This window comes from Etheostoma spectabile, chromosome 12 (assembly GCF_008692095.1).
Source record: "Etheostoma spectabile isolate EspeVRDwgs_2016 chromosome 12, UIUC_Espe_1.0, whole genome shotgun sequence".
Classification (NCBI taxonomy): domain Eukaryota; kingdom Metazoa; phylum Chordata; class Actinopteri; order Perciformes; family Percidae; genus Etheostoma; species Etheostoma spectabile.
The window spans coordinates 19,069,542-19,141,100 of record NC_045744.1 but is presented as its reverse complement, the minus strand read 5'-3'; the positions used below and the strand labels follow the sequence as shown (position 1 = coordinate 19,141,100).

The 71,559-nt window shown below is 40.7% G+C and overlaps 5 protein-coding genes across 7 annotated transcripts; 2 read left to right on the top strand and 3 right to left on the bottom strand.

Moving 5' to 3' along the window:
* Positions 1-7,528: 7,528 nt before the first annotated feature.
* fabp6 (fatty acid binding protein 6, ileal (gastrotropin)) lies at positions 7,529-8,968 on the bottom strand. The gene is made up of 4 exons (XM_032532461.1): positions 8,745-8,968; positions 8,439-8,614; positions 8,177-8,266; positions 7,529-7,658 (listed from the first exon to the last, which is right to left on the bottom strand). Exons 1-4 carry the CDS (start codon positions 8,944-8,946, stop codon positions 7,608-7,610), a joined length of 519 nt encoding a protein of 172 aa, XP_032388352.1. The 5' UTR covers positions 8,947-8,968; the 3' UTR covers positions 7,529-7,607.
* An 18,811-nt stretch (positions 8,969-27,779) lies between these two features.
* selenop2 (selenoprotein P2) lies at positions 27,780-31,614 on the bottom strand. Of its 2 annotated transcripts, none has more exons than XM_032532095.1 (5): positions 31,490-31,614; positions 30,299-30,557; positions 29,381-29,593; positions 28,821-28,929; positions 27,780-28,277 (listed from the first exon to the last, which is right to left on the bottom strand). In XM_032532095.1, exons 1-5 carry the CDS (start codon positions 31,518-31,520, stop codon positions 27,870-27,872), a joined length of 1,020 nt encoding a protein of 339 aa, XP_032387986.1. In that variant the 5' UTR covers positions 31,521-31,614; the 3' UTR covers positions 27,780-27,869. The 2 variants fall into 2 exon arrangements, with proteins under 2 accessions (XP_032387986.1, XP_032387987.1); XM_032532096.1 differs by having other exon boundaries at positions 30,299-30,553; positions 31,490-31,574.
* Positions 31,615-35,955: 4,341 nt separating this feature from the next.
* On the bottom strand, positions 35,956-40,224 carry si:ch73-382f3.1 (THAP domain-containing protein 1 B). The gene is made up of 4 exons (XM_032531732.1): positions 39,808-40,224; positions 39,027-39,186; positions 38,604-38,779; positions 35,956-37,358 (listed from the first exon to the last, which is right to left on the bottom strand). Exons 1-4 carry the CDS (start codon positions 39,955-39,957, stop codon positions 36,972-36,974), a joined length of 873 nt encoding a protein of 290 aa, XP_032387623.1. The 5' UTR covers positions 39,958-40,224; the 3' UTR covers positions 35,956-36,971.
* Positions 40,225-40,290: 66 nt separating this feature from the next.
* toe1 (target of EGR1, exonuclease) lies at positions 40,291-46,831 on the top strand. Its single transcript, XM_032531731.1, is given in 9 exon segments — positions 40,291-40,884; positions 42,949-42,989; positions 43,176-43,272; positions 43,445-43,603; positions 44,062-44,175; positions 44,666-44,814; positions 45,253-45,415; positions 45,625-46,111; positions 46,114-46,831. Coding segments are annotated over 9 exon segments (1,608 nt in total). The 5' UTR covers positions 40,291-40,770; the 3' UTR covers positions 46,398-46,831.
* Positions 46,832-47,772: 941 nt separating this feature from the next.
* Positions 47,773-50,010, top strand: tmem53 (transmembrane protein 53). 2 transcript variants are annotated; one of them, XM_032532164.1, is made up of 4 exons: positions 47,773-47,865; positions 47,932-48,043; positions 48,237-48,340; positions 48,484-50,010. In XM_032532164.1, exons 2-4 carry the CDS (start codon positions 47,989-47,991, stop codon positions 49,183-49,185), a joined length of 861 nt encoding a protein of 286 aa, XP_032388055.1. In that variant the 5' UTR covers positions 47,773-47,865; positions 47,932-47,988; the 3' UTR covers positions 49,186-50,010. The 2 variants fall into 2 exon arrangements, with proteins under 2 accessions (XP_032388055.1, XP_032388054.1); XM_032532163.1 differs by having other exon boundaries at positions 47,774-48,043.
* Positions 50,011-71,559: the final 21,549 nt, after the last annotated feature.

Sequence of the window (71,559 nt, the reverse complement as noted above, 5' to 3'; positions counted from 1 at the left end):
AGGATTATGGTTAACTGCTCCTCATATCTCTGCAGGGGAAATTGAGGCACCTAGCTAGACTATCTGTCCAATCTGAGTTTTTACTCTCACAACTATTTTACTCGCATGACTATTTTTACTATTTTCCGTGCGGAGCATAGCGTCGCTCATGACAATTGTGATTGCTTAAATGAATCGCCAATAAACCAGAGCATGTTTTCCTCCCATCCCTGAATGCTATGCTAGACCCTCCTCTGCTCTACAGAGTGTGGCTGGTTTGGAAAAAGCGAGACTAGTTGTTTATTAAAGGACTCATGGCATGACAATTTTGAGGTTTTTTCAAAATTAATGTGTTCCCCTAGCCTGCCTATGGTCCCCCAGTGGCTAGAAATGGTGATAGGTGTAAACCAAGCCCTGGGTATCCTGCTCTGCCTTTGAGAAAATGAAAGCTCAGATGGGTTGATCTGGAATATGGTAACCTTGGCCCTCATGAGGTCACAAGGGGCAAGGTTACCTCCCCTTTCTCTGCTTTGCCCGCCCAGAGAATGGGGCCCACCCATGAGAGAGAGACTTCATGGCTTTTAAATGAGCAAAGTGGCAGTTGGTCAAGGCCACACCCCAGGCTCCATCTTGCCCCCCCCCCCCCCCTCTCTCTTCCTCAAAAGCTATAGACTCAGAAATGGCACAAACTAAGGAAAGCTCATTGTTGGACTGACTCTAGTGGCTGTAATTCTGCCCCAAGGCTGAATTTTGGGAAAGATTCTTCAGATATGGTATTAGGGGACCACTAAGGTTTCTATGAAAGCATCCAAAGAGCACCACGTCATGGGACCTTTAACATCAGCAACAGATCGCATGCAGAACATTTTGACAGCTACTCTGTCATAATAAAAACTGGAGACTGTGTACAAGTTGATACATGGGTCTGATAACATTTTATTTAATTGGAAACAACTCTGACAGGATGTGACTGTTTCTGTGACTTCCTGTTCCCCCTGAAAGTTGCTGGAAAAGGCTGAAAACTCTCCAACTTGACAGCAGCTTTTTGTCAACGCTCCAGGCTGCGGCCGCCTGTTTGTGTCCACTTTACAGGCGAGATTGATGGTGCCTGGTAAGTAGGGAATGTGAAAATGGAGAGGAGGGACAGAGAGACAATGCAGGGGGCTGGACATCAGGGTGTGTGGTTGAAGGGAGTGACTGAAGACTGAAGCAGACTTCCAGCTTGTTGTAAAGTTCTACCCCATATCCCTAGTTCCCACTGCAGGACTTTAGCCCAGGTTTTTCCAACCACCTTCTCTTTTTATTCTTTGTTGTATCGCTGCAAATCAGCTATCCGGTCTATCCATTTTTGGAAAACAAAGTGTGTTTTCATGACAAAACGTGTAGTTCGGAGGCCTCCTAGTGAAAGATCCCCATCGCCGGTCAGTCATGTAGTGTGAAATCTTTAAGGCTTGATTACAAGACAGCCAGTTGTGTAGTGTGAACAGGACAGACATCCGACGACTTGAAAGTCCAGGAGTGGAAACTTGGTTCAAGTGGTTAAAAAAAGATGAACATTCATTTACGACACACTCTCACTCCCATCTCGTAAAATACGGATGCTTGGTCAGGTGCCTTTGTCGTTGTTATTGACGCTAAAAATCTCCTCTTGCGTCATATACCACGCTCTACCTGAACGCGCTTGGTTGGGAAAACCGGCGTCCCTTTTGACGCTCTTAGGTTAATTAAAAGGTCATGGGTGGGCTTACGGTTCCCTGACACACAGCAATAACAGGATGGTTAAGGACACACGCAGGACACTAACCCCGCTCTCCTGGGTGAAAGTCCTGTGTTTAACCCATCCAACACCCCGACCAACCTCCCTATGCAGAATTTCCCCCTTACATGATACTCGCTAAACCCCGTCTAGATGCTGCTCTCCCCAGTAAGTCCTACACACACGCCGAAGGGTGCCTTTCTGTTGAGTCAGACGCTAACAACCACTGTCCAACCGTCCGTATTTTTCATGTTCGGAGTGAGAACGGTTTGTCCTTTAAGTTGTTATTGTCCTTTGTTTTCTTTATTGTGAGTTGGGTGTGAGGTGGGTGTTTGACGTGCAGGAGGTCAGTGAGGTAGGAGGGAGCGAGGCTATTGAGAGTTTTGTAGGTGATAAGGGGGATTTTGAACTGGATCAATTCAATTTTATATATGGTATCAAATCATGACAAGAGTTATCTCAAGACACTTTACAGATAGAGTAGGTCTAGACCACACACTATCATTTACAAACCCCTGAAAAGAAAGGTCTGTGTTGGCGGGGGAGCGGGTGGAGTTCTAGGATTGGCGTGATGTGGTCTCTGGTGCTGGAGTGAGTGAGTAGACAGGCCACTTACACCCCAGATTGCAATTTGCAGGCTGCATGTGGTAATGTGTGCAGTGGATTACATTTAAATCCCCAACTGTGCCCCTGAGGGCCGGCCCTCTAACCCAACAGTGGATCTCCATTAGTTAAAACCTCCAGAGGAACGTCATGGCCTCACCTTGCCCCAAGGCTTTGCTCCAGTTTTCATTTATTGGCAAAGGACAGACAAAGACACTTGTCAGCATCCACATTCACCCAAGCACACACACGCTACAGAACCATTCAAAACACACAGACACACACAGACACACGCACACAGCCTGACAAATAGATGGAAGGTACTGTATGTTTTTAAAAACACTGAAAAAAAGGCACTGCCTTACACTTCCTATTTTGTGTATTTATTTTTAATAATACTAATATCAATGATGACGCAGGGAGAATATTACCTGCCAACAATTTTGATGATTACCAACACCGATGGGAGGTGACAGGCTTGCAAATTATTAAATTCAACTGTGATGCACAACATTTCCCACTGATAAATTTATCAACATCAGACACAACAAATTTAAAATCCTGGTGACTCACACTTTTCTTCCATGTCTTTGTTTCCTCTCCTCCATTGGACCCCCCCCCCCCCCTCCTCCTCCTCTCCAGCTGTTAAACCAATTAAATGTTCACAGAGGGTAGACTGCCCACTCTCCTGTTGAGAAAAATACATGCAATAAAAGCCTTCTCTGTGCAGAACCATTGTGTGACGACAAGAACGCCATCTTTAATTATGGCCTACGCCCCCACCCGTCTCCTCACTGAATAGAAGTGGGCTGTAGGTACAGACAGCCATTGGCGCTGGATCAGGTTTTTTTGTGTTTTGTGTTGAGCGAGCGAGGAAAATAAGGTGTACTGGATGGTGCTGAGGTTGCATTACAGCATTGTTTGGAAAGCTGACTTCAGGTTGAAAACTTGGGCATTAGAATGTTTTAGACCAAGAGAAAAAGTGTAAAATGTGTCATAGAGAATTAGTATTTGTTAACTATTTAGGTATGATATCTTTGTATATTTTTGATAATGTGCATAGGCACTCTGATCACACCAAACCAACAAAACTGAATTAGGGTGGGAAGGATTTTGAGAAAATAAGAGTGATACAGAGTGTGTGGGAGTGGAATAGAGAGAAGGGGATGTAAGAGATTCACAGAGGAGGCACAAGGTTGTTAACTGTCAGTTTTATGGCTTAGTGAAAAAAAGGTGAACAAGAAAGGGCATCAGTAAAAGCTCAGGGCTGGAGAGAGAAAGCCTTCAGAAAAGAGAGATGTGGTTGTGTTGGTTGTGTAAAGGGATATGTGTGTGTGTGTGTGTGTGTGTGTGTGTGTGTGGGGGGGGGGGGGGGGGGGGGTAGAGTAGTCTCCAAGAGCGATAATATCAGATAGAGAAAGGGAAATGGGGGTGTAGTGAGGCCCGTGGCCCTCAGTGCCCTGTGCCTTGAGGGGGGACCCAGGGCAGGTCTGGGGAATGTGAGGCATGAGGGAGGCAACAAAGCCGACTACTGTCCCCCAGAGAGAGGCCTTGTTCTGTGCCAGGGGGGTATAAGAAGTTCAAATATATGGCTGGATGGCTGACCGGCTGTCTGGATGGATGCTGGTTCCCCGGCTGGCAGGCTGGCCGACCTGCTTGCCCACAGAATGTGAGGCCTGATAGGGGAACAAAGCCGGCTACTGTCCCCCGGAGAGAGGCCTTTTCCTGGGCTACAAGGCACGAGAAGTCAGCCTCTCTGGATGGATGGACAGATGAATGAATAGATGACTGGCTAGCTTGCTGGCTGACAAGTAATAAGATCAGTAGTTTGAGGGAACACCACATTCACACCAGGGTCTCTTCCACTCAAATCTTGCAGAATCTTATTCATAAATGAATCCATATTTTTAAGGAATCGGCACAGAACGATGCATGGGCTCAAATCAGAAACAGGGTTTGATCCAGAGTCATCATTGCAACAGTGACCCCTTTGAAAGCCAAACATATTCTGTCTCTGCAACCTCTCTGTACCCAAATGTCAGCATAAATCAATGGTGTATTTTATTAGCGTTAATTACATAAGTTAACAACAAAATAAAACTGTTAAAGTCCGTGTCTGCACGCATGGCCAAAGATTAACTGTTATGGAACACATTATCTTCATAATAAAAAAGATTGATTGTTTTATTTATCGATACTCTACAAGACTACTGTTTCAAAAAGACTGTCAAATGCATTTCATAACATTCAATAAAAAAATGTATTATTACACAGAAATGTAATTCTCTGTGTCGAAGTTCCAATAATGTTCACTGTGACCACACCCTCCTGATCTCTAACTCCCCTCTGTCAGCGCTGTGTGACGGTCTGAATGCAGGACTGTAGCCTCAGCTAGGACTGACTGTAGGAGTCAATGTAGGACTGAAAGCCCGAGGGGATGCAGAAATAAATGTATGGTTGAATATTGTAGAAGTGAATGAGGGACTGAATTGTGCCAGCAAACTACAGTCATCTTTGACAGTACACTTCTTTATTCCAGAAGCACCCTCCACGTCTTCTTCCAAAACAATGTTCTTTATTACACTGCTGCACCAGGGATAGAAAGTACAAGAAATAACACCTCTTTGTTTCACCAGGTTGTAATCCATTGCACCATTCATTCAATAAAATGCTTAAACTGTTCAAGGTTACAGTGCTAGCTGGATCTTCCTGCACTTGGTTAAAGGCAGGCTACAGTCTGCACAGGTCCTCAAATCCATCAAATCAAATTGATCTTTTTTTTAAATGCTCTCGGTTGTGGATATACTTGAAATTATGTTTGTGCAAATTCCTTTGACGAGCAAGTGATGATTCGTTACCATTCCCCCTGAGTGTTTTAACTCCACATTTTAGTATCGGCTCAGTTCCATTGGAACCTTGACCGAGGAGATGCCAAAAACAACAACTGCAGAACAGAAAACGGACAGATAAGCATTTACTGTTGCAATCCCACCTGTGGGCAATTTAGTCTCCAATTAACCTCAGCTGCATGTCTTTGGACCGTCGGGAGGAAAGCGGACATCCTGAGAAAACCCAGCAGGCAGAGACAGACACTCAATGGATTTGACCCAGGTAAAGTGGTGTGAGTGAGTGAGTGAGTGCTAACTAGTACATCCTCAAATAAAAGAGTAGTGTTTGACAATTGGCAGGTTTACTCAGGTGAAATTACTAACAGAGACAAATCTGCTGGTGGTTTTGTACAATAAGTAGCCAAAGTAGGTGGACTGTAAAAACATACTGTAACTTAACTTGTTTCTGGGGAATTTAAGTTCATATTATTGCTTGGCTGCAAGCATGCTTAAAGGCACTAAAACAAAAGCCGAAAGAGAAAAGCAACATGGAGATGTTAACAAGCCAATATCTTCCACTTCTGGTTGCCTAGAGAGAGGCCAATCAGAAAGAGGCAGAATGGCCAATCAGAAACAGTAGCCTTGAAAATAGCCAATTAGGCCTGTTTGTCTGTGAGGACAAAGGAAGTGATATTGCAGAGTGATTGCACCAGCGTCGAGCTACACAAACATACTCACATGACGCCTTGCTTGTTGCCTTCCAACCCTAATTTTCAAGACGTGTAAGATCTTGATTACATCGATGCTGGCAAGAGGGGCCTTCTCATTATTACACCAAAACAATTGCCACCTTAGAGGCAAAAAACAGAGATTTTGTTTTCATTAGGGAGCTATTGAGTCACCGGCTCTTCAGTCAAGGCCAGCACACACACACACACACACACACACACACACACACACACACACACATGCACTGAGGCGCTAGTCTGGCAATTTTATTACAAAGATTTGTACCTTACTCCAGTCCACTCAATGAAGCTGTAAATTTAGAGACATGAGAGCCTTTGCAGTGCTCCTCTGAGAGCTGCTACAAAGATCCTGGGACTGAGCTGGTTAATTAACTGATTATTTGCTTGGCTGGAAGCCACAGAGAAATAGGGTAGACGTGTAGAGAGACAAGAAGGCGATGAGAGACAGGAGAGAGACTGATGAGGACATGAATAGAAAGGATAACAGAGAAATGGCAGTTGGGAAGACTAGGAGAAGAGATGAGTGAAAATAGAGAAGTTATGTGACTGTCAAGAGTAGAAGATTAGTTACTAGTACGACTTGGCAAAGATCAGGAATCAACATGTCTCGGTAATCTCTGGTGTTGCTGTAATATAGCTTCCATCCACCAGTGGCAGCACAGAGTACACTGCAATACATCATGTGCATGTTTAACATGGTTTGTTTTGACTTTGATGGGAGGGAATCATGAGTAAATCACCCACATGACACTTTACCCCACGTGTAAAGTTGCTAAGAAGAACGAGTTTGTATTTTCAAGTTTCTTCCTGTAACCATATTAAATAAAATCTCATAGTCACTGAAATCTCCAGGGTTTTTGAGATGGCCGTTCTGCATTGACACAGAAAGTAGAGGTGTTGAGAAGGCTGCAGCACCCCCTGAAAACCAGTATTTTCAAAACCATCAGTTGATTAAAGGTTTAAACATATAATGCTTTTTTCTCAATGCCCTCTTTTATACTGGGATCTAAGTGTGTAGAACGGAGCGTGTGGTTGGGAAGAGGTTATACTTTGGTTTTTATCTGTTAATTATCAAAATGTATGAGGCAAAACTCACATATGAATGTGTCCAATGTAGGTTGTGTGACCATCAATAGACCCGCGTATGTAACGTTGGGACAGCTAGCAAGAAATTGGAAGTTTACTGAAGCAGCTGATTACAGCACGGCCCAATCGTCACTAAACGGCTATTTCTTATTTGTGTACAGAGACACATGTACATTTTTGTGCGAATGAGGCCAAAATAGCCTCCCGTGAACCGTTGCAACCCTGTGTTTGGGGCTCACATGCTAACTCATTTGAGTTAAGCATATTTCTAAGAATCAAAAACATTTTAAGTCTAATGATGCTACTTGCGTTGCCAATCCCTGCCAAGCTGGATCCACTGACTCCCTTTAAGCTGTAGCAATTTTCAAAAGCCTTTCACTGACTTTTGCATACACTCTTAGATTTCAAAAGAAGCAGTGGCGGAACCGTTTGTGTCTAAATAATTACACATTATCAAAAAGTATGGAACGGTAGAATGCACACACTCTAGAAAGTATAGACGGAAACACAGGTTTATGTAAGTGTCACATTTTTTTGTTTATTATTCACAGTAGTAGCTGAGGTCTCCATTGTAACTGTTTTAAGAGGTCAAAGGCCAGTCAGCAGTTAGATCTTCTTGCTGGTTCTCTTCAGCACTACAGAGCCGGTGGTGGAGGTCTAGAGAGAGAGAGAGAGACGGGTTGTTAGTACAGTGTCATGTTATACTTCAATATATGTCATCAGAAGAGATTATTTTTTTTTTTAGATCGATGCTTCAAATGTGAATGGTGACTATGATAGTTCCCAGAACATTTTCACTGGTAATAACTACATGCATTTTAGTTTGCATCTTATTTTTCTCTTTTTCCAACAATTTAAAAATTAGTTTTTGGAAAGTTCTTGGGAAAGGAGAAATTGGAATGGAAACACATGGAGCTGCAAATAGGTAGCGTTTGGAAACATATTGGAGACTTATCTCCCGCTCACTCAGGTTGTAAATGTTAAATGTGGGACAGAATTGCTTAAGATGCACTCATTTGCACGACACTACAGTTTTTTTTTGTTAGCAAATGCCCTATCCCTGGCTGCAGAAATAAACATTAATGACTCTAACGATCCCTGCGGGGTGTTGAGTATAATAACTGCTGTCACCACGCTAGGTTCTCAGCACTAAAAGCCTCAGCGAATGTGTTTACCTCGATGAGCTTGCCTCCACTGATCTCAGAGGTGTGGTGGTATTTGGGGAAGGTCACGCTCAGCTTGCCTCCCTCCATGTGCACTGTGGCCTGGAAAGACACAGGTTATAATCAGTCAGGGGACCAGCGTAAATTCACCCTCCCTTCCCTTTCTGCTGGGCTTAGAATCACCTCCATGCTTGCATACGTCTTCCCTGCACAGCTGGAACTGTAAGACTGAATAAGATTAAAGAAAAAGCTCTGGATTCTTTGACTCTCCTACCTTGAATTTCTTTCCTCCTATGGTCTCCATGTCGCACTCCTTGCCAATGGTGAACGTGTTGGTGATCTTGGCGTTTGCGGGGTAGATCTGGGTCCAGGAGAAGTTGTCGCCATCCTGGGTGACTTCTGTGATCAGCTTGTAGTTGCGGCCCTTCTCAATGATGTCATCCGGGACACCTAGAGTGGGGAAACAAGAGGACTGTGAGGTCATAGTCCAAGTTAGTCCAGAAGACTGGAGCGGACAATAGTGGGGAAGGAAAGTGAATGTGTTGTTTGCCAGAGGAGTTTTAGATTATCTCTATCTCACCAACCAACTTGCAGAACGCGTCATATCCCTCCTGGGCCTCAGTTTCCCATTTTCCAGCGAAGGCCATTTTGGTGGTGTTGGTGTGTGGAGGGCGTGAGAGCAGAGATACTGAGGCAAGCTGAGGGAAAAAGCAAGGTACAGGACCCAAGACTGTTCCCTGTTTTATATACTGTACACCTCTCGCCACCTCCCTCATCTGCATGGGATGACACAGGAGTGCAATTACGGCTGAATATGATGACTACAATAGGCTACAAGGGAGAGGGCAATAACCTGCATAAAACGGCCGTTTATGGAGTTCCCAAGCAGTAAGTAAAATGCTGACTGCTCATCAGTGTGAGCTTGTAGCTCACCTCCAGGTCAATGAACTCTCCTGCAATGGCTTCATGATTGCCCCCCCCTTTACTGCTGCAGACAGTCTAAAATCAAATAAAAAAAAAATGTCTGAAAATATAATCCCTTTTTTATTTTAAGTAGTTTATTATCTTACATTATGGATGGTCTGATCTGTAAAAAGATCATCATGTACTCGTTCAAGGTCTTGATTCATAGGCTGTCACTGATAAAACTCCAGAAAATAATGAAACGTGATATGAGTGATTTCAGTACATTATAACACACTTTTGTTTAATGAGAAACACATAATTATTTCTGTGCTATAAAGAGTGAATCCTAGGCTGGGTTATAAACAGTATTGCCCCAGATGGATCCCCAAAAGCCCCTGGTTTGCTCCAACTGTCAATAAAAAAAAAAGGCTTGATAAATTGCAAATGTCAAGTCCAAATTTGCAGCATTTAAAGCGTAATATCAACTTCTGCATTATAATTTTAATCTTGTTGCCCTGGATGTCAGAGGGCCCTGCTGACACAATTTAGCTTTACAACCTTAATTATTTAAGTGTGTTGTGCTCAGACGTTATGTGTTCCTAAAATTGTGCTTCAAGGATAAGGCTGGTTATATTCTATATTTCTATGTTTTCATTTCAAATACCACAAAAAGTCCAAAACCACCAATGCCTCACTCTAAATTCTTTCCGACTCACCCTGTCTGCCCATTTGTTCTTACCAAAGACATAAATCTTTAAATATATACTTTAATTTTGTTGTCCCTAAGCAGCTGGGCATTGCAGTTTTAGCCAACGTTTCTCAGACTGGAAGAAGTAGTGCGTACATGGAGGACTATTTGTAGCACATTTGGCTCACTTAAAAGTAATTCGGGCACCAAGACGCTGTACGTGGAATGGACTTAGAATGAACTACAGTGCCCATGTTCATCATGGTAAAGGAACATGTCGCCTAGTGCAACGATGTGGCCAGTAACTGTGTTTTTAGCTCTAAGGCGCAGAAGAATGAGATAAATCAGGCTTTGGTTATTAAGTCTGTGTTATAGGATCCATTTATTGTCGGGTTTTATGGGATTTATTAACTCGTATAATGAACCTGCCTTTTACAGTACACTGTGTATTAGGGATAGCAACAAATAATAGATGACTGATCATTCATTTTTTCCTATTTAATCTTTTTTCCAGTTGTATCTGTGAATTGAGGACGCACATGCTTATTGAAAATTGTGGGGTGCCACATGGCCAAGACAGCATTCTAAAGACATTTGAAAGAAGTTGTTGAAGATTTTTCAATTATGTTTTACTTGCATCACACATTTGTTCTGAATAGAGTGTCTCCTACAGAGTGTTGCATTATGGGTTGTTTGTAGCCTGTAATGTTTCTAGGCTAGCGAGTGTCTTCAAGTCTGTGTTTAGTGTGTCTTGTAGAGTTAGTCAGCTCCTTAGAGTGTTTAGTTTGTCCAGTTCAACCTACAGGAGTTTCTGAAGGCTCACATAATATATTTTACTGTTATAGAGGGACAAATGAAAATAAGATTGATTGATTTCTTTAGTTTAATGCATGAATGAAGCCGCTAATGCCAATCCACTAATGCAAGTGCAACCTCAGTGCTCTGATATAACTAACATCATGTCTGTGGGTGTGTGGGGTTAAGGCCCGAAAGAAAAATTCCAAATATGGTATTCCAGCCATGATTATTGAATGTGTTTATGTACTACATATGTACTACATATTTTATGAAATTAAACAATGTATTATATGTATTGGTTCCTTTCATCTAGTAGCCATATTTTTCATTTACATTCAATTTGTGCCATTCTGTGTGAACAATGCAAAATGTGCATCAGGTGTATTGTTAAGGACCCAAGAAAGCGCCGTGTTAAATGTAGAAGATGCTTTCATAAGCGGTTCTGGAGTAAACTGTAAGCAACAATACCATGGGCCAAGCAATCTGCCGCTTAGAACAGGCATGTCTTGAACACCCACTGTACTAGTTGAATAAAAACAGCAAACTAGAGACAAAAAAACTAGCACTTTTTCATCTTCCTTTAAAGAAAAACACAGCCCATGGTGGTCTGTGAAAAATAGCTGTTTTGTGTGAGATCGAAGTTAAGTGCGGCATCAATAGCTTTTACCTATTTACACTTTGTCACACAGAATTGAAAGCCAGACATGCTTCACTCAAGTAGACACCTTAATGGACAATTTGCTGCTGCTTTTGTGTTCAATCAACATTATCCTGTGATTCTGTTAACAGTGATTCTAAACTATAGAAAGTCAACATGGCCTTGGAGCTCTTTATAGATGCATAAAACATCGTACTGGCCATCATCCTATAAAAGACACCCACTATCTCTCTTTTTACTGTCTCATGCTCACTTACACAAGAGGTCAGTGTGCTGAAGTGCACAAATGCAGTTTAAAACCCAACTTCTCATCACAGTTAACATGCTACCCCCCTCCAACTGCAGCATTGTTGTATTTTTTTCTTAAAGCTAACTGAATTTTGTTCTGCAACATGACATGACATTGGGCCCAGGTTGGCCTTTAACATGCATGCATTTGACCTTCCAGAATATTCTTCACGATGCAACATTTTCAGCATAATTAATTTTTCAAGCTGCTGTCTGAATTGTAAGGCACATTTCTTCTTTCTTGGCATTGCCACGGTTGAAGTTCTATTTTGAGGTGCTGCATTTGTCTTACATTTTCCTTTCCTCTTGTACCTGGTTGAAAAAGAATAGTTGAATCAACTTTCATAACAATAAACACAGCATCAACAATATATTGACTCTGAAGTATATTAGGAAGTGGTGGAATGTGAACTAAGTATGTTTGTTTAATCAAGTACTCTACTCAGGAAAAATCTTGACTTGTATTTGACTTTTCCACGTCTTTGTACTTTTATTCCACTACACGTTGGAGGCAAGAATGTAGTGGGCTTTTGCAGATTTAGGGAATTCAATGCAAGATATAATCAGCTTCTACATTCTGAAGTCTTATTGTAGATTAAACTTCCTGACAGTACATAAAGTAGTCAACGTTAGTCCCTTTACCCAGTGCAACATTAACGATGCTTGCACACTAGTCCATATCCTTGACATTCCACTTCCATTGGCGACAGAAAATCCCCCGGATTTCACTCACTCAGGCCGGATATCCGTTGCCTTGGGCTTCCTTTGTGTTGGCTTTTTAAACTCTGGCGGATTTATGAGGACTATGCTTAACCTTTTTCTCAGATCTCTGCAGGATAAATCCAGACAGCTACCTAAACTATCTGTCTTCTCTGAGTTTACTGTTGCACGACTAAAACAACTTTTTAATGTTCACATGGTCCACTAAAACAAGTTCCTCACCGAGGCTATGTTGCAGCGGCACCGCTGCTTTTCCTGGTGCTCTGCACGTTTTGTGATGGGTTTTAAGAAATGCCAATAAACCAGAACACGTTTTCCTCCCATTCCGAATGCTATGTGGAGCAGCCAGACCCTCCTCCAGCTCGCTTTGGAGCGAGACTACTTACACACTATGCATATAATAATAATAAAACATGCAGTATATTATTCTGGCCAATCTGCATATTGTGTTATGTTTTGATACTAATACTGTATTGTACTGAACTTTTCCATGACTTGTGTGTTGAGTATGCATGACTGTTTTACACTGTGGTTTTGCTAATTTTAATTAAATAAATTATTACTTCCACTCCGGATGTATCAATACTAGGCCTAAGTCTGTGAGAGATTTGGTAAATCACACAATACAAAGTGGCAACCGCTGAATGATGAAGCAAATGCGAAAGTGCCAAAAACTGAAGTTTGAGTGGCCACTTCATCCTGGCTCCAAAAGGGAATTGATCCCAACTTTAACCAAATTTTAAAATGTCTAACTTTACAGCAGAATTAAACATGTTTGCAGCCTGGTGCAGTTTGTCATGATAGCTATGTTTCTCCCTTCATGACAACTGTGAGGGGGGGGGATGCTTTCTTATAACTCACCTGAATTATACTAATATAAATATTAAACATTCATTCATTCATTCATTCATTCATTCATTTTATCCGGACTTCAAGTTCTGGGTGTTCAGCTTTGAGTGACAGGTGGCTGCCTTCACAAGAGACCAGCATAGACTGTAGGCTTCATTCAGCCCACCTCAGCTCCACCCACGCTCCACCTCTTTGCCTATTATTGGATAAGCCAATCAGGCACTGCCAAGATGACGATGGTCGAAGCCACCGGGAGCCGCCCACTTTGAGCTTCATTTTGTCAAGGTAAATGGAAGGTGAAGTGTGATCACATCTAGTGATGGGCTATGTCTTAGTCTTAACCAAACGTCCAAATAATAATGTTGAGGTACTTGTTTCTCCTGCCACCAGAATTAGATTTTATGCAGAACGTCCTGGGCTAAAGAATTTTTTTTTTTGTCTCAAGGTCAAACCAAGGTATTACCATTCACAGCAGTGAAAGGTGAGCAAAGTACAGTTGTTGAAGTTTATTACTGATGTTGTAACCTTGTGGTTACACTTTAAGAGTAGGCTGTAATTGACACTTTGGAGGAAACATTCTCTAGTTTTCTGATCGTCTAGTTCCGTGGGTGTGAATCCTACTGGACAATAAGTAACCACAATTGCTGGCCATTACCTGTTACCCAATCACACCTCGATGAAGTCATGCTTTACTCTTGCTTCTCTTCTTCTTTTATGATCATTTTTCGATATACAGTATGTTAAGAAGGAAAGACATAAGGACGACTAAGCAGGGCTAACGACGACTATAAAAAAGACAAGAAAAAAACAAGAATATGAACAAATGAACAAGGAGTTTATGAAGAATAAAAAAGGGGAAGAGGGGGAAGGAAGAAAAGATTCTGAAGAAAGATACATATAGATAGATTCCTTTTATCTACAGCTATAAAGAGGGGATTTGCGATGGAGGAATTAAAAGAGGGGAGGCCTTGATATGCAAATGAAGCTGCTGCTAATCAAAGCAATAAGATTAGCCTTCCAAATGAGATGAAGAAAGGCTCCATTATCTGGGCCGAGTGTCATGTTTAATAACGCAGAACGGCATGGTAATTCACTAGTGTTTTGTGTGTGGTGTGTGTGTGTGTGTGTGTGTGGTGTGTGTGTGTGTGTCTACGCTTGTTGCGATTGTTGTGTGCTATATATAACCTGTACAATACAGCCTCATCCGGTTTGATTAGGTATCAAATGAACAACTAAAAGAGTGAGCTAGAGATGGAAAGGGTTGCAGGTGACACACTCCAACACGTGATAGAGAGTTAATTAACCAAACGGTTGACGAAATGCAATTTAATGTGGTGTGAATTGTTTTGTTTTTTTAGTTGTCTTGAACATATTTATAAGTTTTTATAAAGATTGCCCTTGTTCATCAAGCTACTTTTTGCTCTTTTTGGTAAACTGGAAGATTTCTTTTTGTGTTAGCAGCTAAAGAGCCAGATATGTTTACCAAGTTGTTGGAGGCTAAAGGAGAAAAAAAGAAATTATTGGACTTACCATGTGTCCTGTTGTCAGAAATATGACTCAAAATGAATATTCCTCTGGGTGTGCTGGATGTGTCCACAGGCTGTGGTTTGCTAACATGTTCACCACATCAACTGCCTGTATTGTTTTTGGAGAAGTCAAAGTTGTCCTTTTTTTCACAAAACTAACCCTAAGTAAAAATACATAATGTACTTACAGTAACTTGTGTATGTGATTTAATTTTACACATATTAGACCACTGTTTGTGTCCAGTGTGAAACCAAAAGTCAGTGTTGATAACCTACGTACCACCATGCAATGCGGTCTTGAGAGTTTGTTATGAAACGCATTTCTGTGAGATCAAGTTGGTTTTGTATATAAAACATGTAAATGCTCAGTAACAAGAAAAATATCTCTCAAAGTTAAAATACTTCTTTCTGAAATGTAGTGATGTAGAAATATGTAGCATTAAATTGACATATCAAAGTTCTTCAAAGTAATACTTGACAGTTTTACTTACAGTCCAGTAGAACATGTACTTTTAGTTACTTTTGCCTTTGGATTTTTGTGCGGTCTTATAACAGACCTGTGTGATGATTCCAAAAAATTTAAACTTTAGGACAAGTATTTCTGGAATTGTTGGGTCTAGAGGTATAGAATTTAAAATAGTGTGGTCTAGACCTACTCTCTATAAAGTGTCTTGAGATAACTCTTATGATTTGATACTATAAATAAAACTGAATTGAATAGTAGTGCATTGTCTTTGCAGCATGGTGGTTAATGGCAAATATGAGACATCTGACTGGAAAAAGCACTGGTGTGCAAGAGAGACTAGCAATTGTTTATGGTAATTATACCAATCTATCACAACTAATTTGACCGTGACTGTTGATGGTTGAAAAATGCTGCACGTAAGCAACTTTAACTTTGAAGAGGCTGACAGGCAGAGCTGCCTCAGTAACTCTGCAATGAGCCAATACAACCATTAAACACAGAGACAGAAATAGGCCACGGTAGCCACCAACAGTAAGCATTCTGTTGTTGTTATCTTTACTGTTTCTCAATCCATACTGACAGCCTTACCGTCCTTTGGGGAAGGAAATGGCAGTCACTGGTGATTATAAAGCCCCCACCTCATCCAGGGAGCCAAATTATGCCTGCATTAATATTTCATATTACACAGGACTAGCAGAGAAACCACATGTGTACTCAGCCCTTTGTCTTCATGTCAAATGAAATGTGCTCGGCAATCATCAGGGGGTGCAGGGGTGGTGAGAGGCGGGGCGGTGTCAGGAGGGGAGGAGGAGAAAGGAAGGGGCGGTGGGAGATGAGAGGAAATGATGGTGGGAAGGAGACGAGGGAGGAAAAAGTAGGATAAGAAGTAAAGCCAGGAAAAGAGTTGAGAGTTGAGGGGGGGAAAAGAAGAAAGACCAGGTGGGATGAATAATGGGACGTAAGAGAATACACGAGTGAGAGGAGAGATGAGGCAAGAAGAGGAGGAAAGTAAAGTGATAAGATATCAGGAGACTAGATGAAATGCTAGTAGATCAAAGGACAATCTAAAGGGGAAGAGGAAAATGGAGGAGAAGAAAGGGGAGAGGAGAAATACCTTGGTGCTTTAAATAATGTAAAGAGGTGAAGGCGTACGCTGGGCTGAAGAGGAGAGGACAAAGAGGTTTGTAGTACACGTGAGAGCAAGCCAGTGAACAGAAGTTGTTAGCTTCGAATTATCAGCTTATCTAAATTGTCATCAAGAGACAATGATGTATTACCGCCAGATGGAAACACAGTTTAAGGGGCTTTTTCAAGAGTAAAAGAAGAAGACAACCACAATGTGATAGCTTTAGAAAGACCAATGACACTATCCCATGAGAAACCCTGTAAGCTAACAAAACAGAGGCTAGCTAGCTGGAAGAGCATGGTGGGACTTTGGCTTTCCATAGCTCTCACGCATAGACTAACTGTGTTAATTTCAATGTCTCCACTGCTATTTATACACGTGTACGGAAGATACAATGTGTTAAAATTACAACTTTTAAACTGTGAAAGGACGTTTTCTCGGCTAGCTGTTCCCCTTCTGCCAATGTTTGTGCCAAATTAGGCTAAACACATGTTGAAGGTATGCCTCATGATATGGATGATAAAAGTTTTTTATTTGTTTCTCAACCTTTGTCTGCATGGGAGTCTAAACTTGTAAACAGTGTATTATAACTGGACTTGACTAACACACTAAATGTTGCTATGGCTCGGGAAGAATGCAAAACCTTTGGAGGGAAACAAAAAATATGGAAAATAGGCATTACTATCCAAATCTACAGAGATGGTCAAAGCAGCGGCCATTTTTATGTGCACCGTTGCCATTGCAAAGAACTGTGACCGTTGTATAATTTCTGCATAAACTACCGTATAAACCAACTTGCAGAAAGTTGTGTACTGTAGATGAGCTTTTGCGACAAATGAGCAGGAGTAGTAGTACTCACCATGGAGAGGCGTCTTTTGTACACTCTTCAATGCCTTGCTGCTAGAGAGGAATTGAGGATTGCTACAACGATGATTATCACCATAAGACGGACAAAAGAAGAACTTTGGTTTAGTGTTGATGGAAGGCCTCAAACAAGTGCGTGTGAGACACTTTACTTTATGCCCCACTGATGTGTGTTGTCACCTTTACAACTATTAACAATCACCATTTTCTTTTGAATTAGTCAAATGACCACATACATTCTATTTCAGTGGCTAAAACCCAATGTGAGGTGAACGCAGAAGTAGTTCAGAAAAATAAATTTCTACCAGGATCCTACAGGGGCTCCATATTCTCCTTCCTCATGTCCTTGTCCTTAGCAAGTCTAATGTCCATTCCAGTCTGTCTGGGACAATGTCTGTATTTTGGACTTGGTCAATGTGACCTGCCAAGTCTCACTTGAGACTAAGGACGTCAAGGTCTGCGAATAACACTGTTGCACCAGAGACAAGAAGAAAAGGGGTCATGCAGTTGTCATGCTGATCTGAAAGTGGACTTAATTTCTTTAAAGCCCACACTGAAGGCTAAGTTTGTTCTGGCAAATTATGTTTGTTCTCTCATCTCCTGTAGCCTTAAATATCTCTCTAAAATCTAGAAAAAAAATCATGTACTTTTTAGTTGTGAATGTGAATTAGATGTGAGAAGGGGATCCCAGTTTAGGCACAGTGATTGGTTTAGTGATTGGTTAAAGGTTTTAAAGTGCCCTGTAAAGTTGCATTTATGGTGTCAAAGACAACAATTTTCGTTTAAAAGTCTGTTATTTGACCTGCTTTTGATATGCTGGAGATACACTGACAAAGAAAGTGTTAGTAATGATGACGACACAGAGGTTTTATTCTGGCTACTGATGTATGCAAAATGTTTAATTCTGCAACAATAAAATACATTGTTTTACTAGTAAATAAGGTAACTACATCAGCAAATCACAAGTACCAGGGAGAGATTTGTGTGAATTGTCATGTAACAGAAATCACACGTTTGTCCAAAATGTCTTGGGAGTGAAAAAAAGAACTGACCATCACATGTCATTGTATCATTGACTTAAAGGAGCACGCACTTATTGATTATTATTTTTCAAAATATCATGGCAATCCATCCAACTTTTTGAGTTATGGCAGTCTGGACCAAAGTTGACGGGCCCACCGACCGGCATTGCGATTAACGGAGCATAGCCGCTAGCGTGGCTAAAAAATGACAGCCATACCAGAAATCAATTTTGGGCTAACAGGGCTCATTTACAGAATCAGGTTCATGCAAATAGGAATCAAATCAAGTAATACCCAGCGGGCCTCAGCCCCGCTGAAAGAAATCTCTTTATGTCCGAGATTGTCTCACAAACAATAAAAGCCATAAATCAAGCCTGTCAAGATAAATGGCGCATCCCCCGTATAACTGTGATAACACAGATACAGGTGGCATCAGGTTCATCCCATTGTCCACAAATGGGGACGATGTTGCTAGCAGATGGGGCTTCTCTTGTTGAAAACAAAGAAACACATGGACAGGCACATACGTACAGACACATGTGATGATAAAGTGGCTAACAGATGTTAAATGTGATCTATACTTGAGGTTCTAAATTGTGGAGAGATGGGATGAAGACTTCTCCAAGGGTCTGTATTGCTGACTACTTAGAGCTCCTTACTTGTTAATTACACAACACACACACACACACACACACACACACACACACACACACACACACTTGACAGGGAGCTACAAAATGGTTGGTCGGCTGATTAACACTAGCTTGCTTGCTGGTTGAGTGTGCTCCCATCACGGTGAGATTGCTGCAACCTCTTGTTAACCCTCATTGTATGAAACAACCCAGTGGCTCACCTTTAAGCACACTTACCAGCCTCTTATTCCCAAACCTCTCTCGCTGTCAACAATTATGTCTGTGTGTGCGCGTGTGTCCTTGTGAGTGTGTATCCCTGTCCCTCTCACTAGCTGCGAAGTTAGTAGCAGCAGCTTCTGGAGCACTTTAATGTGCTCTCTCTCTCTCTCTCTCTCTCTCTCTCTCTCTCTCTCTCTCTCTCTCTCTCTCTCTAACCTGATTATTAATTACAGTCTGCCTCCAGCTGACCGCAGCCCAAACACTGTCTAACACTGTTGCCAAGGAGACCGACACAAAGTCATTTACAAACGATCAGGACCTTCACATGTGGGCTGGTTTACAGCACAGCCATCTAATTCATGACTGTAAGAACCGTTGTGCTTTAAGTATTTTAATCAACATGCATGCCGATCAAACTTTATTCATGTCAAACATATAAGGGAAAGAGCTCATATTTCGGTTACACCTGTAACTAGCTTGGCGTCATCTCAAAAGCAACATAACTCACTAAACACTCAAGATGAAACCCATCATCTGGTTGCAAAATCATAAGTTGATCAAAGCGACTGCATGCCAGAAAGTCAGTCATGCCTGAGCTGTACGGCACTCAGCAGTAATCAACCTGGAGCTGTGCCTGAAGCAGGGCTGTGGGCCATCACTCTGTGTGTGTGTGTGTGTGTGTGTGTGTGTGTCACACTTTGAAATGGAGAGCGGATTAAGTACTTGCCAGCAGCAAAATATGGCTTTTAATGCTACACAAGTGTGTCCTGTGTTATTTTAGTACTGACCATACGGGGTTGTATTGCACTCAGTGACACACACATGCACACATCTGCAAAATGCTTACTACCAAGTGTCAGAGGCAAAATCTGTAATAATAAATTAAAACATCAAATTGAAGTTACCCTGTGGATTCTTTTTACTAAATTTGTTTTTCATTGTGTGTATCCTTGAGGCCTAACAAATGTGTTGAACCCACTTCCTTATTTTAAAACCCGCATTGTTTAAATCCTTGTTTGCTAGCCTGCAGTCTAAACAAATATCGCGCATGTGCATCCTTGTGTTTTTTGCATGAGATATTAACAAAGATGGGGCCACTGGGGTGCTTATTCTGCTGTAACATTGAAAAATGTCCACTAAAAGGTCTGTGTGCCTTTTTCAAGTGTACATTAAAAGACTGAAAAAGAAAACTTATTTTATGTTGACATGAAAACCTCACTTGTGAAGTGGTGATTCTCTGAAATTTGTCAAGTTGCCACAGTGTGCTGATTGGTATTAAAATGACTCGCCTGAGTAGCTGCCTCTGGAACTTTGATTTAGTCATTTCCAAGTAATTTTTCATGCAGTGTTCTTTTTTTGTCCCCCTCCCCTGTTGAATTTGGAAGCGAGCACAGTCAAAAGCAATATGCTGCTGGAGCTACAAGTATGGTAGATGTATTGAAAGTATACAAGAGGGCGTCATGGAAGTCCAAATTTCTGGGAAGGGTGGAATATGGGGGCTTTATATTAGGGCAAATTCCATATATTTATTTAGAAATGTGCACGTCAACTATTTTTCTTGTTGTGGTTTTTGAAAATGATACTTATGTATTCTCTCACTTCTTCACTGCTAAATCGTGTCTGCTTCATCCAAAAATTTGAAGGGACATAAATTCAGATAAAAACACGATGTCTACAACACAAATAAATTTAGACAAAGTAGATAATCAAGTCACAGTTGAAATGAATCTGCCTTAAGATAATACAGCTGTATTATCAAAACACAATGTACAGCGAGCAGCATGAGGACATTTGAGGCTGTGCTGATCACATAGCAGTGTCTGCTCCATTGCCAATAAAAGCTCAGACAGATGTTCAGCCTCCTTGAAACATCCATTGTCACCAGTAGCCTAAGAGCATGTAACCTGTAATCACACCTACCCACACTACATTAGCTGGTAGCCAACTATCCTGCAAACCAACTATGCTTATATTTCCTAACATGCAATTTTCATTTCATTTTCACACGCTTGAAAAATGGATTAAGCTCGACTAACCACTTGAGCAACATAGGCTACTGTTAAGCTGTGGACAACATCTCCAGCATTAATGTCCAACTGAGTGCTGTGTTGGTGCGTGCCCTTGATGTTTAATAGAACAGAGCCCCATTCATCCCTGTGAGAGGTGCTCAGTGGCACATGAAGCCATCATGGAGCATACAAAAATACCTGGATGATCGCCACTGCAGGCACACTGGAAACCTTCACCGACCGAGCCAGCTCTTCCAGTTTAACGCTCCGTTAACTTGAATGGGGATTAAATGATTTCATTGTGTGGCTCTTCTAGATTTTCCAAATGTTATCGGGACAGAATGGATCAAATTCTGATAGTGAAAGAAGTCTTTTATCATAGGGAAAACGGGAAGACTGGGTGATGGCAGGTGAAATATAATAAGAGAGGCAGTTATGGCCAATTCAGTTACTCTTCTAATAGTTCTTTCACTTCTGTCCACAAGGGGGAGGGGATGGGATATCTGGATTTAGGCAATTATACTTCTATGACAGATGGAGCCCAGGGGGGTTGTGGGCTGTGGTTTCCTCATTGGTAAGAGGGATTACATGCTAGAAACAGGGGAGGGGAACCCTGATCAAAAAAGGGGGAGGCTAGATGGACATAGAGCTAATGGCAGCCAACAGTTGATTGGCTGTGACTGCCAGCCAATGGGTGTAAGAAAAGAATAAAGCGATTGGACTGGTGATTAGAAAGTCTCATCTATTAGCAGTTGGGGGAAGGGAGTGGTGAAACAAGGGTTAATGTGCTTTGAGTGTGTTTGCGGTTTTGTACTGGATGAATGAACAGAAGGAATTAATGACTGCGGTAAATGGCAGACCCTTCTAACTATATAGTTCATAACACACAGGAATGGTTTTCATATATTAACATGAAGTCAGCATTGCATGCAAGCATCTTATCATTTTTAAATTGTTATTCTTAATTGTCTCAATTATTTGTAACATTTTTATTAAATTCTTTACAGTATACTACAGTGTGTAGACAGATGTGTGTGTTGTAAAGTGCATGTAGTACATCCGTGCAAACCTTTTATGACCCTTATTTTGAAATTCAGAATATTCAAACATACATCCAAAACCTTGTGCAACTGTAAAGCAAGTTTCATTTTGAGTTTGAGACAGAGAAAGAACCTACAAGGTAACGGTTACGTCAAAGATGGAGGTAGTCGCAGCAGTGTTCTTTTGAGACCCTCTTAGTGACTTTTTATTGTTAAAAGAAGAAGAAGACATACTTTATTTATCCAGGGGGGGGAATTTCACCTATGTTGTTGTTACACACAGGCCCAGAATACATGCACATGCACAAACAGAACTCCAAAAATGCACTAATGGAGAGATGGCAGAGTGCATGGGCTGCCCACTACAGGTGTCTCGAGCAGTTGGGGGTTTGGTGCCTTGCTCACGGTCACCTCATTATTAGTATTTTTCCCCCTGCATGCTGCTCCAAGTAATCCACGGCTCTTCTGCCAACAGCATGGGGGGGGGATCTCTCCCTCTATTTGACTAGGTAATCAGTCAAAACAAAACCACTTAGCTTTATGCAAATGGTACCATTCATCCGCATGTATGGCAGTAAACAAATCGGCAACCTTTCCTTTAAGTTACCAGCTACCGCTAGCACTAGCAAAGCAAGGTGCTATCGCACGCTGAACAAGACCTTTTCATGCGACCGAAATGTTCCAATTACCTGAACTGAAAACATGCTGTGATACACATACAGATCCAAGTTCAAAGACAAAAACACGGATAACATCCAAAAGAAGTTCACAGATGTTTGAATGTACACGGGGCCATGGTCTACATTGCTGAGCCTCTATCCTAAATTGACAGGTCGGTGTGTAGCCACGCCCTAAAGAAGTCCTTGCTATGTCGTCTATTTTAAAATTAATGTGATCATACTAAATAAAATGAAGATTATGCTGTATTGAAGAAGACTTTAAACTAGCGATCAAGACCATAATGTCAATAGGAAAATGTTTACGAAGTTAACAAATCAAGTGAAAAGTAGGCTCATTTCCCCATAGACTTCTGTACAATCTGACTTATTTTTGGAGCTTGTGGAGTCGCCCCTTGTTGGAAATTAGAAAGTATGCAGGTTTAAGGAACTTAGCTTCACCTTTAAACCCAGAGGTTGCAACTTGCTAAAAAGGCAAATATCAACGTTGTTTAACTGTCACTGTCATGGTGTAGACTACTCTATCTACATAGGGCCAGACTTTCTGTTTTAAACTGAGGTAAATTCGGCTTTTCATTCAGTTGTTTAACTATGAGCATGATTTCAATGAACTGAAACTCATATCTTTAATAAGGCCACTATTGTTGTTCTATTGTAGGAATTGTATATGTGGATGAACATGATGGATTTTGCACATCTACCCACCCCACTCCACACCCACCTCGCCTTCCAATGTAATTATTAATTATTAATTACATTGGAAGGGGAGGTGAAAACACAAAAGAAAAAACAACCACAGAAATATAATTGGTCCAATCAACACAACTATCTCAGCTTCAGTTTACCAAATTGTGAAGCCAACTGTTAATGAAGGCTTTGGGGTCACCTCTAAGGTCAGTATAATTATTGTTACATAATGGCGGTCAGCCACCATACTGACCTATATATTCTGCAACCATGTAAAAGGGGGAAAAAACTATCGCTCTTTATTACCGCTTTAAGTAGAAAACAGATGGTCCAGTAAGTTACAACAGTTAGTTGAGGAGCATCAGTGCTGCTAATCCGTCTAGTTGTGTAAACAGCCAATCAGAACCGTGACCTACAAAGCATGTAGGTTCAAGTCGTCAAAGTTGAATACTTTTAGAACATATATATATGTGTGGATGTATACATATGCGTGTACATGTGTGTGTATGTACATATATGTGTGTGTATGTGCATATATATATATGTATGTGTGTGTGTGTGTGTGTAGATATGCATATGTATATGTATTTACACATGTGTGTATGTATATATGTATATATGTATATGTATATATATGCATGTACATATATGTATGTATAGATGTGTGTATGTATATATATGCATGTATAGATGTGTGTATGTATATATATGCATGTATATATATGTGTATATATAGATGTGTGTATGTATAGATGTGTGTATGTATAGATGTGTGTATGTATATATGTGTGTATGTATATATATATGTATGTGTTTATGTGTAAATGTATGTATGTATGTGTTTATGTGCATATGTATGTATGTGTTTATGTGTATATGTATGTATGTATGTACTGTATGTATGCGTAAACATGTACAGTATATGTATGTATGTGTGTGTGTGTGTTTATATACACATATATATCGGTATATACATACATATACTGTATACAGTATATGTGTGTGTGTGTATATGCACTCTATATCTCTCTAAAGAGGTGACCCGAAATGTATTTGTCCACATTGTAGTTCATTTATAGCAGAGATGGGAAAGTACTCACTTTCCGTACTTAAGTAGAAGTACAGATACTTGTGTTAAAAAATACTCTGGTAAAGTCAAAGTACTGATTTAAAATTCTTTACTCAAGTAAAAGTAACAAAGTACAGGCTTGGAAATTTACTTAAAGTATAAAAGTAAAAGTAGCCTTAGAATGACAACATATTTTTTGCAAAGCTACCTGGAGCACACAAATGTTACTAGAGAGACGCTGAGGAACTTCAGTGGACATGGAGGGTACGTCTTTATATGGCAATGGCTACATTTTAAATGGATGTCTGCCAATAGGCCTAAAACATAACATATATGATTATTATTATGACAGACACTGGGACTCCAGGTTAATAAGATTCTGACTCATTAGCAAGATATGAATTCAGTTGTTATCTGTAAGAATTCACAGATCCAGTTTCTATTTTTAATCTCCCCCTAACATGTAAATGAATCTACATGTATGTGCGTGTGCTCAAATATGGCTTCTGGAAAGAAAATAAAGGATTAAATATGAATAAAACAAACTGACATTAATGAGGAAGTTCCCCAGCACATTGGCCAGGAGTCTTTCTTGATGCCTACTGTTACATCTCTTTCAGATAAGGTCGAGGATGATGGGAATGTATTGCTGCTTGTCTGCCCTTTTTTCTTCATTTTCAATCATGTTGCCATCCATACTACTATGTGCTAACGTTAGCGCCATCCATACTGCTATGTGCTAACGTTAGCGCCATCCATACTACTATGTGCTAACGTTAGCGCCATCAAGCCTCAATGATTTACTGTGAATGAATGCTGAATCTGTTGAGTTATCTTAGTCGTGCGTCAAATGCAACGTACAGTAGATATATTCCCATCCATTTAGATTGAATATGGTATTGATGACATAAACAATAATAACAAAAACTCCAGTGAAATGATGTGAAAGTTGAGGACTAGATTAGGACTGGAAAGCTGATTCTGGTGTCCAACTTGGCCCCAGGTGTATCTGTTAAAACAGACGGAGACAACTTCTCTCTAGCTAAGGTTCCATCCACTTGTCAATTGAATTACAGAATCTGAAGTTTGGTAAAAAAAAAAAAAAAAAAAAAAAAACTCATGCGAATAGAGCTGGTGAAAGTGTTGATGCTTCATGAAGACCAACGTGTAACCCAGCTAACATGTGAAGACCACACCAAAACCACGAGCTAACAGGTGAAGAGCACACCAAACCCACTAGCTAACTTACTTTAAATGTGCAAGAACTATAGACCAGTAACAGGCTTAAGTGAACTGACAACATGAGTTATACAACTTACAGTTCTCAAAGACTCACACACACAATCTCAGCTGGTTATCCTCCGGACAGCTTGTCTCTTTTTCTTTTCTCTCACTTTTTTCTCCGTGTGGCGCGCGCACACCGCTCGCGGTGTGTGGCGCGTGTCCGCGCTATTCTCCGATAAGACGACCACTTGTACAAAACTAAAGTAACGAGCCAATTTTGTAAAATGTAAGGAGTAGAAAGTACCGATATTTGTGTTAAAATGTAAGGAGTAGAAGTAAAAAGTCGCCACAAAAATAAGTAGTAAAGTAAAGTAAAAATATCAGAAAAATCTACTTGAGTACAGTAACGAAGTATTTGTACTCCGTTACTTCCCATCTCTGATTTATAGAGACAACGATTGGAATGCCAGTAATAACCCAGAATAAGTAAGAAAGTCAGCGCAAAAAAGTAATTTAACAACAATTTCTAATGGGATGTTAATGGTATACACTGCATTGGGTAAATGCAACAACAAAAAAGTATAATTTCGAAACAACTGACTTTTAATGCTCAGGAACATCCTCTTTTTAAAAAGTCTTTCTTATAGAATAGCACCCTCTGCAAAGTTGATTAAATGACCTGGAGATGATTTGGATTATAATTCAAGGATTGCGTTCACTAATCCAAACGTATCTCTTGACAATGCATAATAACTAATAATCCCCTTGATGAATGGCTGCCTAATGTGGACGGCAGGGTGAGGAATTGACTAAAATATGACAGTGCTGCCATCTAGTGTTCACACATACAAGATCTGCACACAACACGTCAGCTACTTCTTCTCCTTCACCTTTCCTTACAGCATATTTCAGATGATAGTTGAGTTTGTTTAGTGTCTTTTGTCTGGATTTGAGCTCCACTAGGTTGGTGTTGGTACATAAATCAAAACACTTCAGTTAAACTTCAGTTAAACATTATTTAATTAATGTCCAGCCAAATAAAATGTTGTTGAATCCATTTCTTTATTCATCTGCAAAAACAGGTGGAAATGTACATATCTTGTAAAATGTGTTCATCTAACATTACTGTCATATCTTTCTTTTGGCTAGAAATGTACTTTGGGTTTATGGAGAAACTAAATCTCACCTGGAAAAAAACATGACTCTTTTAGTCCCGTTTAGATCATGAGTAGTGGTGCATTTCAGCTTCTTGTAGCCAAAATGAGTGTTACAAGACCAAACACTAGAAAAAGGATTCTGACACACTGCAAGAAAGACTTCCCAAAATGTTGATCTATTGTTTTAATATCTCTCTACTGTAAAAAAAAGAAAAGGGTTATTCTTTTTATTGTGAAAGAGGACAAAATGACCTTTCATATTCAATTAAACAAACATACATGCTAAACACTTTGTGAATTTATTTTCTTTTTGATGTAAAATAACAATCTAAACGTTCATTCTACATTCAGGTAATTAATCAGAGGTCAAGTAACAACGTTTTAAAATCCACGACAAATATGGCAACTGTATTAACTGGAGCAACGTATGTTAATCCAGTCACATAAGTGAAAATGTTTGCTGGTGGGATTCATGTCAAATGATTTAATTGGATTAAGTTTAAAGAATAACCCTAACACCTAACCCTAACCCCCTAACCCTAATATGTATACAAATTAAATTGATTACACCACTTTCCATAATGGTTGTGTGCATTCAAATGAATAAAAGACAGCATTTGGACCTCTTGTTATATGTAAATAGAAATGAAACAGCCTATCACTTCGAGATCTTGCACGAGACATGATTTACAGAAGCAGAAACTGGAACCGGAAGGAGAATGTTTGAAGAGTAACCTGACTGAGGTTTTCTCACTAGCGGTGCACCACATCCTCTGACTCTGTCTGGGTGGCAATAACCATCAGCACATCCAACCTCTCCACACACATCCGTCTACGGCGTCCTGCAGGCAGGTTTTACACCATAGACTTCATTAACGAGAGAAGACAGTGAAGCGCTGGCTACGCTTTCCACACAGAGGACTGAGGTGTGGAGACGCTAGCAGAGAAAAACACAATCCGATTGCTGCTTGAACGGACTCGATGGCTCAGTTTACCTGTATGTTCTGTCATCAAAGTGAAAAAAACGTGTCACCAAAAATAAAATACTAAGAAGAAAAAGCCAGCGAAAACATTAGTAATTTAACTGGCATCCTGATTATCCACTTTCATCCCAGCAGGATGACTGTGGTTGCCAGGCTGCTGGTTCTGCTGCTGCTGCTGCTGCTGCTGATGATGATGATGATGATGATGGTGGTGAGGATGCTGAGGATGAGGGTGATTATGACTAAGACGATGAAGAGTTTCATTCTGACTTGTGTCAGGCTGATGTTGGGACTGATTCTGGTGACTGCTGTGATGGTGGTGGTGAGGATGAGGATGGCGATGATGACGATGATGATGATGGCTGTGGTGATGAGTCGCCCCAGGAGCTGTGTCTTTCACCGTAGGATCATCTGTGTCCAGTTGCGATATGGGTGTTGTAGTTGTTTGGCTGATATTTAACTGCATTGTATCATTCTTCTGGTCACTTGATAAAGTAGAATTGACCTGGGAAAGATCGAATGCATGTCATTATAATTTTCTGTCAACATTTGTTGCATTATATTTGGCCACTCGGGGCGGCAGAACAAGTTGTAAAGCATATTGAAATTTGCATATTCACACATCCAGCAAACATGACGGTACATGATAAGGTTAATTTGGAGTTGTGTTTCTGACCAGTAGGCTGTTTTGTGCTGAGCAGGTTGTGTACAGTGGGTTCATCTGAGCTTGTTGTACTGAAAAGAGCTGCCTGCTGCTGCTGGAAACAAGGTTGATGAGGGCAGGAAAGGACAAGAAAATCCTAACAGTGAGCTAAAGTAGGCTACAAAAAAACTCAGTAGAGATGAGGTGAAGGGCAGAGCTGTTGGACCATTCTGTGGGTTTGCCACTTTCACATTTCGCATAACTATTCATGATACACTGTTAGTATAAAACTATCCATAAGTGCAGCTTTAAGTGTGTGTGTGTGTGTGTGTGTGTGTGTGTGTGCGTGTGTGTGTGTTGTGTGTGTGTGTGTGTGTTGTGTTTGTGTGTGTTATGATTACTCACAGTGCAATTGCAGATGTTTTTGTTATAGGTGGCTCTGATTGCAGCCTCTACGTACACATAATGCAGGAAACTGTAAGGTAGCACTATGTGGAAGGTGAGCAGCCCACACCTGGAGAAAAGGGAGAAAGAGAGAGAGTCCAAATGTAGATGGGAATCACTGCAATTTTATTGGTTCCTGCCTTGGTTTCTTTTACAGAATATAATGCAAACAAAAGACATACTGTAGTTATGTTTTTTATTTTTTTTATTTATCTGAAATTCTTTTTGAATACCATGCCAGGCCGAAGCACATTCTTTTTTTAATATTCTGTATGCGCTCACATAGTGAGATAGTTTTACTTTTAAAACCTTTCACAGTTAACTCTATGTAATAATCTAACAATTGGGTGATTTGTGAATATGTTTTATTAAAGCAGAGAACGATCCAAACCAGACTGTAAAAACTGTCAAGGGTGCTGGGTCTTCTGTTTTAGACATTTTACGTTTGCACTCATTAAAGATTTAAACTACTAGGTGTTGTAGCATTACAAAAAGATATCCATGTCTTGAAGAGGCCTTACCTATCATAGACCAGGAAGTCATCTTTGTCACCATCCAGAGCCTCCCACACGTCATTTTGAAAGGGATCCTGCTGGTAGACAGGAACACCAGGGGGCGCTCTTCTCTCCAGCTCCCAGAACTTGGCTCTGGACACAGCCTCCCGCTCATTCACTATCATAAAAGACACCTCCGTCAGGTTGCTGTGGTTCAGCTTGTCACGCAGGCCTCCAATTCTACAGAGGGACAGAGAGAGAATGAGAGAAAGCTGTAAATAACTGTTAATCAAGACAGTTTGAAAGGACCTGAAGTATCTCTGAACTGCGGGGCACTTTGGGCATTTCTTTGCATTTTTTTCTATGTTGAGCCCACACTCGACCCTGTGACAATCAAACAAGGTCACGATTTACTACATGTGTTTATTCTGGATTATGGCAGGATATTATATCATCATGTTCTTTACTTTAGTTGGGTATTGATAAACAAAGAATCAGACGTTTGCAAGTGACGGAACACATTATGTTGCAACTGACTCCAATAATAATACATTTTATTTATAATGCACTTTCCATCAATGAATCTCAAAGTGCTACAGGTAAAAAAAAGAGAAAAATAAAACAAAAAAAGAAAGAATAAAAAAAGAAAATAAAGCTATTCTTAGAAGAGAGGATAAAAAACGTCTAAAGGGGACCAAAAGCTTTGCTAAAAAGAAATGTTTTGAGGCCTTTTTTAAAACACTCGGGACAGTACGCGTCAGTAATAACATCAACAATGACTATTCAATGCAACTGTCCCAGTAAGCCGAGACAGTGTGTCAATCTGAGCCAGCATGCACAATACCAGGACCCTTAAAAGCCTTAACCTTAACAGATATTATAAAATAATGATCTTACTAATTGTAATATACATTGTTTACACTGTCTACATGTATGTGTTCTTACTTGGAGGCCTGAGTGAGACAGAACTGTCAGCTGGCCTTCAGTAGCGCCACCACAACCACATTTCCTTGCAGCTCTTGCATGGGTGAACGTCCTTTTATCGCCCAGTTGGGGGCGGGTTTACAGACTCTGGAGGCGTCATTGTCGCCCTCCACTGTGAGACTGACATGCGAGGCCCACAGCAACCCTGGCAGGGCCACGTACAGCCACAGCAGTGAGAAAGGGTTCATTGTCCCTCCCTGGCTGGCTGGACTGAATCTACCTGACCAGAAAGAAGTGCAATACACCATGTTACTTTGACCAAAAGGCACTTTGTACACTGTCACATAGGTGCTCCATGTAGCCATTTAAACATCAATAAACAATGTTCTAAGATATTCATATAATTGAACAAAAATCCAAATGAAAGATACGTTTTGTAGTTAGTGAAGGTGAGTCGTCATCAAGCTAAGATCTTCACAAAACCTGTGTTAAAGATTTTATACACCGTATATAATTGTGTGCAGGGCAGCACGTGCATGTGCACAGTCTGGACATTTGGTTCAGGGCAGGGGAGACCTGCCAAAGAATCTTCTTTTAGCCCAGTCAGTCTGATCCCCCAATAATTAAAAGAGTAAACCCTTATTGTCTCTCTCATCACATGTGGAGATAATCTGCAAAAAGAGTTTGTTGTGGGATAAACAGCCAGCAGACCGAAGAATGCTAGGGGCTAATGGGTTGGACAGGCTGACAAAGAGAGGCTGGGACAGAAATATTTACAGCCACAGTGCCATTCAAATTTTCTGTACAAACAGGTAAATGTGCCCTTTTTGGTAGCCAATTTAAGCTGAGTTTAAGTCACGTAATTCACTTGCAAACGTGATCTTACAGCTCCAGTTTTACCAGCATGAAGGAATTGCATTTGTGTGACGATTAAGCGTTAGCTACCTGCCAAATTCACATCGCGTTTAGAGACGTTTACGTACACATATCATTTCACTGGAATTGGAACTTGTACAATTTTATGTGACAAATGATATTTAGTGGCTAAAAGTGCATTAACAACACAAAAGTGAAAATGGTATTTTGAAAAGAAGATAAAAACTACCCCTCTATTGAAAAAACATCAAACAAAATGCAATTGCATTTTGCATAATTTTCCTCTCAAAATAAAAGACTAATTTGAGCGCAAAAAGAAACACGGTCCGAACTTACCTCTGTCCACTCTCTGTCCTCTGACCCACATAAACACAGGCGGTAAACCCCTGCTGTTTTTAAAGCCTCTGGGGTTGACAGCACATCCCCCAAACCAAACAGAGAGAGAGAGAGAGAGAGAGAGTGAGAGAGAGAGAGAGAGAGAGTGAGAACCAGTATCTCTATACTATCACGTACTTACATAGTGTGTAATCTTAAACACATTAAAGGAGAATTCCAGCCGATTCCAACACGTAGCTCTGCTGTCTCTACATTTGGAGTGCTGTCAGTAGAGAGAAAAACAAAACCAATCGGTGCTGGCTACACCGTGTTATCCTCCTGGTAGAGTTAGCACCCAACAGGAAACAGGACAAGTTTTAAACGTGTTTTTTAGCTTCTAAACATGTTCAAAATATCATTAAAAGTGCCTAACCATGTGCAGTGGTTCCTTCTGAGTGAACACAGTGAATCTGACTGCAGTAGATGTGAAAGAAATCTATGAAAGTTGTGCTAATTCATCTCTGTTTAGTTCCAGTGGTGAGGGCAGTTGGAGAGCTTAGGGACCGTCTATAAACTACAACACAGAAAAGAGATAAAACAAAAATATGTAGGCTATCAATTTAATGATTAAATAAGTTAACGTATCCAATATCCATAACTTGTCTCCTAGTAGCACTAATTTTTGGAAAATAAGCAGATGCTTGTTTTTGCATCTCTTTTCGGTGTTGTAGTTTCTAGACGGTCCCGAAGCCTTCCTTGCAGTATCAACACAGGAACTTAACACCGCTGAATTAGCACAACTTTCATGCATTTCTTTCACATCTACTGCAGTCAGATACATAGAATTCACAGAATCAGAATCACTTCACATGGGTAGGCACTTTTAATGACATTTTGAACATGTTTAAAGGCTAAAAACACATTTAAAACTTGCCCTGTTTAAGTCTAGTGGGTGCTAACGCTAGCAGGAAGATAACACGGTGTAGACGGCACCGACTGTTTTCGTTTTTCTCTCTACTGACAGCACTCTAAACTTACAACAACAGAGCTACGTGATGGAATCGACCAAAATTCTTCTTTAAGTTCAACACATCGAGCTGAGGAGAAAACATGTTAAAACCCTTGGTGTGACAGAATTTTAATATGAAAGTATCGAAGTCAGGGGTGCATAAGAGATAAAGGTGAGTCATGCTATGCAAATACATTCACTGCATGCATTTTGACATACAAGCATGAAAAGCTCAGGGGAACCTAATAACATTAATGATGGCTGCATACCGTTTCTGTTTACCAATTCCCAGAGCCTGGTATCATGCATGCTGACTCACTGTGTGTCCTGGCTAACTGGGACACGTAAATGTAACAGAGCCATTGGTGATGTGTGTTATACCTGGGATTTTCCTACTGTGAGATATGTAAACATATACAATTGCAATAGTGTTTCTTATTATTAGCAGCTGGCTCTGGAGTTGGTCCATCTAACTACTGGATGGACTGCCATGAAATGTTGAACAGATGTTTATGGTGGCCAGAGGATGAAGCCTTATGACGTCAGTGACCACGTTTACATGCACATAATATTCCGTTTTTTGCCCCTATTTTGAAAAAGACGATGTTCTGACTAAGTTGTTTACATGGCTAATGAAAGTGAATATTCCAATAATATTGGTATTTTGCGCAAAATATGAATTTTAAAAAAGTTTACCAGCGGTGGCGAACTTGTTGGAACGTGCTAACGCAGCGTCCCTCTTTCATTCCTTCAACCAGCTTCTTGAAAAAGTAGCCGTAGCGATGTGTGCGCATATACAAAAAACTTGTTGAAAAGTAGCTGTGTTTCTCCTTCGTATCAGGTCTGCAGCCTTGCAAACTGTTGGCTGGTTGATTTGATCAGCAACACACAGAGCTGACCATGATTAGCCGTAAACAGGCAAGAGGCCGGTAAAAACCTTAAATTGAGACGCATGTTCCGAATGGGTTGTGTACATGTCCAAAGAATGCCTCTAAATCCCAAATAATGCTTATTCAGAATATCTAACCGGAATGTGCGGTTTACATGACCTGTATCAAATTCGGAAGATTCTCATATTCAGAATAAGAGTGAAATATTGGTGTGCATGTAAACACTCAGTGATCCTGTGCCCTTTTATTGCACCGCCAGCAGGTGCAAAATTTCACTTATCCAGTGGAATATCTTAATATCTACTTGAATTGGCACAAATCTATGTACAGAACATTATGGTTCCCAAAAAATGATCCCTAATTACTTTGGTGATCCCCTCACCCTGATTCTCGACCGCCATCACCAGTTTCCAATTTTAATTGACCTAGTATTTGTGAGAAATACCTACAAAACTACTAACGTTCCCATCCCTCAGATGTTTTTAGTGTCAATTAGCATATGTTAAGAAGCTAACACAATATGTGAACACTGTAAACATTGTCATTACCATGTCAAGCATTTAGCTCAAAGCACCGCATCCCTTACAGAGCCCCCAGCATGATTCCAGACTACCATCCCACAAACTTGGTTTGCAGGGACATTGATCTCATTACAGAGTATGTTTGCTTTACTGTGTATGGCTCAGGCGTTTGACTGTGTAGAGGTGAATGCCACCATGTGACAAACAAAACCTTGGTTCCACTTTTGTAAGAGGCAGAGGCCACAATCAATGACAATCAGCGCTACTAACTCAGTCACGGACTCGCTGCAGTGTTGTGTTGTCGGTTGAGCTGAGGTCGACTGTCCTGTAAAGCTGGAATGGTCAGTCTTTACAACCCGGTGCACGACATATGTCACTCGTTTTAATCTTACTATCGAAACGTTGTTGTTTTTTTGTTGCAGTTTGGCTCAAGTAACGAACTAACTACAAAACAAAGTTCTTATCTATCACGTGAGTGATTTGCTCAAAGTCCAGCTTAAGTAAAACAGGCTATATTTTGGCTTCATGCATGAGTGAAGATAACTTGGACAGAAGTTACACACATGACCTAAAAGGCCAGTGTGGGTATTTAGTTACTTCAGTGTCATTTAAGGACACTTGTAGTTAGTATATTATATTATTACATACAGTATGTCTCTCTCAAACATTTATGAAAAGCACAGGTCATTTTTTACAATTACTTTATTTTCTCAGTGTCAGTGATGTTTTGGATTTTGAATGTGAGCATTTTTTTTACACCCATTGTGGTACCTGCAACTGCAATGCAAGTCTGAATACTTCCAGTCAGAAATATACTATCTATCAAGCAATCAATCAAACTTTATTTATAGAGCATTCATTTAAAATTTAGCACAAAGTGCTTTACAGTTCAGAGCAATTGCCCCCCTCACCCCCCATCATATACATACATCCCCAGACACCCATAGACACACACCCTCTCTCATCCATACAATAACACTAACATGTGGCTGAACATGGAAAAGCTACGTTAAAAAGGTGGTCTTGAGCCTGCTCTTAAAAATCTGAACATTCTCCACAGCCCTGAGCTCCCCCAGCAGGCTGTTCTATCTTTCCAGCGTAGAATCATACTTCCTAAAGCTATTTACCAATTGAGGGTTTATCTCATTTTATTTCCTTGATGACTATACACAGCTCTGAGTCTGTCCTTCCAAAAAAAATCCATAATTTGTTACCAAAAAGAAAAGTAGGCTACATGAATTAAGGACATCAACCCTAATTCAGCAGACAGCATATATATATACACACACACACACACACACACACACACACACACACACACACACTCTCTCCCTCTACCGGTCAAATGTTTGGGGTCACTTACAAATTCCATCCCACTCCATTATAGACAGAATACCAGCTGATCTGAGTGGGTGGTTGGTCTTTAATGCAATAACTACATTGCCCATTATCTTATAGTTCTGTTTGCTAATCAGATATTTTAATAAACTCACTAAGAAAACATTGGAGAACCCTTTTTGTAATGCAATCTGAAAACTGCTGCCCTGGTTAAAAAAACAATCCAACTGATCTCAGCTGGTATGGTATGCAATGGAAAGGTCTAGGTGACCCCAAACTTTTAACATACATATACACCTATACACCTACACACACCCACACACACACCACACACTTTGCAAATACATTCAGTCACAAAAAAAGCTTGCAATAATGTAAAGAAAACAGTTTCAAGATACTTTATTGTTGTTGTATAGAGTAATATTTACATATTAAAATACTCAAGCTACCCAACCCAGAATTGTGTCTGCTCTCGTACATTTGAGTATCCTGAATGCTTCCACAGTTTAATTGAGCAAAAGGGACATTTTTCCAATATATTAATGCTTAAGTGGTATTTAAGACTCAACGTACTCAGGTTGTAACTCAGTTTACATCAACAGTATATGCAAAAAACTTTGGTCTTGACAAGAGAACATTCTGGAAGGGCTTTGAAACTCAACTTGCCATTCAAAGACCCTTTTTTATCCACTTCTGCTAAAGGAGCTTTGTTTCTTTGTTTTTTGGGAGGCCTCTTGAGCAGATTTTTAATGATTATTGATTTAGTTAAACTTTGAGTAGTACAGCCTGTCACTCGGAACAGGAAGTCTCTCTTTAGAATGAGTGTGTCGCTCTTCCGCTATTCTTTTATTTGTGTAAAGCTATGCTGCCTAATTTCTGTCGACCACATGAGGAATTCTAAGTAATGACAACAAAACTGTCGGCACATCCACATGATACAAGCCTTTTGTGATGGTGAATGGAACGTAACAGGTAATGACAACACTTATGCCGTATTACGATATCCAAAATCTAAGACGGTATTTAGTCTTGCATCCCCATATCGATATATTGCCCAGCTCTACTCCGAAGCCATCCTGGGTGCGGTGGACACCACATCAAATGCAATCACCGTCTTCTTACTGGAATGCTCGGTTTTAGGTGACAGCATCACGGATCACTCTCCCTCCAGCGCACTGCGGGTCTCCTTGTAGCTCAGACCGGAGACGCTTCACTCCGCTGCAGCGAGCCACATGTCTGCTGATCCCCTGGATGTTATCACATAGCACTTTACGTTTCTGCGAGCCATCCACAAAGCATGGACGTACAACGTTACTGCTGCATCGCTTCCTGATTTTCCCAAACAAGGGTACGGCCCGATGCCCAAATGACAGAATGTTTGTGCGCCAACCGTGCATTTACCATTTTAACAAGCGCTACAATTGGCAACAGATGTGTTCAGTTGTGTTAAATTGTATTTCCTGTATTATTTTTAGACAAGTTTATATCTGGGACAACAAAATGCACTTTTAGGCTAACAGCAAGCCCCAGCACTTCACATCAGTTGAGCAAAGCTGTGTCTTCATGATGCAGATCACAAGCACAACCCGCTGGCAATTCAAATCAGTCTCACAACCTTTGTCAAGCAAAGCATATATTGATAATGACGCTTTAAGTCTTCATAGATAAGAGCCATATCTGAATACACAGCAAATTGTGCACATTCTTCCCCTGGTTAGAGTCAGTAAGTCATGCAAACTGAACGATCAGGACAAAACCCCCATAAGTTCCTCCTCATCACCATTGACCCCAACACCTTCTCTGGGACTGTCACAGGTGGCCATGAGCCCCAGGCCCAGCTCCGCCAACTCCTCACAGCTCATGTCGGTCGTCACCATTATCTTAGTCTCCAGGCGGTTACATAAAGTCCTGTAGGAGGGCAAAGGGTATCCCAGCTCTCTCATGTACTCGTAGCCTTTTGTACCAATCTCACGGCGGATCTTACGGGCCTTCAGGATGGTCTCTGGAGACCAGACGGCCCGTCTGGAACGTTTGGTGAGGGACAGGGCACGGATCTGGTCCTCGTACAGAAAGTTTCGGAGACCCTTCTCGATCCTGTCGAGCCGATACAGGCGCTTCTTCATCTCCTCTGCCTGACAGAGAAGAAAATGGTTTATTAGGGCTAGTTATAACAACATTCACACTCATGATTGCCAAACTGATTTCCTTTTTTAAATTTGTGTATCATAAAAAGGCAGCTGCCCGCATCAAAGTCAATGATCAAATAACTAGGGAATGTAAGCTAAAGATAAGTTAGAAAGTAGAACTGGCATAAACATTTTTTTGTACATTTTTCATAACACCTGACTGGCAGAGTTAAAGGAGCGATATTAAAATGTGACGAGACTTTTCGTTGAGGTAACGAGTGTCTTGCAGTCTCAGTACACAAGTGCAAAGCGGCAGCCACTATGACGGATGAGTCTAGCTTTGACCTCAAAATTAGCAAAGAAGATCCCCCCACCCGTTCTTGACAAGTTTAAAGTTGACCCGAGTTAACTTTTGCTGAGCGATAGCGGAGTTGCAGTTGGAAGAAGCTGCCTGTAAAACCCAGCGTTAGAACCAGTTAAAAGGGTACCGCCACTCACTCCGCTTTCTCTCTCCCTCTCTTGACCGAGAGACGTCTTCAGCCTGCAGTTTAGTGCTGACTTGTGCAAATCTCTCTCTCTTTGTCTCTCTCTCTCTCTCTTTTAAAATGAGTTAGGACAAAGTGAATTGTTCTCCCCTCGTGGTCATGAATCGATACTAGAGCAGCCTACTTCCTTGTTTTTGCTGCATTGAATAAAATCCAGATGAAGAGAAAAGACTGTCTGTCTCAACAAAAATCATCCATTGGATATTTATTTGTGCTAGAACGTAATCACTGTGAAATAATTATAAATTCAGCTTAATTTGTCTCTCTCTCTCTATTGTACAACTGGTCTCAAGCACTGCCAGAAAACGCTTGGTTACGTTGTAACCTGGGTTTTAATAGACATATGGAATACGTTACGGTGTAACAGTTAAGTTATACAGGAGAGAAGCCAGTCAGTTTGTGGCAAAACCTTTCACAGTGTTGGTTTTTCATTTCATGACTTCCAATGGAATAAAAGACTATGTTTCCAGTCATATTTTGTCATTGACTTTTTCTTTAAAAAAGTGTTAAAATCTTGTCTTGTGAACCCAATCTCGTGTATTGCCTCGTCTTGTGAGCTTGTCTTGTCACATCCCTACATCTGACCCAATGTTGACAATTTTAACTCCGGTAATAATTAATTTCTTTTCAAATACAGCCCATTGCCCCTTCAAAGAAAAAAAAAAAACTAGTAATTTGTTGACAGAGACCCCAGCAGCAACCCTACCTCCTTCTGTAGCCTTGAAGTGTGCTGCATCTCCTGCTCCAACTGTTTCTTGAGGAGTTGACACTGTGTGCAGGGCTGCCGGTCCTCTGCAGTCCTGTCTGCATCCTCCTCCACTGGGCCGGGCAGACGGGTGCGTCTGGCATACCCATGGTCCCCGAAATTCAGCTCCTTCTCCACTACAGACACAAAGCAACATCTAGCCAGTATTGTATTTCCCGTCTGGAATCTGGTGCATATTACATGTACCTCAACGTACAGGCATATATGCATTGGCATTGTGAAAGAAAGAAAAAAAGAAATTGCAAATTAGGTATGGATAAATGCACAAAAAACTGCATGGAAATGCCTGCAAATGCAATATGTTTCTGACTTATTAGATGCATACTTGTTTGAACATTAATCAAAGTAACTAAAATATATTACCTGGTTCAGGTTTTATGGGCAGCAAGTTGTATGGATAAGGGATTACTCTGTAAGCAGGTTCCCCCAAACTGAAAAGAGTTGGGATGGCATTGGGCTTCAGCTTCTTTCCCCCAGCTGAAGATCTTGCTATCTCCTCAAACTGGCTCTGCTCAAAATGGTCCTTGGGGGAACAAGACAATAATACACATACATTTTATCCAACTAATAATACACCCAAACACAATAAAATAAGAACATCCATACAGTGTGATTGCGACCTAGCGTTATGTGACAAAACAAAAGCAACAATAACGCTAAAGAGTGGCAACTGAACCTAGAAGAAAAGGTTAGGTTACCATTATAAATTAAGGAATCTCTACTCTTTTGATGCATTGTCGTATCCAATTCAACTTTGGGTATTCTTAAGAACTGATTCATCGTCTAACAGTGCTTTAATAAACTGGTGCTAGTTAAGAGATGTTGGACAGGGTTGAAAATTGATGCTTTATCAAAATATATTCACCATGAGATTTTGGATAAATACTCTTCAGTAATGTAGCTATAATGACTTAGTGTGTAAAGGTAAAAATGATATAAGAGCTCGAACAGTCTGGTAACACAGAAAATGACATCACTTTACTGTAATGCAGCCTTTAAAACCAGGAAAAGATAACAGGTAAGCCATTTTACGATATTACATATCCAACATCTAAGACGATATCTAGTGTCATATCACGATATCAATATAATATCGATTTATTGCCCAGCTCTACTCAGTGTAAACTTAGCTAGCCAACGTTACCTGACAGAGTCTGGAGTGAGGAGTTGGTTCGAAGTCACGCCGACAGTTCACCACCCATTTCTTCATACGGACAGGGTCTTTGGGGAACCTAAACAGCTGTTTGCCTATGCTGGTTGAATTAGAGCAATTTGGAGCGGAGCAGCCACCCATCGCGGAAGTTAACGCAAACAGCAAAGCAAAATATAGCAAACGTCAAGATAGCTTGGCTGGCAGTGAAGCTCAGCTGGGGTTTTTAATCATTACGTTAAGCTAGCTAGCTACTTACGCGGTGTAAAAACAAGAAAAAAAGACATTAGCATTAGATGTTAACTCGTGGAAACCAGAGCCTCGCCCTGCAGACTTTTACAACGTATTTTATTGATACAATTGAAAATACTTTATCAAACATAAAAATGTTTCTGACTTTGTTTGAGCCAAAATGGCGCACTTCACCTCGATAGTTAGCTAAGTAAAGTGACGTATGTTTATTGGTGTGTATCGCAAACGCCTGCTTGGTATTTAGATTGAAAAGCAAAACGTCAAACACATAATTCAAATAAAAACATTGAGTGCATCATTTCCGATACAAGATTTATATTAATTCAGTTGGCAAATGTTGTGCATACATTAAGTGGCGAACGTTTATTTTTTCCGCTCCGGCCATAGTCCAACTACTATGGATTTTTTGTTAAAAGACCCCGAGAAGCACGTTGAAATGTTTACGGTGGAAGCGCCGTAAGTTGTCGACACGAACAAGTGCTAATGAATTTACAACTGCTAAAATAATTACCGAATGTATTAAGGTAATATATCACGTAGCTAAGCAACAAATAAGTAAAGAGCTCCGCATAGAGCTGCTATAATGAAAACCTTTGTCAGGTAGTTAGCTTAGCTACTATTTCAGGTAACGTTAGCCGTCGTGAACTGCTGACAACGTTTGTATAGTATAAGAGCTGCTTGCTTTTTACACAAGTTGAGACAAACATGGTGTCTTCACTGGTCGTTCCAGTTATTGATGTCCAGAATGATAACTTCAGAGAGCTTTGGCCTGCTATGGTAGTTGCCATTAAAACGTCTTCCTTCGTTGCACTGGACACGGTAAGTGTAGCTACTTGTGTGTGAATGTCTTAAGTCTTAACAGCGTGTACCACTTGCAATTAAATATTTAGTGGAATCATACTTTTTAAAACTCATAGATTTGTCCCTCTTATTTACTCTGTTACAAGTGACAGAGTAACATGTGAACAAACTGTACGTGGAAGGCCAAAACACACACACTCACAAACACAAACACGTCAACTCAATTTTTAACCATTAATATCGTCAGAATTTTTTTTTAGCAATTTACACTGCAAATAAGTCCAATTCATGGTGGACTTGAAGCACTGTCTATGATTTGAAGCAGCACACTTCCTTCTTTCTTACCCGGCAAACCAACACTGACCACATTGTGCCTTGTTTCATTTTCAGAGAATAGGCCTAGTCATTTCTTAAAACAAGCATTATGCCTCTTCCAAAAACCAAGTAATCTCCACAATAGTGAGGGGCCGGCCTAGTCTTTTTACAGAACCGATTCCTTAAAGTTGACACGTGAATAGGGTTGCACGATATTGACAAAATGGGATATTGCGATTTCGACTATGAATATTGCTATATCAATATTGATTTCGATACTTTTAAACATGTCAAATTACAGTTACGGGAAAACGAATCAAAATAGATTTATAACAAGTTTTTCTTACAACACATGGTTTATTTCAATTGACAGTCATATTGGACTGGTACAACATGAATAAATGAATAACGACCATGTCTACAGAACAGGACATGTTTTACTGGTTGGACAGTATTAAATAAATAAATAAACAGACTTCTCTGATTCGTTCCGGTTTGGTGTCTCTTGTCTATTTCTTTATGTACACTGTCACTTTGTCGAAATATGCACGCACGTGGTACTCTCCATAGGGTTTGTCACGTCGTGGACCTGTGCGCTGACGTGCACTAACGTGCAAGCGGCATGGCAACTGGCCAATGAAATGATGCTCATTACAGCGTTTCAAGCGGACTCTAACATCAAACACAACTAAGCCACACAGCCAATGGACGCGACGCAGCGCTGGCCAAAATATTGCATAGGCTACTTATTTTGCGACACTTTCAATATAATATTGCGTAATGTGATATTGGGATAATGAGTTGATATTTCGTGCACCCCTAACGTATAATGTATGTATAACCTTTTCGAGTTTTGGTTGTTGGTTTTTTTCTGATCAAATTTCTATTTTTATATTCAGAAAAAAAAATGTAAACATAACATTCACGAACAGTTACAAACAACATACTGGGACATAGGATTGCGTCCCAGGGCCACAAAATCACAGACGGGAAAAACAGGAGGGAGGGAGACGAAACAACACATGCAGAAACGGACACAAGACAACGGACCAATCACACACGCAAACAAAAGAAAAGGCTACAGCGTTGCCTTCAAGGACTCAACAATGCTGTGCCAAGTCTCAAGTCTTCCCCGGGTCTCCATCCACACAAGCCGTCGGAAGTTCCATGTACATGACATCCAATAAAAGAAAGGATCCATGAACGAACAGAAAAGTCATGAGGTGGCTTCCAACGGGTTGCGAGCATCCTCTTAGCAGCTGTAAGCCCAGCAAACACGACATGCGTTTGAGCCCTAGAGAGCTGGAAGGCTGACAGGTCATTCATGATCAAAACATTGACAGTAACAGGCACAGTAACATTAATCAAGGTGGAAATTTTGCATGCATTTTGCATTTGTTCCAGAACTGACCAACAGAGCATATGAAGAAATGTACCTTGAGCTTTAATTGGGCAGAAAGTGCATGGTCTGTTAATTATTTTCATGTAATGCATTTTCACATGGGTGAGATATGTCCTATGTATAAATGAATTTGCTGATGATCTGGATCGCGAGATACGTCTGGAATGTTAGACCATACATTCATTATGCCCGTCGAGAGTGGGATCTGGGCAATCACGTGCCCAGATCCTCTCGATAGGAAGGTCTGTATGTATGCCAGAAATCTGTATGTTTGTTATTCTTTGTACTCTTTGTTTTGTCACATGATATCACCAATTTAAATCTAGTAGTAGTAAAGTAGTAAGTGTTCCCTGTGTATGTTTTAGGAGCTAAGTGGTCTTGGAAACAGAAAATCCTTGCTGGCTGAGTGAGTAAAAAGTCATCTTCTCTGCACTCCTTCTTAATACACACTCACCTGAAGAGTATCAACAGGTTGTTGTGCAAGAAGCTCAGTCGCAAAATATGCGGTTTAGAGCATGTGCCATCCCGTGTTAGTGCTTTTTAGTTTTTGCATTTCTGTGAGCTCGCCCTGACCCTCGCTGTCATCTTTCAGATCCATAGAGGACAGGTATAGGGCTGTATGCCATGCAGCTCGCTCACGCTCCATCCTCTCTCTGGGAATCGCCTGTTACAAGAAACTGGACAACAAGGTACAATAAGATGAACCCTTCTCAGATTGCATTAAACTTGTCGTCTCCGTAGTCCATAGTCTCCCACACCATTGTGGGTCATGTATCTTGGGCTTGTCAGATATGACAATTTGCCACTGCAGGCCTCTGTGTTATGTTTGTGAAGTTTATCTTCTGCCTTCTCCTTCCTCAGGCTGCAGACACATACCTGGTCCAGGTGTATAACCTCACCCTGCTGTGTTCAGAGGAGTACATCATAGAGCCCCAGTCAGTCCAGTTTCTGGTTCAGCATGGATTTGACTTTAACAAGCAGTACGCCCACGGAATCCCTTACTGTAAGGGCAATAATAAGGTGATGATACTGTTCTGTATTGTGCCGTGTGAGCTGAATCTTGTCCTTCTGGTCTCTGTTGTACCTTTACTGTGCGGTAGTACTCCCCAAAACCTGTAAACAGACTTTGATGTTTAAAATCAGTTCCCTGAGAAATTAATTATGGTATGCTAGTTAGACTGTCGACTGTACTACATTAACATCCTTGCAATAGATCATGTCTAAATTGGGGCTTATCCATTATGTGTCTCTTTATCTTAATTATTCTTTTTTGTTTATTAATCATGGGGAAATTATTAATATTTGACTGCCCCATGCATGCCAAGATGTAACAGCATCATGATAATACTAAAGCATCTAAGGGTACGGGGCACATCATATATGAAAAGACCATAGACAGAACTGAACACCATAGGAATGTTATTCATGTGTCTGTGTCTGAGTTTCAGCTGGGTTTTTCTGTCTACCTTCTTTTTTAGGGCGCATCAGACGATCAGGGCGTCCACATCCGAGCCTTGTTCACTGAACTGCTGCGTGCCAGGAAACCTCTGGTGCTCCACAACGGCCTCATCGACATGGTCTTTCTGTACCAGGTACCATCAAGTTATTATGGTTGCTGTTCAGTTTCATTCCTTTTTGTCTTTTTGATGTTTATTTCACTTATATTCCTACAAAAGAAAGTACCACATATTTTTCAACTATTTGGTAAAGAAATACTGACTGGATAATTAAAATTTGTGGTTTAGGATAAATTGTTGATCTCAACATACAGCAAAATGTTTAGCACTTGTTACATCATCTTACTTAGCCATTGGTATTCAAACTGCAAAGTTGATTACTCTATTAGGTAATTGCCTGAAATGAATCAATCACTATTTTGATAATTGATATATTGTTAAGTATTTTATTTAACCAAACGCACCAAAAGCTCTCTGGTTGCAGCTTTTCCGGTTTGATTTGCTGCTTAACTTCCATTTTATATCATTGTAAACTGAATATATTTGGGTTTTTGACTGGTGGTGCCACCAAGGTCTGGAGGAAAATGTAATGGACGTTTTTGTGTTTTTTGTTGTTGTTAACCAGAGTTTTTATGCACATCTGCCTGACCGCTTGGCCAACTTCACATCCGACCTGTCTGAGATGTTTCCTGCTGGCATCTATGACACCAAATATGTCACTGAATTTGAGCTCCGGCTCACTGCCTCCTATTTGGAGTATGCCTATAAGAAATGGTGAGTTTTGGTTTATAGTAAAATATCGACACAGTAGAAACACACAAGTACAGTATATAATACAGTGTATATAGAATACCATAGTTTGCGCTATATACATTTCCTAGCGGGCGTGTGTGCGTGTGTGTGTGTGTGCGTGTGTGTGCGTGTGTGTGTCAGAATTGCCCTAGAGAGACAAGTTACGTTGTATGAGTTGAATAAGATGGAATTGTATCTCAATCAACCATAATGCGCATGTCTGCCTAAAGTGAAAAGCAGAGAAGAAAGGTGTTTTCTTTGCTGTGTCCGTTTTTTTTCTTCTTTTCATTATCAAGGAACCTCAAAATGCATTATTGTGCTAGTATCATTACCGTAAAAAGGGAGTTGTGTCGGTGTTTTAAAGTGTCTGTTTTAATCATTCCTAATGCCCCTCTCCGTCCCCTCTCTCTTTCTTTTCAGTAAGCTGGATAACAGTCGCAGTGTGACCTCCGGAGGGAGCGGGCCTCACTTTCATGTAGAGTTCTGTCAGTATCCCGGTCACATGTCCAGCTATGTGGACTACAGAGTGTGTCCAGCTGTGGCCTCTGCGGAGGGACAGACTGAAATCTGTGAGCACTTCTCTGTAAGTTTGAACCTTTTTGTACTCAGAGGAAAAATTTATTTTACAGAAATTCTCGAGCTAAAGTGAAATGAACACCCTCTCTCCCTCTGTGTGTGTTCTTTCTGTGTGTCAATTATAACCTACGAGCCAAGTAGACGGAATGTATTTGTGCAAACATTTTTAATTACCCTGTCTCCCTGTCTTTCCGTTTGTACGTGTTTGTCTGGCAGGGGTTCGGCTGGTGTACGAATGGCAACCAGTGTCCGTTATCCCATGACACTGACCTGATCATCCTCCAGGACGAGAAAGGCACGGGGGACAAGAGAAAAAAGAGGAAGAGACATAGAGAGAAGAAGAAAGGTGGAGGCAAATCAGCGGAGGGCTCTTCCATCTTTGACGGTGCCCCTGAAAGCAAAATACCCCACATGGAGGTGGATCCTGAAGAAACACCAGAGGACCAGCAAGGGGCTGAGCGGGCCCCAGAAAGAAGGCCACTAATGGACAGTGACGGGAACACCCAACCAAATGAAGGAGAGGACATGAACACAGGCAGCGAGGGGAACAGAATCTGTGAAGACACTGCAGACTTCCAAAACCTTGCACCAACGCTCACAAATGATGACAACACTAACACAAAAACCAACACAAATGATGGTTTAGAAAGCAGAACAGAAAATGTAGGGGGAGAAAAGTTAAGTGACCCCACGCCCAAGAATGCCATCAGACGAAGAAGGCTGACTCAGGGACGCACCGGGCCGGGTTTGATGCCTTTATGACGGGATACATTTTTGCCCACTCATGTACCATCATCAAGAAGGAAGGAGTGGGAGCTGGAGAGAAGGAGCAGCAGAAGGAAGAGGAGCAGTCGTGGCTTCCTACATGTTTAAATAAGGTTTACCTCAGCCGCAAGACAGCGCCTCTCAATGTGGTAAAAAGCACCTTCTCCAAATCGTCCAAGGCCCATGTGCACAAGATGGAGGTCGTATGGGGGCGGAGAGTGTAGTGTGCACACTTGCACACCGCATTATACTGTATATGTGCAGGTTCACAATTAGATTTTTTTTTAGTCACGCTAGCAGCTAGTTTCTGAATTTCTGTTGAGTTTTTAGGAATAGCGGGATAAAATGTCAAATTTTTCATCCATTTGAGTCAGTTTTTTATGTTCCCACATTATTTGTATTTCTTTAGCAAACTTAACTAAACAAACTGTAAATATTATTGGGGGAAAAAAATGGAACTAGTGACTTGTGATTGTAAAACCAGCAATACATACAATGGAGAGGCACCTGTTTTAATTTAGTCGGCTAGTGTCTCTAAGGTTTCTATTGAAACAGCCAAAGTGAGATGATGATTGATATGCATTTATACCACAGTTCAGATTTGGTATCATTAACTGTTTCTGAAGTTGTCTGTGGAAAATAAACGAATGCTCTTTAACACTGTTTCTTTTGTCTTTATTCTGTCACCCAGGTTTACAGTACGAGTCAAAAGTTTGGACAAACTTTCACATTTGACTGGTACTATATCTTGAGGGATAATAGAGAATAAACTGGTCTGAACTTAAATCCCTTTATGTAGCCAGTACAATAAATAAATATAACTCCATACACACAGTGTGAATGAACGGTCCAAGGTAAGGTACTATTACCTGCAAATAAATCTGTACAGTGTGTTCAGGCTGAATAGACTACGAAAAAGAAAAGTTTATATAGTTAATAAATCTGTGGTAAAACACCAGGTTATCTTCATTGTTGTATGGTACACTGATCTCAAATCACACCATTCCTCAGATTCCAGATTAGAAGCATGGAGATTCATAGAGGTATGCAAGAAGGCTCAAGTCCAAAAAGTGAGTAAATGATTAAACCTGTAGCAATACAAGGGGTTTTTGTGCATTGTGTAACCCCAGTTTATTTGCCCAAATACCATGAAAATGTTTCTGACGTAAAATGCGATAAGATAAAGGTGCTCTACAGTATGTAGGGATGTCAACTAATTAAGCCATTTTAGAAAAATAATTGTATGATAGAAAAAAGATGTAAAACCAGTCATGTCATTCGATTGAAAATAAAGGAATATACATTTAGACGTGTTCCAAGCAAAAATATCTTGTTGCTTGACAATGAAAGAAAATGAACCATAAAGTACGTTGGTTGAAATAAAAACGTTATTGGAGAAGGTAACAGTGTGTGGGATAGGTTTTTGGACTTTTGGAGTCCCTAGACTAAACAAGGAGTTGGTGATGTGCTGGGATCGCATTGCCAGATTAATTTACTTTTGCATCATATAATTTTATATATAGTTTTGTGGAATATTATACAGAATTTTACCAATTTGTCCGACATAACACTATTATACAGAGGGGGGCGGTATTGCAGCATTAGCTGGATGTTTTCCGCTGTTCAACCACATAAGAAGAAGCGGGACTGTAATAGTGCAGTGACCTGACAGCCCATCGACCTGTCTGCAGCGTGTACCAATCTAGCATTGCTAATTTAAGAGCTCTGTAGCTTCTCTATAACCCTTTTTTTCAACAGCCAAATGAACCGAACGTTAACGTTGGAGAACAACAGTTGATACTCTCACATACGGAAATGGCAGACGATGAAATAGACTACAATATCGTGTTTCCAGATGCGGGGACATCGGGTGAGCATCATTTCATTGTACTGTATGTCAATACCTCAGTTAGCTTAGCGTACATGCTAACACTTATCTTACAAAGAAGCCGTACAAATGTAATTCTGCCGACTGTGTAAGCTTAGCTCGCTAGCTTCGTTTTAGCTTAGCTCGCTGTGACAGCTTTGGTAGCGTGCTGTTTTATCGTCTGTCTTGTTTTCAGAGAGACACTGGCAGGGGACAAAGGAGCCAGTTGTGATTCTGTTGGGCTGGGCTGGTTGCAAAGACAAACACCTCTCCAAATACAGCTCCATCTACAATGAACAGGTGAAAACTAAATACGATAATCTCACGAGGCATTCTTCTAATTTATACCATCAATTTAGCAGCATTATGTTATTATAGAAGCATTAACATACAAAAAAATCAATTTTTTCCCTTTCTTTCTTTTTTCTTTCCCTCACTTTTAGGGATGTGTGACCATCTGCTACACAGCTCCCTTGAAGACAGTCTTCATCTCAGAGTCGTTTGGCTACAAGGAGCTGAGCAGTACGGCCCTGAAGTTGCTGGAGGTCCTCTATGACTATGAGGTGGAGAACAGCCCTATTTTCTTTCACATATTCAGTAATGGCGGCTTTATGCTGTACCGTTACATTGCAGATTTGTTGCACAATGACAAACAGTTCAGTTCCTTGTGTGTGATTGGGGCCTTAGTGGACAGTGCCCCAGGTAGTGGGAATGTCCGCGGGGCCCTACGTGCACTGACGGCCACCCTGGGGCCCAAAATAACCCCTGTTTTAAGGTACGTCCTCCTAGCGCTTTTCGCAGTGACTGTTTTCCTGTTGCGAGTCGTGCTGTACCCCTTGACCAAGTACATCCACAAGAACCACTATGACGCCGTGCAGGAGCGTCCGCCCACCTGGCCTCATTTCTACCTTTACTCCCGAGCTGACCAGGTGATCAGGCACACAGACATCAAGGTCTTTGTGGAGACCCTGAAGCAGAAGGGCGTCCCGGTGGACAGTTTTGATTTTGTTTCCAGTCCCCACGTTGGTCATTTCCGGGACTTTCCTGAGCAGTATGCTCTGAAGTGCCGCAGTTTCCTGGTCGCGTGCATGAAGGACTTGGAAGGGAACGAGACAAAGAAGAGACAGAGGGTTCAGGATCAATGAAAATAACAGAGAAGCACACACAATTTTGCTAACCTTCTGTTAAGCTGTCTTGCGAAGAAAATCAGACAAACGTGTTTTCTCAGTGGTCTGAAAAATCGGTTAGGAAATGAGGTTGACATTTTTTTGCAAGACTGCTGGAATTTGAGCTGAACTAGTAAAATATCTCGATGTTTTTCTGTCTCAGTGCGCATGATGGCAAGGTTCCACAGATGTGGTCTTAGTGTACTAAACCGTGTCTAGAAAACCAGCCTTATGGAACACTGTAATTCATATACCCCTAAAGTGTGTGGCCTAACCCTGCCAACTCCAATGTTTTTGCAACAGTCATATACCATATGTAAAAATAACAATACAAACAATTGCTATACACTGGAAAATAAATCCTTTAGGATCATTTAAATATTTAATATTGCTGTGAAATGTGATGCATTGTACATTAGTAGTAGTGATTCTAAATCTGAGGCTGTATTGGATAATAATTGATATCTTCTATTTATTACGTCTACAATGTATTTATAGTTTTAATCTTACAATTTGTCATTAATATTAGAACACAAGGGCACTTACAATTAAGGCAACTGTCAAAAATGAATACTTTTCAAAAAGGAATTTAAAAAAAAAAAAAAAAAAGCTCAATTGTTGCCTTAATCAACAAATGCCTTTTTTGGGTCCATACATTGTAGAACACCCAGCCCTAATATGTGATTTACACAGTTTATTTTATTCAAGGAAAAAGTGATTGACAATGAATGTATATGTCCAGAACAAATATTGTGTTCTTTTTTTAACTGATGTGCCTTCAATAAAGTAGAATGCTCGTAGAAATGTGTCCCCCTCTTTATTTTGAATGATTCTTAATGCTTTGGATTTGCAACATACATGATTTCAAACTGTTTCAATGGCTTCCTTGGAAAACCAAAATGTTTAGTGTCACTCCAGATGCAGTAGGAAAGGTGTTAATCACCCATGACAGCACTGTAGTGAGTTAAACTTTTCAGTAATAATGTAGTAGCCTGGATGCCATCCTAATTTAGCTCCGCCCACAACATTTGAGGTCAGGAAGTTTGTTCTGGCCTTGATCTGTTGTGGAGCAACTATGCTCCAACCAGAGCCGTTTGGACCAATCACATTGTCAGGGCGGGCTTTATATGATGATGGACAGATGATCAACAGTAGCGTAATCAACCACGTCACCAAAGAGAATTGAGATGTGTAGATTTTGCCACTGCCTCTGTTATAGAAGATATCGACAGCGCATTGATTTTAAAAGAGGAACAGAGAACCGCAATCAAGGCATTTGTAGATCGGAAAGATGTTTTTGCTGTCCTTACCTGATTTGGCAAAAGTTCAACATACTCCGTTGCTCTGATTGGTTGTAGGTCTATCCAATTATTCACAGCGCAATGGAGCAGTATCAGACTCATATTCTCATTAGAACCTGAGTATGATGTCGTCAGAGTACTAATGTAGCACTGTGGAGATAGACTAGTAGTATGACTAGTAGCAAGACTAGTAGTATGTGATGACTTTTGCTTCATTAAGTAAATAGGTGTGCTTGTCTTCAGGTTTATCAAAATACAGTTGCTGAAGAGTGGTTTCAAACTCAGATAAAAATGAATTTTGAAAGCATCTCAGCCTCTGTTTAACAGGCCAGTGAGCCCGCTGACTTGTTGGGAATCTCTAAAAATTAAAGATGGCTTCCATGCAGTGAAATAAAGTTCAAATTGCAGTAATATTCTCACTCAGAAATGCTTGGTGCAGCAACATTATTGCAAAATGATTAAATTAATAAGCTGATGCTGGTCTGTCATTTGTGATAGTAAAATCATTTTGTAAAGCCGATTTACAATATCAAAACCTTCGTTTTCATGCTGCTTTTCCCCCTTGCAGAAGGTGTGCAAAAAGCTTGTTCCAGCATGAAGTTCATCCTACACGAAAGGCTGTGATACTGGTCTACAAATGTAAGTTATTTTAGTTTAAAATATATAGTGAAAGTTAGTAAATCCTGCGTTTATTGTTCATTTACACAATGGACAAGTTGGAGTCAAAACCCAGGCCTAAATTATTTCTAACGTTTTAATAAGGAACGTTGATGGAAACTCTTTTATTTTATTGGTTATGAAGGCTGTCTACCTTCAACTTGAGTTGAACTCTTGATTGTGTTCCTTTGCTGGAGGGCTCACTGAAAAGAAGACATCTTGACAAGATGGTTGTGTGATGTCATACCCAGAGGCAGATCAAATTCAGCCGTTTCCCCTCCACTCTCGTCATGAGACATCAGGGACTGTTTGAAGAGCGTGGCCCTAAATTGGTCCAGCACGCATAGTTATCGAATGTCTACGACATGTCAGATTTGACATTTGGAAGAGCGAGTGGTTGGCATTTGTCTCTGCGCCAGGCCTCGCCCTGGCACTTCATGTATCATGTTGAGCTGCTTGGAGGAAAGGGAGAAAGAGGAAAGTTTACATATCGGCACAGACAGATGAACATCGCTTACTGGAGTGCGCATGAGATCGGCTGCTCGGATCCTGCTGGTGCTCTCCTGCATTGTTTCAACGACATAAGAAATGCTCAGTCGTGGCCCTGTTTACTCTGAAGTGCTACACAAATACTGTTAAATAAACGCATGTCACAGACTGTATCTGCAGGATTGGAAATGTAATATTTGCGTATGAGACAAAATGGAATCCCATTTAGGGACATTCTGATCTCTTACTTTATTTTATTTTTTTATCCTTTATTTAACCAGGTAATACCCATTGAGATTAAAAATCTCTTTTGCAAGGGAGACCTGGCCAAGATAGGCATCAAAATTACATCACATCATTACATACGTACAAAGATACACACATGAAAACCAAATATGCACTTACAATGAAATCTCAATTAAAACATTGACATTGACTTGAGCGAAAGTAAAGCAAAATACTACAATGTAAAAAAGAATCCATTACAATTAAATGTTTAAAATTCCACATAAACAAAAGTACAGATGAATAAGCCACAACATGCCTTTATTATACACATATATGTATTATATCATTAGATTATTATGTACACTTCATTTAAGTGTAATAGTTGGCCAAAACGGAGCAAATTTTCAAGTTAAAATTTTATTTTATTAATTAGCTTTAAATGGTAGTATTTAAGTAAAGTACAAGTGTCACAGAATTGCGGAGTATTGGAGTAAATATACTTACTTTTTACCACGTGCCTGCTATAGGTTACTGCATTGTATCATAGTCTGCTAATGCTGACCTAGCTACTGCACATGTGCGACTCCCAACAAAGATAGAACGCAAGTGTGATGCCTCACTCTGTAGCTAAAACAGAGAGCTCCACACACAGGGTGAGAAGAGGAGCTGCAGCAATGTGCAGTACAACAAAAATAAGGTGTTTTTTGAAAAGTAAACCACATAACCCTACTCTGATACAACCTCTAAATACAATTATGAACCTGAAAATGAGCATAATATGGGCACTTTAAATAAAACAATAAACACAGTTTGGTCAATTGTATACCTGACACTGATCCCCAGAACATCCATACAAATGTCGGAATGACATTTCATAAATTCAGTGGCATTAATAATCCTGAAGAGGGCAGCATTGACTCACAGTTCCCATCATGCAACCAAAGACTATATACAGGCTATGCATGCAACGTGTCACTGAGGCCTCAACTGAGCATTAAGCAAGCTACGATCAGGTTCAGCAGTGGGCTCCTGAGGGATAAAGGCTGTGAAATGTTACCTTCAGAAGCTATTCCTGTGCATGTTTGCACTGCTGTGAGTTGTTAAAAAAAAATAAAAATAAAAAATGAAGGGATTATTTGTGCAGCAACAAATAACACTATACATTTAAAATATCGGGGTTATTTAGGTGAATAGCAACATTACTTTCCTACGATCCTGCCTGTCCTTTTCTTGTCATTTGTCTGACATCACAGATGATAACCAAGAGACTGAAGTATAAGTAAAGACAAAATGAGTCTTTTCATTTAAGGATGGGAGATAAAGGCAAGAAAAGAGAATGGATGGGAAGAAAACGTCATAACTTCCCCCCCCTCTCAGAAACGCACTGAGAGACGAAATTACCCCGTGGAAGTTAATGAAGTCTCACAAGTTGATGAGGGGAAAATTGCAGCGAAGAGGGGTCAGCGCTTTCTCTTTAGCCTTTCCCTCTTCCACGGAAAATGGCTGCGGTCAAGATCCATACTTTTAGAGGACGCCAAGCACTCCAGTGCAGAGATGGAGTGAGAGAGATGGGGGAGGGGTAGATTAATGGTATTAAGTGGTGGCACTTGGCAATGCGGTAACATATCGTCTATGTTCTCTATTCCACACTGATAGTTTCATAGACCTTGGCTTTACACATTGACTTTTAGCTGTGATTTACAGGATTCAAATAATCCGGGTGGCTTTTCATCAAGACCTGCGAGCATCTTCACTACGGAGTCACATCAGCGCCAGTTTTATCGGGGAATAAAAAAAAATCCAATTGATACCTTAAAACATGGCGATGTTTCCCTTCTGCACTTTGGATTGCTGGTTATCATGCAAAGCCTAAAAACAAACTTTCTTTCAGAGATCAATTTATTCCTTGGTTTAATGTCACTCTAAATCGAAGAGAAATGTTTGTATTTATGTAGGCTACATGTTGACATTTTGGATGCTTCCCCGTAATCCCCCTTTCTAGATCATTGCATTGCGGAAATGCAGAATTTTATCTGACAGGCACACACAGTAACAGATAGGATCTAATGGCAAATCTCTTCGCCTCTTTCTCCAGTGATTTGAAGTGATTTTGTACAATGTTTGACATTTTGATTTTAAGTCTGACATACTGTGATTTTATATGGCCAGTGATAACTATGATTCTTTTCTCTGAATCTCCTTTTACACGCAGGTCTGCAGTAACGTAATAAAAAGCTCTGGTACTTGCAATAATGCTTGTGTATTTATATTTAGTTTGTTATACTACAGTTTGTATCAATTTGTTAGATTCTTAGATAAATTATCCCATTTTTCCATTACTGCGTCCCTGCTTGTAATCTTTATGAACTTCCCATTCTTATCGGTCTTCTTCCACACACATACCCAGGTGTGTCACACTGTATTTTTCAGGCGACACACAGCGTCGAAACCTCGACTTTCTCGCTTTCTCCACGGGACCGGCCTTGTGATCAATTTGAGCGGGGAGCTGGCGAGAAGTCACTCAAGTCACCCTCGCCTCCCTCTAATGAGCAAAGTGTCTCGTGGAAGCCGAGTCCGAGGCAGCATGGGAGCTCCCACACACACAAGTGCACTCGCGCAAAGAGGAACAAATGTGTCACACTTGCACACAAACACACACCTTCAGTGGGATGAAATCCAGAGGATCAGGACCAAAGTCCTATCCGCCTTTGAGTAACTTTAAAAGGTCTCCTGGCGTTTTGGATTGAAGAACGAAGAGAAATTGGGTGTGTGTGTGTGTGTGTGTGTGTGTGTGTGTGTGTGTGTGAGAGCGTGTGCGTGCGTGTGCACGTGTGTGTGTGCAGTTTGAGAAGGGAATCGGCTTGTTGGACCAGACAGGGAGCCATCATCAAAATCTCCCCTGGTCTATCTCAGCCCCTCAGCCCTCTACTTAAGACCAAAAGAAGCGATGGAATGTTAGATAAAGGGGAAAAAAGACAGAGAGACATAGAGGGAGAGGAAGATGGAAAGTGAGAGGAACAGTAGTGTAGAAACCCCTCAGCGTGTGTGCAGCCTCTTTCCCATCGTGTGGTGCAGCAGGCTGCTTCTCTCAGCCTATTCAAAGCGAGTGTGTGTGAGTGTAGGAGTGACTGTGTGTGTGGTGTGTGTGTGTGTGTGGTGTGTGTCTGTGTGTGTCTCTCTCTCTCTCTCTCTCTCTCTGTGTTTCTTCACAGATGTCCTTGAACAGAACCCCCTCAGCTCTGCGGATCCCTGCTGCCACTGGAGAACATTTGACAAGCAGCAGGCTCTTGTTAGAGCGCTGTCAAATTAAAGGTGTGTGTGTAGGTCTGAGAAAGAGTGTTGTGTGTGTGGTGTTGTGTGGGTGTGTTGTGTGTGTGTGTGTGTGTGTTGTGTGTGGTGTGTGTGTGTGTGTGGTGTGTGGTGTGTGGTGTGTGGTGTGTGGTTTCAGAAGCTCTATTCAGAGCCCTGTCAAATTAAAACTACCAAACAAACTGTGTGTGTCACACAGACAGGCCAAGTCGCATGTATGATGGCAGTGGTAGCCTTGGGCTGCTTTGTCTTTGTTTGTTTTGTGTTTTTTTGTGTGCGTGTGCGCGCGCGCTCGTGCCTGCCTCCGTGCGTGTGAGAGCAAAAGAGACTTGGATTTTGTGGCATGCACCTTTTTTACATGCATCTTTTACTTGGTTCCAATAAACAAAATATACACACACACACACATTGGTTTGGAGAAAGAATCTAATGAGGTGTGTATAGTAAGTGTCACTCTCACACACACACACTTCAACCTGAGCATACTGTAAACTTATATCTCCATTCAGATGATTATACAGGAGTTTTGAAGGTCTACAAATCCAGCAATACAAGCTCTTGAAAAATAAGCATTTTTCTTTCTTTTTTTTACCATTTAAAACAAATACTTAACAATCAGTGATTATTATTATAGTTTACACATATATTCATGTTGCCCAGGAATTAATACAACATTAATTTGTACACAAAAAATATTTCAAAGCAACAAAACGACAAATCATTTTGTGGTAATACACTGAGGTGGGTGAGATAAGATCAGATGATGTATGATCATTAAAACAAAAAAGAAAGCTGTAGGTCTCCCGCAGGGAATGTGGACAGAAACAGATGTAAATACAGACAACCTTTATGTCAGGACTGTAGTTACAGGATGTCCTACTGTGTGTGTGTGTGTGTGTGTGTGTGTGTGTGTGTGTGTGTGTGTGTGTGTGTGTGTGTGTGTGTGTGTGTGTGTGGTTGTGTGTGTGTGTGTGTGGTGTGTGTGTGTGTGTGTGTGTTTGTGTGTGTGTGTTATCATCGTTTGTACACTTAAAAGGACTGAATATAGTTACGATACTAAAAAATTGGAAATATCCTTAAATGAGTACAATTTGCAGGTAATCTGTCAATTCAGAATTTAATTTAATCTAACCCAAGCAATGGTGTTCCAAGCTAATCAAGAAGTGAATATTTTTCCGTTTTGTTTGGACTTGACTCTAATCTTTGCTTTTTTTCTTGTGGTTTAGTGGTTAATTTGACCTCTAAGTAAAAAAAAATTAACAACAAGCAAATGGTGGGGGGGGGGAATCACTCTTTTGTACACACAGAAAGCAGGCGCATGCAGATATAAACTAAAGTCAACCCTGGAGAATGTAGAAAACCGATGACAAACACAATGAGCCTATTAACTTAGCATCAACTGGAAGCACGGGAAACCAGCTTGCCCGGTCCCGGCCAAGAAGGCTCGTAGCTCCCCGTAAAAACCACAGCTTGTAGTTTTTACATTTCGTTTTTTTGTACGCTTTAAACAAACCAGATATGTTGTGTTCATGTACTTTAGAAGTACAGGGATTTTGTCACCTTTGGAAAGCAGGCTAGCAATTTTCCAGTGTTGTTATCTTTATGCTAAAATGAGATAAGTGCCTGCTAGCTCTAGTTTTTACTTTTATTTACAGATATAAAAGTGATATTAGTCTTCTCATCTAACTTGTGGCAAGAAAATAATGTATTTCCTAAAATGTCAAACTATTTTTTTAATGGTTCCAAGCCAAACAGGTTGGAAGGGTTAGGGGGCTAGAATTAGGATTAGGAGTAAGGTGTAACCTACCAATGTAACGGAGGGTTACATTTAAGAAAAAGGATACTCATTTGAATTAGTATTACGAGCATGTGTGTTTATGGCTGCTCACCTAAGTGTGAGTGTGTGTATATTGTAGTGTCCGTGCATTACAGAGGCTGTGTTAGTGTTTTAGCTTTGCCTCCATTAGCAAAATGTTATGATTTATGCAGTTGCTGGCAGAGTAATATATTTAGAAGTTTTTTTTTCCCTTTATCTTGTAGCTGGGAAGCCGATTCATCTTAAAGAGTGATGAGGGAAGGTTGCTCTCTATGCAAAACGCATTAAAGCTAAATGAGGAGTATATTACTCAAATCTGGCTGATAATCCGTTAGCTAAAGACCCCTGGCCGCTAACTAAGCAGATTAAGATATGTCATTGCCACCGCGACCAGTATGACAATAATACACTACTTATGTTCCCACACACACACACACACACACACACACACACACACACACACACACACACACACACACACACATGAAAATGCGTGTAGCATGCACACAGTAACACATTGCTCTATTGTATACATTCACACTTCTTTTTGGAATTCTGCACACACAGTCTTACATATGCACATAATGTTGGTCAGTTAATCTCATACTTTCTCACACGTACACAAACACACACACACACAAATCGTCCACACCCCCACCACTTATCTACATACAGTGTCTTCTTGCCAACTCACTTCATAGAATTAATTCCCTCCTCTCCACCCACTCTGTTGTGCTGTTTGCGTGTGCGTGCGTGCGTGCGTGCATGTTTAAGTGTGCGTATGAGAGGAATGCACAGGGGACTCATGAAGAGGCAGTGTTTGTAGGAACATGGACAATTCATCATGGCTTGATTAACATAGAAGATTTTTATCTTTCCTTTCTCTCCCCCCCTCCTCTCCCTCTCTCTTTTTCTTTCTTTCTTTTGCACAGAGTCCTGGAAATAGGAAACTCAGTCAGTTGATCTTGCTGTAATTACTCAACAAAAAAACCTGATTAATCATCATCACACATATTGACAGTTTTTAAATATACTAAACTTCCAATGCTAACACAAATATTAGCAGTTAAAACAACACTGACTACATCGATCAAGGCGTTACTTGTCATTTATCTTCAGTGGTAATCCTTACTATTTCAGTGCTAGTTGATTTGGTATTAGTACTACAGCAAACACTCCTTGAGTCCAGTGAGGACTTTGCTGCTACCATTAAAAACTTATAATCTATATTACCTATAGGTAATTACTGAATGTAAACACATTCAATTGCTGTTGAAGAAAGAAGGCAGACCATAAATAATATGTCAAGAATGTCTTAATGGTTATTGAAGCAGGAAAACCCTGATATAAAGTGTAAGCATGTCCTGGTGGCCTCAGGATTTAGAATGCTGACCCCTCCCCCCTTCTCATCTTATGTCCATGTTCCAAAAAACTTATGTTATTTTAACTCAATGTATACTGAACCTTTTGGAATCTTGTAGAATGTGACTCTGCCAATCAGTGTGCCGTTTTCTTTTTGACGGTGCTTATGCATGCACCAGCAGCTACCGGTGTTGGCATCCCAGATAAGTAATTCAGGGCAGAATGTGCCCAGTGTTGTACACATTGTGACTCAGTTAAGAGGCGGTGTGGAGGCCAGCTGCAGACTGTAGATGGCCCAGGGCAGACATCAGTGTCCACATCACTCCAGACCTTGGAAGCTGGTTGACCTGTGCTGGGCCTGTCTTGTTTCCAACGACCGTTTGTTACTAATTAATGGACTGGAGCCCATTCTCCAGCGCTGAGTGCAACACAAACCACATGCATTAAACATGACCGTGCCTCCCTCTGCTGCCAGACCTGGGAAGACAGAAAGATGGAGGGAGAGAGAGAGAGAGAGAGAGAGAGAGAGAGGCGACAACAGAGAACAACATGCACCTGTAACACTTCCGATGACTTAAAAAAAATACACATGTAAGAGCAAACGTACCTAGATTGCAAAATCTGAAACGTGTTAGCGATGTGCAACACTTTTTAAGTGTCAGGAGAATTGTAATATGTTTGGAACTAATATCAGGAAGATATTAACGTCACAATTTCAACATAAATGCAACCTTTTCTTTGAAGTTGTCAGTTATTTGCCTTATGGAGACAAAATGTATACACATAAAACTACTACAGTATTCAGATAAGCTAGCATGGAAACATCTAGGGTTGAGGCATTTCAAAAGATTGGACTTGCCCTTTAAGACTGTAAGCGTCCTCGGTGGCCATCATCACACACACACAAAGACACACAAGCGAAACACAGACACACACACACACACCCACACATACACACACCCACGCACATGCACACACACACACACACACACACACAAACTGTAACACACGTTAATGCATAAATTGCCATTATTTGAGCTGCCGCCGGTGACAGAAGCACCCCCACCAAGATCACCTCAGCTGACAAAAGTTAATTTGCACTAATGATGTTTTACTCCTCTCATTACCTTAAATCATCTCCTTCCCTACCCTTCCCCTCCCTCCCTTCACTGCAGAGAGGGAGGGAGGGAGGAAGGGAGGGATGCAAATAGAAAGGTGCAGAAAGAGAACCAAAGAGCCAAAGTGGAATAAGTGAGACACAGTGAGATACTCAGCGGCCGAGAGAGCAGTAAGCAGTTTGTAATTGTTATTGTCCTGGATGAATTACTGTTCATCCGTGCTGCTCTAAACATCTCTCTCCTCTCGCTGTTAAATATTTTACACCATCGTATAATTATCAAAGCTACTCAAGTTAATTTTTGATGGAAGGCATGTGCACTCTCAAGTGTTTTTACTGTACAGCCCGCCGCAGCCTTGTATTTATGTTGTAGCCTTAAGTGGTGGACTTTGTAATGATAACAGAGTCTTAGCCTAACAAGTGTAGAGTGTTTAATGTGTAAATGAGGTTTTTTTATAATGCAAGTTTGAGTATTATAATTTTATGACTTAGGGTAATGAGCATTTTGTTGTTTTTTGCCAAACTTCTTCAGCTCCACAGCTTCCATTCGTGCTTTAGCTGTGCGTGTGTCTATGGAATACTTGTTTGCCATCTCCGTCTCGTTCTGTTGTTCTTTTAGGGTGCAACTTACACCTTTATCATGTTTATTCATAAAGTTTGGTGATCTGTTACAGTTCCCAGCATTGCTTTGTCCAAGTCATACCTAAGAAGACGCCCAATCAGCCAAAATAATTGATGACACCAGTAAAGGTCTGTGCAAGGCCTTTAAGGGCTTATTTCCTACCTGAAAGTTGGAAACCAATGTTCATGTTTTTGTTAAATTTTATACATTTGATCCGCGTAGTTTTGGTTTCATATTGCAGTTATGCATGTGCATTAAATAACTGCACATGACATAGTTTGTACTTATGTCCTGACCTCATCACCTACGCAAGCTGCACCTCGCGAGATACTTGTAGTTGATTGGTCCGTAGACGGGCTCTCCCGTCCTCTCATTTCCTCTCTCTCTCATCCTCTCAGAAAATAATTCAAAAGTGTCTGAGATTTGGTAAGTTTTTTCCAACTGACTCTTTATAAAGTCGTTGGAGCAAATCTTAAAATGTCTTCTCCTCTCCCTGTGTGCTACCGCAGCTCATTCTGTTTTTCCTTTATCCAGTTCTCACTATTAACCACTCCTGAGGAAGGGATACATCATAATGTTATTAGCTGCACTTGTGATTTCCCTGCTATGACAAGTCAAAACGTATGTGAAAAAGGTCTGTCGTCCTTGTTACTGAATAGGACTAAGTACTGCATTTACGCAGGAAAAAAGACATTTTTCACAGCAGACATTTTGACTTGTCAAAGCCAAAAAAGCACTGGTGGAACTAATAACGTAACGATGGCTCAGTTCCAATAAGAATTGAAAAAAGTTCTATTAGTATGCTTCATCAATGAGTGTAGACATTTGTATCCCAAAATGCAAAGCAGAACAGAAAGAGGAGCAAATGAATGAGAAAAGTGTTGTAATAGTCCTTTTACACAGAAAACATTTTGACACGCCACAAAAGGAAAAAAGCAAATTGTGAATGATTAAATGAAGGACATCTGAATTCCATGTTTCTTCTTCAGTTTCAGTGTCCTGGTTCATTGTGGCTCACTATCACACTGTCATGGCTTACTGGGAACCTTGAATGGAACAGAACCAATGTTAATGTTATTAGTAATACCTGTGCTTTTCCTACTATGACAAGTCAAAATGTCTGCTGGGAAAAAAGGTAGAGTTGACCGTGTTAAGCATAAGATTAGCTACACTCTCGAAGACATGTTCTCCTTTTCACACAAAAGTTGCAAAAACAGCCCGTAGGTTCACAGTGTCCAATGCAATTTTATTATTAACGTCTCTGACCCTCGATAACATCCCAAATGATAATCTTGGCTCTTTCTTTTCACGTGCTCAGATAGAAAGTTAGTCGATATTGATAAAAGAGTCCTGGATCACAGGAATCACATACGTAAACTGCGTGGACTTCACCTTTTCTGTAAAGTATCACTCTCCAGAGTTTGCAGACAATGTTCTCCAGACAAAGTTATGTGCCAGCGACCCTTCCCTCACATCAACTCTGAAACCTTGCAGTCATTAGCAGCCGATTGATGAGGGAAATGGTATTAGTCTGAAAACATTTGCAGCTCATCCAGCGAAGGGGCCATTTTTACAATTGGTTTAGGGGGTTATGAATGTGCGCATGTTCTGTTTCAAATAGGCAATGTTCATTTTTTATCTGTAATTGTTTCTGGAGGAGGCTTTTAGTGAGAGATGAGTTAAGATTCTATTAGAGTCCACTGCATGCCTTCTTTCTTTTTTCGTTTCTTTCTTTCTTTTGCTTTCTTTCACTTTCTTTCTTTCTTTCGCTTTCTTTCTTCATTTTAGAGATACAAAACTCATCATTGCTGAAATGATGACAAAGTAGTGTGGTAAAGTGGATGAAGTTTGGGGGTGACCACAATTCCATACATTGCCACAATCTACATCATTGGTAAGAATGTTGTTTTTACAGCCACAATTAAATGAGTGATTGGGCATGAGGGTAATGATTTTAAGGATAACGGTCGTCTTTGGTAACGTCCGTCGCCATCTGCAGTCTTTGATGATAGCCACACTGCGTAAAAAAGCCTTGAAGACATTTTCTCTTTGTTGTCTGCACATATCAGTTTCATCTCCATCATCATTTGGTTAGTAGCCAGGAGCACGTCTGATGTCAACCTGAATACGGCAGCCTTTCTGTCCGTTAGTGACACAGAGATATATTCAGTAGCACAAAAACACACACACACACACAAACACACACACACACACACACACATACAGTGTAGGGAGCGTGTCATGTGAGTGATGATCATTCGGTATGAAGGGGTGAGGGATCAGGAAGTGGCTTGCGTGATGGATCAAAGGGTTACATGACAACCAGGTGAGGACTTCCTGGTTGACGGGGAACATTCCTCAAATGGACAGCACAACGTCTCAAACATGGTATACTTGTGTGTGTGTGTGTGTGTGAGAGAGAGAGAAACAGAAAGACATCAGGCCCTGAAATAGACAGCGTCCAGTATCCGGGATGATGTGCTTTCTTCATCTTCGGTCATTCTGTCTGTCTCTGTCTGTCTCTTTCTTTATCGTCATCACTCGTCTCTGAGCTCTCCCTGTGTCTTTCTTACATCCCCATGAATACTAGGGAATGTGGGACTTTCTTCTCTCCATTAATTTAATATGTTTAAGGTTTAGCTAGAACATTATACCTCGAGTCAAATACAGCTTGTTGTCATTGTTTGAGAATTACTGTAAGCATCATTTGCAAAAAGCTGGAACAAAAAAATCACATGGATTTGGATTATGATCGGATTAGGAGTAGCTTAAAGGTTTAGGAGTTGTCACATTCATTAATATTCAATAATATACAGTATGTAATAATACTTTATTGCTGTATAGCTCACTTAGAAGACGTTGTTAAAGACACACTTTGGAAAGATGTTGACACTATCTATAAAAAAGGAAACCAAATAACAGTTTGAGTTATTGAGCCCGTTCATTAGAAAGCAGAAGCCAAAAAACTGCACAGGGTTTTATTATATTATGGTGAAGGACTTTACTGCGCTTAAAGTTTTTTAAAGTGGCGATCCTTTTATGTTTTTTAGCAACAATAGCAAAATAAACAGGAGAAACACATTCTTCACATTACAAAATAATCCACCATGAATGTGTGCACGTATTTGATTGGACAACGCAGTGCCAGGCCACATAACGTCACTTTGTTTTGTTTCTTCTTTTTATTTTGCCAGAGCCCATTCAAACAAATAAGGCGGCTGCATTCTTTCACACAGGGCTGACGTAGGTCTGAACAGGAACTTGCAAATACAAATGGCTTAGTGATAATCTATAAAGCCTTAATAAATTATGAATTAACCATTAAAAAGCCATTAGTTACCAATTCTAATCCCTATTGAAAGTGTGCCTGGTGTGTTCAGACAGAGAATGAAGTGTAGTGTAGATGTTGTAGTGTTGCATTTTTATATCAAATAAATGGAAAGAGTGTGTGCATCTGCACAGGCTTCAGCGGGAAATTTGCATTAAAATTCCAAACTTTATGAATCTATTTCATAAACATACAGGGTCAAAAGAGGCTAGACAAAACAAAAAAAAAATGGAGTGGTGAGTTCTAATTTTTTTTTTTTATAAAGATTTCACCTGTAAGGAACATCAGGGTAATGACGTTTGAGACTAAATGAAGATGGTGCATACGTCAATGCATAACAGTAATGCAGCAATAACAGAAATCATTTGGTTTGGTTCTTCTCTCGCCTAATAAATGCTTTCCCTGTCAGGTTTGCTACCATCAGATGTTCTTGATAACGTAAAAAAAAGGCACCTATGATTGATCTTTTACATTCTACACAGAGACAAATGAAAGAATGCCGGGACACGCAACAGAAAGCAAGAGGTGAAAGAAAGCTTACTGGTTGCAAATGCACTATTTATGTAACATCATGCAACACCCCAGTTGTTATTCATAGCGAAGACTTTCTTTCTGCTTTTGAGGGAAAGCGTGTTCTGGTAGCCCATCTCCGTGTATCACCATGGCCAGATCCCCGCGGCCTTTGGAAGGGTAGAGAATCACACGGACCAAACATAATAAAGGTAATTTACTACCAAGGCAAATTCCATAGCTCTGGGCTTCCACCCCATGTTAAATAGCCTGCTGACCTTTAGCGTCTGATTTCATAAAGAGGGACACAATCCGATTAGGCCTGGACAGGAAAGGTCAAATGCACTGGCAGTTGGGGCGGTAATGTCGCCGCTAGCTGGCTCCAGAATGGACGCACGGCTGTGTGGACCGCAGCCTTCTGCACGCCTGAGTGTGTGACAGTGCGTGAGTGCGCATGTGAGAAGATGGTGGAGGCTGTCTGTGTGTGTGGGTGGGTGGGTGGCAGAGGTGGGGGCAGCGGCGGCAGTTAGCCTCTGTGGCCTCTGGAGCCGTTAGCAGAAAGGGCAGCATATCTGACATGAGTGGCGTGCTCCCTCTTTATGTCCCAGTGACCACACATACCACACACACACACACACACACACACACACACACACACACATAAAAACATATACACAGCAGGTGCTTTACCTGATAGCATCTTTAACTCCTTTGAGCTTTGAAGTGCAACAGTGTTTTGGGTGAAGTGCGTGTTGATTTCTTTCCTTTTTTGTCCTGTTTCCTTTTGGATAGTGGGTTGATGTGAATGTCATGTCACATTGTGAAGGTGCAGTGTCCACTGATTGCTTGAACCTCTTTCTGACAAGCTTTGTTGCTTATCTCTAAAGCCGATCGGGCCTTTGTTGTCCATTTTAACCTGAATCTACCTGAAATGGTAGTCCCGTTTTCATTTTGATTTTAAAAATTAAGCTTCAGAATGTCTTCATCTAAAGGATGATACCCCCTTTTTTTTAGACGCTCTTCTCTTCTCATCATTTCTATCAGTTATGCTAACACTGTATCTGGGATCCCGGCGTCATTGATGGGCAAGAGGAGATGAGAATGAAGCTGAGATGAGAGAAGAATGCCCGGACAAGTTGTGAACAAGCCAACATTTTAGCCAGATTTATGGAAATCACTTTGAGCACACCCAAAATGTTAATAATAATGCCCATTGCGACATTACAAAAACTGCAAGAAAACGACAACAAGTACAAAACGTTTAAGTCAAATCAGGCAGACATACTGTTCTTGGTTTTGTTTTCCAATTCAATTTTGTTAAACATTTGTAAATACAGATTCACAACTCTGGATGGTCAGTGAATACATCGTAGGCTGTCTGTCTGTTATAAACCATGATATCTCGTATGTCTGTAATCCAAAAATGTCAGCTTTGTCCAATAAATGGCAATGAAGAAACATAGGGCTGGGATATTTCTTTATTTCAAGTCATGCAGGAAGACAACATAAAAGAAGACTTCTGAACTAGATATCAGTTTCATATTGGTAATGTGCACTGTTTTCATGGATGATACTGGGCTCTTGTTCCTGTATATTTGTGTGTGTGTGTGTGTGTGTGTGTGTGTGTGTGTGTGTGTGTGTTTGTGTGTGTGTCAGCACAGGTAGTGTGTCTCCCCTGTGGATGGTCTTGGTAGCAGAGCTGTCGTCTGTTTTACGAGGTGCCCATTAAGGAGCTCACATGGATAATGCTGATTGCGTGGTGTGCTGCCAGGATGTCTGTAGTGTGTGTGTGCTGTATGCATGTGCGTGCTCAGGAGGCCGAGGATAAATATGTGTGTGCCTGTGCATGCATACACTATACAGTATTTACAGTATATTTGTGTATAAATGTAAGTGTGTGTTTGCATATTTGTGTGTAAATGTATTGCAGGATACATGAACAAATAAGCTAGTGTATGTGTTTGCTCTATGTGTAAAGGTTTGGATGAATGTACATTTCCAGTGTGTCTTGCAAGTGTGTGTGTGTGTGTGTGTGTGTGCGCGCGCGCATGCGTGTGTGTGTGCGTGCGTGCGTGTCATGGTTAATGTTGATTGTGTCGGGGCACAGCGAGGTGCTGACAGTGCCGCGTCTGCTGAATGACGGAGATGATGTTAACAAGCACAGGGAGGCGGTCACCACCCCCCTGTTTACAATATGGGGGTGCTAAAGCTGTCGAGACCATAACTACCGCACACTGTTCTGTGTCTGTGTCTGTGTGTGTGTGTGTGTGTGTGTGTGCGTGCGTGCGTGTGTGTGTGTCTGCACTAATACCTCCTTGTCCTCCACTTCTTTGTTGTCACACTCCTCATCTCCAGATCGCTGCAGAGCGGCTTGCCTGGCACTCCAGCTGAGAGAGACGGAGAAAGAGAAAGGCAGAGAGGGGGACCTTTCAGTAAAGAAACCTATAAGCCTACATCCTGGAGGAATAGACCAATAACAAGGCACAGATGAACACAGATGAGTGCACAGTAGCTATGATAATTAAAGCTAAGAACGGTTCTGTGTGTGTCTGTGGGTGTTGGGGAAGCCAGAGTATCTCAGATATAGGGCCGTAAATTATGATTATTATCATTAACTATTGATCAATTGAACAACTAATCAATTATGTTTTAAAAAAACAGTGAAAAACATAGTGAAACAATCCTAATACTGTTTCCCAGAACCCAAGGTGAAATCTCCAAACTGATTGGTTTTGTTTGACCAGTAGATTAATTGTACTTTAAAGGTCCAATGTGCAGGAATTTCTCCCATCTAGCGTTGAGGTCATGTATCACAATCAACTCTCTCGCACCAAGCAGTTCAAAGAACGTATTACAGCTACGGTAGCATTCACCCTTCAAAAAAGCCAGTCTTATGCTGTTTTCAATATCCTTTTTTCTTTTTCTGGGCGGAGAAAAGACTCCTGGTCCTGAAATTTGAATTTAAAAAATGTGTGGTCCTCCGTGTTTCCTTCTGCAACTATACCCATTAGCAGATTAGCAGCACCTGTGAGTTTAGCTTTTGACAGCAAAAACGTGAAAGGCGGAGTAATAGATCCTGGATGTCCCTTACCGGCTAACGTGTTTGAAGATGGTGCATGAATATGGAGCGTCAACCCCAGTTCATGCAAATACAAATGCAAAATTTGGGCGCCCGGATAACTTAGTTGGTAGAGCAGGTGCCCTTATACAGAGGTTTACTCGTTGACGTAGTGGGCCTCAGACCTACGGCCCTTTGCTGCATGCCATTCCCTCTTTCATGTCTTCTGCTGTCCTGTCAAAATAAAGGCAAAAAATGCCCAAGAAATAATCTTAAAAAAAAAAAAATTCAAGCCAACAGGAATACATGGTAAATATTCGTGAATTTTTTTGTAAATGGGCAACACTGATTTTTGCAATGAACAACTAAACACGTCACACACTGGACCTTTAAACATCCAGGTGTAGTAACAATAAGTCATTATTTATTGGGGAGGGGGACTAGCATGATAAAATAGGTTTGATAAAGATTGGGGGCCTCATTCATCAAGGGAACATTTGTACATACAGATGGTTTAGATCGAGTTACTCTGTAACACATGTGGATTCAGCCTTGAAATCCAGTGTAATCCATTCATCCATCCATCCATCTATCCCTCCAACTGAGCATGCATCCAATTTTACTCAACATCACTAAAAGAGAAAGAAATAATTGAGAATGAGACCCACCCTTTGTTGAATCCCTCTGCAAACTCAAACAGCCGCGACAAATCTACAGGGAAAGATTTTTTCTGACACCTAGCACACAGTTAAAATATCGGACAGCTCTGAATTGTTGGAGCCCTGATCTGAAATATATGCAGCTGTAACATATTTCTCATAGCCCATTATGGCATAAAATACATGTTTCAGTCAGTGTTCAAAGAATTATGGATGGAAACAAATCTTTGTCAGTTTGCATGGAAAGCTTATGCCATTCGTCAAGAAGGCCCACATCCAGCAGCCACAAAACATTATGTTAGTATGGAGGCTTAGAGACTTTTGCTACAGAGGTTCCATCGCTTTGGTTGCATTTCTGCATCCTGTAACACAATAATATTACTATATTCAAGTGCTGAAACTAAAAGTCGGGCTACTAAATGTTTGGACATATCTGCTTGCATTCGGGTGGTTTTCAATGCAGAAAGTAAATACTTTTTCATGAAAGTCTGGCTTATTCAACTCCCCCACTTCAATTTATCAAAATATTAGCATAATGCCCTGCATCTCCAGTCACTTGTTATTCTGGCTCATCTCTCAGCTTTTTGGAATTCAATAGTTGTTACTTGGTGGGAAACAGCAAGATACAAGGCCCTTAATGGGTCCAAGTTAAAAGCGTGGCTCTTGTAGAGCACCAGAAGTTAAAAGCTTACACAGAGTTATCATAATAGGCCACCTTCAACGTCAGCCAAGTCGTCTTTTTGAAGCGAGCCTAATTTCCCATGATGATGATGATGATCAGCCGGACAACATGCTCAGAAACAATTAGCACCGGTCGCTGAAGTGGACACTTTCCCCCAGCAAGGCATCGAGGGCCAGGGCATAAATAAGTCCCCTTGTCAGCCATTGCCAAGCGACAGCTAATGACTCTCATTAATATGCAAAATAGCAGCCATTTTCTCTCCTTCTGTGTGTGGTTCCTCATTTTGTGCATTTGGTCGATCCAGTGCAAAGTGACCAGCTCAAGAAAATTTCTAATTGTAAGTCAATTATGTCATTGAGCCCGTTTAGATGTTCATTTGTATGCAAATTTAGAGGCTGCTGGGAGAGGAGAGGGGAGCTAGCGTTAGACAACATGGAGGGCAGAAATACTCACTGAACCATGACCCACACAGAGAGCGGCAGGACATGATTCATCAGTTTTTTGGGTGTGTAAACACTGAACACTCTAAGGCCTTTCGGTCATGTAGTGGGAGTATGAGCTGCTGATAATTGTAAATGTTGAAACGAAAATGTTGAAAGTCACATTTGAATGCAGAAATACCAGATAGGAACCATGTCAGGGCAGAGATTTGGGTGGCAGAAAGAAATATGCTGATTTTCTTTTCTTTTTTTCTAAAAATAGATGAGAAGACCAACACCAATCTCATGTCTACATGCTGAATATGATTCTACAGCTACCAGCATATTAGCTTAGCTCTACATAAGTATGGGAAGCAGAAGGAAACAGCTTGCCTGGCTCTGTCCATACAGTGGACAGTATGAACAGAACCACATGTGTAAATCAAGGCCTTTGGAACATTGGAGATAAGAATATGAGCATATAGATGCTTTAGTTTCCGGGTCCTGGTATTGTGCATAATGACTCACTGGGACACTTACTGGGATACTTGAATGAAACAGAGACAACGTTGATATTAATAGTAACACTTCTGATTTTTCTGCTATGACAAGTCAAAATGTATACTGTTAAAGAGGCCCGAATTGATAAGATGTTGTTTTTTTGCTTGTAGTGTTGCTGGTGTGGATCATTGCAGTTGGAAAGTAGTAGTGGACTAAACAGTGACATTCTATTAGGTTCAAACAGAGCTTCAGTTTTTATGTTGAGCTTATGTATGCTCACGTGAATAGATGGCAACGTACAAATGTTGCCTAATGATCTTGTGGTTTTTGTTGTCATTGTTATATTTAATATCCTAAAATATTACAATGACTTGGTGGTCATAGGACAACCTCTGAGAATCAAGTTAAACTTAGAATCAAAATGATAATTCATGTGACGTTGGAATCTTATCATAATCAAATTAAGAACTTAAACATTAAATACTGAACATTCAATTAGTACCTGATTAATTAATCATAGAATATCAGTTTGTTGTTATTCAAATAGTGGTGAATAAGACACACTTTTCTTCAGCAATGAAGCTCAGAAAGAGGGTAAATTCCCAATATGAAGTTTCTCCATCTCTTATTTAGCAGTGGACTCGCAGGGTGAGCTCGGTGAGCTCATCGTTTCATCAAGCTATCATCCTGCAGATACGTACGCGTGGTTTAGCAGAGTGGGCCAGTCCCAGTAAATGATTCCTAGATCCATCATCCTGCTGTGATCTGATCTGATCCCCTCTGCTGTTGATTAGATGCTTATTGGAGTGAGGAGCGAAGACATCAATATGAAGAGGGGGAGTAAAGGGTAAGAGGAAGAAAGAAGGAAAGAAGTATGGGAAAGGGGGGGGTGTCATGATGTTATGATTGAGGAGGGGAAGAGAGGGAGAGGATAAGATGACACCCTCTAGTGGATGAGGCAGATATCTATCTACTTGTTTGTCTGCATCTGTAACTATATCTCTTTCTATGCAAACATGCCACCCTATGTATGCATGTGTGTGTGTGTGTGTGTGTGTGTGTGTGTGTGTGGTGTGTGTGTGTGTGCCCACCATCTCCGCTTCATCAATAGCAGTAGAATATCCTGGTGACATTGAGCCCTACACTCTCACTACAGCAGCCATCAGCAGTTAATGAACGGATGGAGTCCACAGCATTCTCATTAAATTAATTATCACTGTATTGGACTTGACGGTGCAGATTAATAATTGGTTTGTCACACGGATATTTTGAATGATTAATATGGGTATTGATTAAGAAGAGGAGGCTATGGTGTGCGTGTGTGTGTGTGTGTTTGTGTGTGTGTGTGCGTGGGCGGTAGAAAAAGTTCGCACAACAGCAGCGGGCTTCAGAAAGTCAATAAGCGGTCATTGAAGAGACTGATCAGAGCAGTGGTGAGAAAATCACTTCGGGCCAACTTAATCAAAGCTGCGGTTTGTATCCTGAATCCCCCCCCCCCCCTTTCTCTCTTAGTCTTTCTCTGATAGTTTGTATAGCATAGATAAAAACGCCCTTTTGCATAAGACTTATAGACTCATTTTTGTTTCATCTACGTGACGTCTTGGCATGTCTTTCTCTTTCTTTGTGTTGAACTTCACTGCTGTATAATTAAAATACTGGAATTATTTTCACTTGGTTAGGTTTAGTAAAGATTGTGGTTTGGGTTTAAAAAAAAAATGCAACATTACTTATGTGCATAATAGATGTCTCTACGTAAACATGACAAAAGTAAGTTAAAGTAAGTCAAAACAACACAAACACAAACAGCGGTTTCCTCGGTGAGTCCACCCGACCTCTTTCCTACGCAGACTTTGTTGCTCGTTGTACTACATCGCAAGACTTCCACTTAGAGGCAGCCCTGCAAGTCCTGGTTCACGATTACAGGTGTTATATACACAATAAATAGTGTAGTACTCTTTGTAGTACAAACTGTAAATAAGAACATCCTGTCTTGTTGCAAATTGTAGGTAAAACACCCATGCCAAATGTATTTTGTGTAATTCTATCCACCTGTGAGAAGCAACAATTTCATGACATTTGCTCCCTGCATCCTTGCTCCCTGCTCCCTCCTTGGTCTACTTCTCCTTATTGTATAGTGTGTGTGTGTGTGTGTGTGTGTGTGTGTGTGTGTGTGTGTGTGTGTGTGTTGTGTGTGTGTGTGTGTGTGTGTGTGTGTGTGTGTGTGGTGTTTTGGTCCCATACCGACTCTCAGAGGAGACATCTTGTTGTCTATCCACTGAGCTCAGATTCATTGCT

Coding starts and splice junctions, on each gene's coding strand:
- si:ch73-382f3.1 (XM_032531732.1), bottom strand. CDS start 39,957: ATGGGTGGCTGCTCCGCTCCAAATTGCTCTAATTCAACCAGCATAGGC. Junction 39,187..39,807: donor CTCACTCCAGACTCTGTCAG/GTAACGTTGGCT, acceptor TGTTCCCCCAAG/GACCATTTTGAGCAGAGCCA. Junction 38,780..39,026: donor GCCCATAAAACCTGAACCAG/GTAATATATTTT, acceptor TTGTGTCTGTAG/TGGAGAAGGAGCTGAATTTC.
- fabp6 (XM_032532461.1), bottom strand. CDS start 8,946: ATGCAGATGAGGGAGGTGGCGAGAGGTGTACAGTATATAAAACAGGGA. Junction 8,267..8,438: donor TAGGAGGAAAGAAATTCAAG/GTAGGAGAGTCA, acceptor GTGTCTTTCCAG/GCCACAGTGCACATGGAGGG. Junction 7,659..8,176: donor GTGGAGGCAAGCTCATCGAG/GTAAACACATTC, acceptor CTCTCTCTCTAG/ACCTCCACCACCGGCTCTGT.
- tmem53 (XM_032532164.1), top strand. CDS start 47,989: ATGGCAGACGATGAAATAGACTACAATATCGTGTTTCCAGATGCGGGG. Junction 48,044..48,236: donor TCCAGATGCGGGGACATCGG/GTGAGCATCATT, acceptor TCTTGTTTTCAG/AGAGACACTGGCAGGGGACA. Junction 48,341..48,483: donor GCTCCATCTACAATGAACAG/GTGAAAACTAAA, acceptor CCTCACTTTTAG/GGATGTGTGACCATCTGCTA.